Genomic DNA, 72089 nt, shown 5'->3' with positions numbered 1-72089 from the left:
ATATATATATATATATATATATGTATGTATGTATATCTATATGTATATACATACATATATATATATATATATATATATATATGTATATACATGTATATGTATATATAGACATGTATATATACGTGTGTGTGTACACACACATCTCTCTCTCTCTCTCTCTCTCTCTATATATATATATATGTGTGTGTGTGTGTGTGTAGTACACATACACGTACACATATTGTAGGTGTATGTGTGTGTACGTGTACATGTACATATACATATACATACATACATACATACATACATATATGTATATCCCACAAATGACAAGTTGGAATCGAGTGTTGCCATGATGACTTCATGGAATGGAGGGAGATGGGAGGGGGCGCCCACCATTAAAGGTGGCGCACCCTACTCCGAAGGGGGAGGGCGATGGTTATTTAAACCGCCACCTCTTCCTTTTCACTTGTAATGCAAGCACTATGAATGCATGTTTTTAATTACGTCCATGAGGACAAGCAACCTATGGGACCCACAGATAGCCAGCAAAGAAACGTGTACATCCAAAACCCAACACATATATTTCCTTTTCTTTCTGAATCTTAAATCTTCTACTATGTAACTTGACCAAAAAATATACAACCCTTATTATCTTCTCTTCTTCGAACAAGTCACCCAAGTTGTTCCCTTTTAATGTCTCAATATATTTGATTCGGATGTCCTTGTAAGTTGAACATTCAATGATGTAATGTCATTCTGTTTCAACCGCTTCTTGAGTGCAATATCTACACCTTATGTCTTCCTACTCCTCTTTAGGTATCATCCATCTTCCGGTATCACATTTAAGTTGGTGTGAACTTGTTCTTATCTGAGCAATTAACATTTTTTATTTCCATTCCTATGTAGGTCTTTTGTGCGTTGTCATATGGAGGGTTAAAATGTTTGACATGGTATTCTTTTTTCCTCTCAAGTAGCCCTTTCCACATGCGATCTTTGAAATTTCCTTGCACATACTTTTTATTTCCTCATTGTTATTTGGCATTCACTTATGCTAATACCCCACTAACTCATCCATTTGAAATTTTGTTTCATCCACATGCTCTTTCTTCTATCTATTTTTTCACTAGCTGCCATTTTTTGCCAGCTATGAGTCTCCGTGTTATCTAATCTTCTTAGATAGCTTAATCGTCGAAACATAGTTGACGTCTCAACAGGGAAATCCCCGACCTCGACTAGGACAATCTCATATGGAATTGTAGATTTAATCTTGAGGCTATGTATGATTTAATGCTTTTGCAATCTCTCTATCTGTCTCCATTTTTTAGCTGAGGTGTTGCTACCCCAAACTTCACATCCATATAGTACTATTGGAACAACTAAAAGCCTAAAAAGAGTTTTCTTTCTTCCAAACCCATAACTCAACTCTTCTACATCTATTTTGCAATGAGTATAGAGCTTTCCCTCCCCCTTGAATCCTTTTCGCTCTACATATTTCCCAACTGAGTTTGTTGTGAAAATCAAGGCCAAGATACTTATATTCATTCACCACCTATAAGGGGCTGCCTTCAAAAATAAATTCCCTATGAACCTTTTTTCTCTTGAAGGTAAAGATCATGACCTTAGTTTTGGCAGTGTTCACCTGCATCCCTAACTGATGAAAAAAGAGCTCCAGTGCTTTTAAGTGTTCCTTCAAATCTTGTGTTGTTTTTGTTTTTAAAATAAGATCATCAGTATATAAAAGTAGCTTTATAACATAATTGTTCAAGTAAACCCCTCCACCACCAAACTTATCGATCCACTCCTCTAATTTGTCAATGTATATCCCAAATAAGGTAGGGGATAATGGACATCCCTACTTGACCCCGATATCACTTCCAAAACATTATGAAAATCCCTGTTTGGTTCGAATTTTGTCCCAAACTTGTTCATACAGCCTATGAACAACAACTCTATATTGTTTTAGAATTTCCAATTCTTCCATCCTACTCCACAATTTGCTCCTAGGTACAATATTAAAAGCTTTCTTGAAGTCAACAAAATAGAAAAAAACCCCTCTCCCTATTTATCCTAGACCTTCTCAATCAAGTGTCTAAGTGTCATGCAATGATCAATGGTAGAATGTTTTGGCCTGAAGCCTGCTTGCCCTTTTGCCCGCTCTCCCTTCTTTTCAGCCCAAACATTGATCCATTGTTCTATCATGCTCCCAAACAATTTGCCAAAAAGAGGATTGATCATTATGGTTCAGTCGTTTGAAGGGTTGTTGATTATATGAAGTGCAATGTACACATCGAACCTACCCATGTGGAAAGTGGAGTAGATACGTTAATGTCTTGACCAAGCATTGAGTAATCGGGCCAAGTGTTGACAATGTCCATAAATGAAAGATGGGAATGTGAAGTGGTCAATTAGGTATCGACCTAGTTAATAGGAAAAACACTTTTCTCATAAGAAAGATGCATTAGTTATATAGTTAGAATTAAGGTGGTCAATTATGGTATCGACCTATTCCTTAAGAAGCTTAGCAATTATGTGTAACAAGTGCCTCCTTATCTTTAGCATGTCATGTCAAATGTAAGGAAGACTTGGACAATTTGTATGTGGTAATTAGAGTTAGAAGTCTAATTATTTAGGCAAGCGATTCATGATAACTACTCGTATTTGATTAAGTATTATATCAGGGATGATTTGTTGTAGTATTTTGTTGGTCTATCATGTGTTGATCATATAGTTAGAGAGTAGCCACATATTCTTAGCGGTGACGATGAGAGAGAGTGAGTGGTACCAATTTAGAGACCTTAATTATAGCATTAAGTCTCTCGAATTTATGTATAAATAGAGGAGCATATCTCATCTTTTTGGATGTACCATCTCTTGCATTTCGTTCTCATCTCATCTCAACTTTTCGTCTCTATAATCTCTTTCCATTTTGTTTAATGTTCTTTGTTTCATTGTTCTTCATTGAGAGAAGAAGATAGTTCAAGAATTGTGAGGAAGTGGGGATAGTTGTTATTATTGAAGGCTTGGGAATTTCTATGTTAGTGGATATGTTGTGAAGCTAGCGTAATTGGAGGAAGGAATCAGCATTGCATGGTAGCTATAATCCAGGCATGAGGATTCTACCTTTTCTTTTATATTGATGTGCTAAAAATAGATTATGATGTTGCATGGGTTCGATTGAATCTATGATAGGAATTTTTTACTGGGAGTGCATGTATTATCGAGTAATGGAAACTTGTAATCATGAATAGAGTCATGTTTGTGATTGATAAGTTAGAATTATGCTTTATTAATGCAATGTTTGGAATTAAGATGCTTATAGGATATGCATTCTTGAGTTGATAGAAACTTGATAATCCTTATGATTAGATTTATATATATGTATATAATAGATAAGATAATTCCATTCCATGGTGTGTATCTTTAGTACGTAGGAATGATTGATTTGGTTAATCCCAGGGCTAGAATAATCTGTGGATGGGAATAACCTAGATATTCATTCTACTGTTTAACCTCATGGGAAAGGTATGGGAATAGAATTAATGATCAATTTACCAAATAGAGTAATGAAGTGGGTGGACATACGACTCTCACTCAAAGTATTGGGTGATGAATCCCTTGGCCTGAGTAGTGTAGATTTCCACTATCTACACTATTGGTTCACTGTGATCCAGGTTTACGTACTAGATAGGGAACATCATACATGTAGGTTGTAGCCTATGTATGGTAGCTCTAGTCATGTAGGACACAACACTATGCTCATAAGGCTATATTAGAACAAGGTTAAACCAAACTCTTTTTTGAAGGATCGAGCCACTTCAGTTAGAAGAGGCATAGTGGACTATAAAGTCTTGGTTGGGTGGAAAAGCGCTTGAGTGATGCTCTTCCTCATGCAGTTGGTGGCCGATATTTGATGATGTATGTCAAGAAGGACATCTGGATCATTTTCTATTACTTATGTTTCATTAAGCTCATAGAAGCTTTGTATGTATTCAAATATTCATAAAGCAAATGGAAATTAGAAAGGAAAAATGTAAATGCATTCATATGTTTATGAGTATGATATTGTTTATGATTCATGATGAAATAGACATTGAAAAGAGATTTATTTTAATTACGTGTCTTTTCTTTGAAAGGAAATAGGAAAATTTTATTACTTGTATTTTTGCAATGTATTTGTTTCACTTGTGGGTTAAAAACTTCATAAATCAAAAGAGTAGAACAATGGGGATGTTACACCTCTCTTAGAGTATCCCTTACCCATGATGAAATAGTCAATACTAGAAATGAAACATTGAAGGTGATGCCAAATTTTCTTCTCATAAGGATGCTTTAGTGCAAGAGGAACATGTTTTAAACATTGATATTCTAACTCTCAACACATCTATAACCTTAGACCCCCCTGACTTATTATCCTAGAGCTTATCTTCTCCATCAAAATATTTTGATACAAGATGATATTATACACTTCATTAATGACGTGTCACCTAACATTACATTGAGTGATGAAGGAACTTATCAACCCAACAACATAATACAAAAGAACTCCCTTACCTCCCAAGTGGACATGGGTGATGCTAATAAATATGTGCACACTCCTTCAAGGATACCTCCTTATCATCTCTTTGGTGCTTCAAAACATGATTACACTACAAATTTCGATGAGTTATACGATGAAAGCCCTTCCCCATCACATTTGCAAACAAATTACAAATGTGGATTTGACATGATTTCTAAACAAGGATATAGACGACATGGACTTGATGCATGGAACAAGGAATCAAGGTCCCTATAGAACCCTTGTCCCAACATATTAGAGAAAATATAGGATTCCTTGCTCCTTAGTTACCAATTCCTTCATAAAAAACCTAACTGTCCTCTTCCATAAGAGAGAATACATTTACCTAAACCCCATCCTTTTTCTAGAGCAAATGAAATCTCAGTGACACTCCTAAATGGCCATTTGATCATACTTCCACCCTTAAAACAAATTGAAACTAAGAAAGGTCATTACATAGATTTATTCTTTTGTTCTTATCGTTGCATGCATGGTCACGATGCTCGTAATTATAGAGCATTCAAGAAATATGTTAGAGAACTTGTTTGCGATGGTCGTGGTCCTATAAAACATGAAATCAATATTTTTACAAATTCATATATTAATATAATCAGTAACATCCTCTGACCTATTTTGTTGCTCCTCACTACGTGACTCTGGTAGCTTACTTTCTTACTTTTCATTGTCATTCATGGTGGTATGATTTGATGTGCAATCATACCTAGCTAGCAACATAATAGCCTAGTTATTCTTCTCTTTACACCAGGGTGAAAGACTAGTTTTCAAATGTTTCTCCTGCTAAAGGATCCCCTTTCTCTTTATTGAGTATTATCTTTTATAAGGATATCCTTTCCTACATAGAATTGTTTGTCCTTCATAAGGATCTTACAATTGCTTGGAGATGTGTATCCTTGATTATGACCTTTTCCTTGCTTGGAAGCACATGTCTTCTCTAAATAATCTCTCCTTGGTGTTTGTTGGTAAACAAATTTGTCATTATAAAAACTTATTGAATCTTAACTCCATTTGCCTACCAAATATCATACCAACAACTAGAGAGATCATAATTGCATTGGTGATCTTCCTCTCCATTTGAGAGGGGTAGCTCCCTTGCATGATATGATTATATTTTGGGGGTATGTTTTTTACTAGAAAGTAGGAAAGGAAGATTTAATACTCGATCATAACCATGATATCAGTGCGATTATATACTAAGAATAAAAGGGAAACAAAGATGAATGACACACAAACCATTCACTTAGCACCCATGAATAATAATTAGAAAAAGGAGCACTGACAATTCCTTTTAATTATATGATTAGATCAAGACACATAAATCATGCAACTAACATATCCATAATCTGATGTGGTAGAGAAACATTAAAAAATAATTATAAACTTGCACAAAAAAACTTCAATTAAAAAAGAAAGATAAACAAATACTTAGATTTAGAGACATCTCCATGTCTCGTTCCTTTTTTAATGCAAAAAGAGCTCACAAACTCCACCTCCCTATACAAGATATTGTGTTTGAAAATAAACCATAATGTTGTCTCCCCTCCCCAAAAGTCAAATCCCCCCTCTAAGATTTTTTACAAACAAATAACTTTCACTTGAGGCTTTTATTTTCATATAACTTCCTCTTTAAAAATAATTACCAAAAAGATATCACCCTTTACTCTCCCCAAGACATAATGTTATATTCATTAGAAACAAACAAAAACATTATAAGAACAAACTTTATAGTATAACAATACATCCTCACATGAATTTGACTGGAGATTGATTATCAATGCATCACATACTCTTGGGTTCTCAAATTTAAACATTACACCTAACTCGGTAATGCATACAAATTTGTTTCTCTAAATTGCATGAACAATTAACATAGTTTGCTGAAGTCGTGTATAATCAATCTACTCGACTACTTGTCATTCCATTTGTGACTTAAATGATTCCTCCAAAAACATCTTTGTATTTTTTATCAATTTCAAGTTCGAATGATTCCTCCAAAAACATTTAATTTGATAGATCAAGCAGACAAAGTGAATAGAAAATTTCTTGCATCAGAATCATTATAAATAATCTTTAATACTTATACAACTTCACTAATAAATGGTCGATGAGAATGTTAGAGTTGGACACACGTGGATGCAATAGTTACAACTTTTGTAATATTGTCAAAAGAAATACCACTTCCTAAAGTTGCCCCTCCCCCAAAGTTTCTAAGCTTTCTTTTATTATAAGAAGGGATTGAACCCATGTAACAAGATTTTCCTGGCCAGGTTGTTGTGACAAATCAACTAGATTTCATATCCAGTAATACCACACCATAACCGCATGCAATAAAATGCTTAGTCATTGCATTTCCAAGAGCAACATACTCAAATTATCTCATGACTCTTGTTTACTAACTTATTCAGAGACTTTGGCAGCCCAAAATCTGATACTTTAGGGGTAAAATCATCCTAAGTAAAAAAATTCTAGCCTTAAGATCATGATTTTTAACACAAGGACTTGAAGTTTTAAGAAGCCACGCAAGTCCTCTAGCTTCATAAGTGCTATCTTTATATGGGCATCTCGGTCAAGTGGAGAAGCTTCTTTATACAAAGTATGAAGATGAGATACCAACCAACTTAACCAAGTTTCAGTGATGCAATGCAATTGACTTAGCATTTCAACTTCTACGATGGATTCACACCTTCCTTGTTGATCATATCTACTAAGAATCTTGATTGTCACCTTGTCCTATCATCCTATAATTCATTATGTATATGTTCAAATCCGCCTTCTCCAATAATGTTCTGAAGATTCAACACATTTGTGGCCTTTCAAAGCTCAATTGAAGTGATTTATTTAGAAGATCTTGTATGGGTAGTTATGCTTATGGTAACAAAGTCCAAATTCCATAGCTTAGTCATTCCTTAAGGCCAAGTGTCATTACCAATCATTAGACAAAAAATCAATAGAATTGAACAAAGGTCACAGGATTTACTTTTACACCTTCGGATTGCATTTGCTTGAGAGTTTATAAAATATTTTTGACAAATTCACTTATACACTACCTACAATTATTGTATTCGTGTATTTAGAGGTTTCATGTGAATAAATCATGGTATATTATGTATTTCATATATGTACTCCCATTCGTATTCATGTATTTCAACATCGCTACATAATTTTCACCATCTTCCAAATACTATTTTCCAAATTCCCTTTTTGCACGGCCTTAGGAATGCATTTTTCATGTATTTTTAAAAGAGCATAATCAGTAATTATGACATCGTGAGATCAAATTCTTTGACATTCTTTACCCAACGATCCATTTGTGCTTCCATACTTAGTTGTCGGAAGAATAGAAGTGTTTCAAAATCTCTTTAAAGTTTTGATGTTGTTTTTAAAACTCTCTGAAATGTTGAAAGCCTTTTTTATTTTGCTTCTTTTGAATACAATAGACATTTCATCCAATGTTTCTTGAAAGCTTCGACAACCTTTTCAATAAATCTATTTTATGAACATCCCATATGCATTGTAATGGTGGCACCTTTAGAGTCCTCTACCAGATCTTTGAGCTCAGTGCTTGGATTCTTAAATATATGTTGTTATGATTTGTCGGGTCGAGGGATAATTTTTACAACCACATCATACACTGATGTTGGTTATGAAACCTTAACATGTTGCTGAAACGAGTCTCTATGCCTTTAAGAGGAATTTTAGATGTTGGGATGGTTGTGACAACCAATTTTCATGATGCCTACATTGTTTGACTTTGTTTCTTTGTTTTCATGAAAAATGCTTTGTCAGGTTCTTACACAAAATCACTGAAAATTCTTTAAACTTGCTCAATATCTTGTACAATAATTATGACTAAAGTGTTGGGCTTTGATAGTCTGCTTGTCTTTGACATGGTTGTCATTCAGGTTTCAGACCTTGGTGTGGTTTTCACAACTCCATCGAGGTCTGATAGGAGTTATGAAACTAGACCAAATTATACATGAGCTTTGCAAAATATTAGCACCGTATCTCTCATTTTCTTGATATTGATATTTAGGTGAGCTGTGATAATTATATAATGAAAAATCAAAGTGTTCAAAGTGATTATCGTCACTTAGGATTTGTCTTCCATCTATATATTAAATATTGATGATAGAATAAGGTTCTATTAAGCATTTAGCTAGTACCAAGTATGGAGTAAAATGATAATGAATGATGTGTGTACAAGGTAGAGTGATTGGGTTAAATCAAAAGTCGGTCCCAACACTCAATTAAGTGGTAGAAGTTAAGATCCACCAAGTGGAAATATTTGTCTTGTATGAGTCTGGCCAACTCTCCAAGTTGACAAATAACCTAGACCTAAGATGGCTTAAAACCACGTGTAGAAATGCATAGGGATAATTACATATTAATAATAAGTAAAATATAATTCTGCATTAACATCTTCCCTTAAGCACTGTAACTTGTGGAGGAATGAATGGAATAATTATGGGTCTCAACTACTAGCCATGTTAGGTACCCGTGTACAAATTGAAGATCTCTCATAAATAAGGAAATGGAGAAAACCCCGTGGGAAAAGAACTCTCCTCTAAAAGAGTGAAAGAGAAGGATGCAACCTACTACAAGGATGTCCATGTGAAGATGAACATGATGATGAAGAACTCCTGAAGCATGTCAAGAAATGTAAACTCTACCGAAAGATGAACAAGTGTATGTTGGAAACAACAAACCTCCAAAGGTGTAAATCAATAGATACAAAACTCTACATGAGTGAACCTATATATCACTACTCAACCATGAAGTTGAAGATGTAGATAGAAGAACTATCAATGAACACAATTAACAAAGCACAAGAGTCACACAATACACTACTTAGAAGTCCCCAATGTCCAACACAGATGATCAAAGAATACAAATAACAAAGCATGAGTATTGCGTAGTACATTACTTAGAAGTGCTTGGTGTTCTTGAATCTAACAAAAATGTTTCACTAAAAGAATCTCACATATGGGAGTTATGAAAGAGTAGGTCTATATGACCCCCCTACAAATTTGTGAAGTCCATATAGCTCCACAAGGTTCCTCCACTGGTCCATTGAAAACAAAAAACATTAGCAATACAAATATCATGTTTCCCCTTAATGTTGATGATAAAGTGTAATTATGGCAAACCAATTTAAATTGGGTACAATGACATGCACATGAATGATCGTCCCAACATTAGATTCGCTATTCCCTCCATAAGGAACACATATTTAGTTTTGTGGCACTTTATATAATTGCATTTATAAATTTGATATGCTTTGAACTAAGTTCTTACATGTTTTTATGTAACGAGGCGCACAATGAAGACATGCAAGGTCTTTCAAACCTCAACAAGATGACAAAAAACTAATAAAGGAACCCTAATAATGTGAGACATGCCCCTGACCCCTAAATTGTGGCACTTTATAAAGTAGTTCATTTTACAATTCAATAGGCCTATTGCATGGTAAATGTTGAAACAAAAACTTTTGAAAAAGATGTCACTCAATTTCAAGTTACCATTCAAAAGTTATTGTAAACCAGAGCAATTTCTCACTCAAGTGACCTATTTTAATTACAACTCTACTAACTGATTAAAAAATGCTTTAAAATGGAAAGAGACCTATGCACGTTGCTACTTGCTCGACACTAGATAGAAAGAGATTTGCAATGAGTATCCACGTGCAAAAAAATAACCCTCCTATTTCAAGTTATTGAAAAAAGAGAACAATGCCCCCTCTTATAAACACTTAAACTGTAAAAATAACTCTCTTTTGACAAACACTTGTTAAAGAGTTAACTAGTTTAATAACCATTAACTAGATAGTTAGCACGAAATGGAAGTTTTCAGCCATACATTAGTATAAATTTATTGGCACCGACAAAATATGCCAAAAAGAGGTGTATTAATATGCCACATACAAAGTGTGTATTATTTGAACTTCAACCGATTGGGGCACCTAAGGAAGAGGTCGACCAGTGTTGGGGAGGTGCAACCAATGCTTAGCAACAAAATGACTCATGTGCACTATAGATGGAGTGATAAAAAGAGTTGTCATGGAAAAGTAATGCATCTCTAGTGACTTACATGACATTTTGATCATCTAGTATAACATGGCTTACAAGTGTGATATTTCTTAAGCAATTTTTTGATCCATGGATAACCTAACATAACACATATTGCTAGACATGTATGACTCCATATGATCCCAATCTTCTAGATTAACACAATTTGCTAGTTTTATCACTTGGAAAAACACGAGTACACTCTTTGAAGTGTTGATTGATTAGAATAGTGAGGCTTGATAGTTTAATCGTTAAGCATTTTTCATCTAACATGAACAATTTTTTAGTATGACTTTTGTTGTTGGTTGACTAGCACAATGGAGTTTGCTACTATAATCATTTGTTGTATCTACACAAGTCAATAACATAATACACCTTGTTATCTAGTAGAATTTGTACCTCTTTTTATGGATCGCCTACTATAACATAACTTGCTAGCAAATAATAGGCTAGTAGAATTCATTTTTTTTCCCTTAGACCCCTAGCATAACATATCTTGTAGTTGTTAGATCATGGTTTCTTTTTTGATCAATTAGTGTATGTTCTTGCTCTTTCTATAAGTCCACTTGTGCTCTTGCATTAGTATTCTAGGAATAATATTATTTTTTATTATTGAGGTCTCTTCAAATAGTTGACTTGGAGCCTTTGTTTTTAGTACTGGCCACTTTTGCTTTTTTTGTTTACCTTGATCATCTTTTTATTTTATTTTATTTTGCTTTGTTTTGTCTCATGTGTCCTTCTAATGTTGTTGTGTGGGTTAATATCCTAGGATCGGGGGCTTTTTCTTTCAACTTAGTGACATCTCATCTCTTGTTGGTCTTTCTCTTGATTGTTTATCTCTTCATCTCTACTTTATAATGAGTATGAGCGTAAGTTGATACTCTCGCTAAAGTGGGCGCTAAAAGTATTATCATTAATTATATCCCCTTTACAATTTCAAACTCCTTTTTTGGGCCCTTGCTTTAACATGCTCTCTCATAGTTCATTTTAAGCCTATTTGTGGCCCTAACACATCCAAACTATTGTCGTGTGTTAATTTGGTGACTAGATCCTATGTTTTGAGACCTTCTACTCTACAACCATCCTTCTCTGCTCCTTTTATTGGTGGAATAGCGTTCTAAATGCCATAGTCCTATTGTACTAGGGTATTTTGTGCCATAGACCCTTTAAAAAGGGCCCGAAATCAAATGTGTGAGTGTTGGTTCTTGTCATCTCTGATCCAATCCCAATATTTTGATATGATCATTGGAAGTCAACCTTAGAAAGTAGGAAATACCTTGTGAAACTTATACAAAATCATCATTTCTAATTCATATAGCAAGTTCATAAGTTACATTATTAGGTAAGTTTCTTCAGACTTTGAGCATTATGGAGCAACAAGCTACAACAACCTACATGCAAGTGTGTTTTTGCGATTAATATTGATATGTATTTTCATGTCATGTAATTTCATAAATCCTCGAAGAACTTATCCAAAGAGCATTTCATCATCAACATTATCAAGCCTAAGGTAATATCATTTCAATTTAACATTTCATTTCAAATCTAGCCTCTGCACTCTTTTCTTTAGCATCATAGTTGTAGTGGAGGTGAAAACACCAACGTGTGGTTTGCATTAAGAAAGCTCCTATACAACATACCATTTATCTTCTTCCATGTGTGTATGTTACAAATACGATAGTTGAAGGCGAACGAAATGTGTGGAAAAAACTATGACCTAAAGTTTTAGACTTTGATTAGGCAAAAATCCTTGTAATATACCGATTTGCACACTTGATCGATAATTTTTGGTTGAATTTTGGAGGGAAATGATCTAAAATTCATCTTGATTTAGAATCCAAAGTTTTAGCTGATAGAGACACCTCTAGATATAAGACACCTAACACACTTGACCAACACTTTTAGTTCAGATTTTAGTAACAAGATCCTTTTCTAACACATTTCTAGATCTGTCCTTCTATATTAGCTTTCTATTGTGTATCTTTGTTTATGTCGAATCTTTTCAGTTTCCTAGCATTTTTACCTTGTCATTACATATTCACAACAAACTAATCAATCAATCGAAAATGAAATAATTATATACAATATCTACATCTCCTTTAGTACTAGAGTTGGATCTTATTAATTATTCTCTCAATGAAAAGTGTAAATAGTGATTATAAAATTTCTTAGTTTACCTTTCTAGGGTAAGACTCCTTTTTTTTTTCTTTTTCTTTTTTTACCATTTTAGGTATATTCCTAAATTTAATTGTACTTATTTCGGTATGAATTCTCATCACTTTCATATTAACCTTCTAAATCGAACTACTTTATGATCACACTAACATCATCGATGCAACTTTCATTACTTGAAGACATAAGAAGTAAACTCCTAACGTGATTTCCTATATATTTGTTGCCAAAGATCTTTTTCTTACCACTAATCTAAGAACACTTAATTTTCATTGTTTTATGCTCTTTGCTTGTAGCTTTCAACGAGCTTGGGGATCATAAATTTCAAGGTAATCTATCTTTTTGAGTAATCATAGGGGTGTTGGTATGCATGTATGCTCTCTCCTTTCTCTTCATGTAAGCTTGAAGTTTAGAAACACTTACACTTCCTTCATTTTAGGAGGCCTTGTTAGGGATTTCATCACCTGAAGGGATGAACTCAACCATGTGAATTGACGTTGTATATAAATGAGGTATAAGGAATTTTTACCCTAATCTAGTCATGTCGTCTTTAGTGAGGCTCTGATACTTGGATGATACCCATCTAAGAGTGTAGATTTGATTCGAATATCAACCAACGTTTTCATCCCACACCTATGATGAGCCAACATTTACAAATGTGCCTCATGTACCCTCTTGGTGTTTCAAGGACTCACTAGATCACCTATTTTGTCTTAGCTTAGGACCTTTTGACCATCACTCAATGTATCACAAGGGATGTGTATTGTACTCCAAAGTTGCTCATGATCTATTTCTAGCTATCAAAATAGGATTCACACGAGACATGCTTGTAAGCATTCCTTGGTTAGGGAGTTCTTGTGTATGCAACTATCCTTACCTATCCAACATCTTGTAGACAATATTATCGATTGTGTTGTGGGCCTATACTTATTATCAATTCCAATTGATTAACATAGGCTTGTGCAATCTAACATGCTTTATTGTCAATTCAAATCTTTATTTTATCTAGTCATCATCTTCCTTGTGTATTTTTATTGCAATATTTAGCCCTTTTACCATCTTTGTTTTGTCATCCTCAATTGAATTCACCCTGTCTTGGGAAATCTACTCCTTACTGGATTAACTTATCCATAATGTAGTCATTTTCATCCTTTGGTGTTTTTTCTTTACCTTGGGGCGAATTTGTCCTTGATTAGGTGAAAACGCCCAAGAATTCTAAACCATGGTCCAATTATAATCATCCTCAACTGAATCAACATTGCTTTTGCGTGAATCCACCACTAGTTAGGTGCATATGCTTTATGCGCGGGCAAATTTGATTATGCATCGTCCTTTTGTCTGGTTGTAATCCTCCTTGAGAATTTACACTCTATTTTGGGTGAATATGCTCCCAGCGAGACAAATTTTCCTCGTGTTAATTTAGTCCTTCGTGTTATAATCTAAATATCAAGGCAAATGCACTTTATTTTGGTTGAATTTGTCTCATGTGTCAAACTTGCCTTGTCCACGTCATCAAAGTTTGGGTCCAAATATAGATAGGTGAATTCAAACATACTCGGGTAAATTCTCTTTGTTTTTTGGGCAGTTTGTGTATTAACCTTTGAGGCAAATACGTGATCTATATTAGACAATTTTCTCTTGTTAGGGAAAAATTATCCCTTACAAATTCCAAAGAGAAACCCCCTTTAATCTTAGATAGGCAATAGTTTTTTAAGTATGTTACTATAAATGAATATATATTTTTCTTTAAATCCAATTCGTATGGATCATTTTCATTACTTCACCCATCTAAAACATAGTCAAAACATCATTCTTTTATAGCAAGGACATACACAAACACCTAGCATCTACATATAAATCATCCATAATCACAAGCCTAACCTCAGACAACTTGGTTCAAATCTTAAATTGAACCCCATTGCAATACTTTCTTAGGAACTTAGCCTATTCAAAGTCACCCATCCATCATACAAGCTATTTTACCTTGAGCTAGAGGTATACTTTGCTTTGAAATTACTTTTCTCTCAAGAACTTAACCTATCTCAAGTAGAAATCCAATCATGAAAATCAATATCAAACCTTTGACGAAATTTTCAAGCATATAATCAACCATCCCATCAAACATCAAACGAACTTGTTTAGTCTTGTACTTGAACTTAGAGGCATCACATTCAACCTGACCAATAATATCAATGTTCGATGCCAACAACTCCACGCTTGCGGCTTGGGAACTCATTGAGAAACAAAAAAAACAACCATCACAATACACTGTTAGTTTCCCTAGATACAAAGAACCTCACCACCCAAACATGCAAGCAGGACCATCAAATAAATATATATATCCCATTTGTGGACAAGAGTATTCTCTTACCATTTATTTTATTGTAAAAAGTTAAAGGGTGGCACGATATGTGTACACATTAACCTATGTGGTTGAATATGAGTACAACTTTATTAGCCAAATTTTAATTTTTGTGAATGAATATGAGAGTATTGGGTGTGATTTTGAAGTGCAAGGAATCATTTTACTTTGAATTTAAACTCCCTTTACTCCAAATTGCCGTATCAAAGTTATTCAAATGGCATTCATTCTCCTGCATTTTTTTTGTACTCTCTCTTGCCATTTTGTGCAACCTACATTTGATGATCATGGAAGCTTTGTAGATGCAATGAAGCAAGTCGATGTTGTCATAAGTGTAGTTGCAAGAAACCATATGCGTCACCACTTCCTTCAGCAATTCAAATTACTAGAGGCCATAAAGGAAGCTAGAAAAATTAAGGTTTGTGATGCCTTTGAAATTCTCTTTGACAAATTTTGGCCAAATGATGTTCAATCTATGAAAGCTGAGTAGATATGTTGAGTAAATAGTTACAAATAATTAAAGTAGGTAGCTAAATGCTATTAGTATAAAATTTTCTAGATTACATTGAAGGTGTATTGTACTCACACATTGATGCTAAAACGTCAATCAATAAAAACTAGAAGCATTCAATTTGACACTTAAATGCATGAAATTATAAACTATCATTTTATTATTATTTCTTAATTTTATATTATCTTATCTTTGTTTCCACCTCTCAACTCCCACTTACGTTGAGTTTAACTGATCAATCAATTTTGTCTATCTCCATCATGCGATCAGTTAACTTTGTAGTTATCTCAATCAATTCATCTCATCAAAACTCCACCATTGATCGATATCAAATAATCTATAAAAATAGTAGTCTAATAATAAATTAGAAATGGGGATGACCCTGTAGCGCAACAATAGTTGCAAGGTAATGGGAGCACTACTTATTGAGTTTAAGTCCCACCTAAACCTTGGCGGTTGAAGGAGGGACGCAATGTAGATGGTAGTGTGACATGGCATATTGGTGGCAAGTGCGAGGCTCAAGAGATGCAGGCTTATGAGATGGAGAATGGTTACCCAGGCGTGCTTAAGTAGCACGATACATGGAGGGGGAGAACGAAGCTTGGAAGAAGGTGACCCACAACAAAGTATAGGAGGTGTGGCACTCAAGGAAGAAGGAAAGATGAAGGACGATAGGAGAAGGTTGATGGAGGGAGAGGAAGAGGCGTACATAGGATGGGTGAAGGAGTCATGGTGACATAAGAGAAGAGACAGGGTGATAGAAGAAATGAGGTAGGAGAAGAGACAAAGTGAAGGAGGAGAGGAGTTAGATTGAAGGTGAATGCGAGGTGACTGAGAGGATAAGGTAGGAGTAGAGAAGGAGTGGAGGGAAAAGATGAGATAGGAGACTGAGAAGGGAGATTGGAGAGGAGAAAAGAACAAGGAGAGGAGAAGAACCAAGGAGAAATATGTCAAGAGAGTTGTTAATGCCTCAACATGATATTGGGGATGGGGTCCCCCATCTGTGGCTCCATTGGTTCAAATCTTTAGTAAAAAACGATTATTGAACAAATAAGATAAAAGGAAGTAAACAACAATATTGATTTCTGGATTGCACTGTGTCAAATTTTTCATCATCAACATTTCAAATCATACTACACAATCCATCACTAGGATGAAAGCAATAGCTAAAGAGCAAAAACATTGATGATGGATCATGTGAAAAATTTGACACAATGCAATCCAAAAATCAATATTTGTTAACATTATAGACTATGAAAATTACATGACTTTAAGAAATAAACAAGATTATAAATAATATTACCAAGGACTGAAAGTGTCCCTACATAAAATCCACTCTTTTTTTCAACGATAAGATTAAAAATGAATATAAAATAAAAATATAATGATATGATAATATAATAATAATAATGCAGTCTTAATAAATGTTTTTTGCTTTGGTCAATAGTTTAATAATAAAAATGTAATAATATATTATTTTTTAAAGTAAAATAATAAACAAATATAATATCTACGACATAATTTAGATATATATTTTTGTTTTTTTGATCGATAACCAGGATAATATATTGCTTAAAATAGGAAAGATTTACATCCAAAATGTTGATAAACAGTCTGTCACTATATGGGGTCTCGCCCCTACAAAACCAACAAAACCCAAAAAGACACCTGACCTACAGGACCGGCCACTAAAAAAACCACCCATACATACACATGCCCCCAAAAAACCCCACAGTCCCAAAGGACCTATCTATAGAAACCATCCCAAGGCCTCTTCCCTTGAGAAGTTTGGAATACCCCGGCTGGGCCCTGCATCATGCATCTCTCTCCCTCCACCTGGCAATGTTCTCAGCTTGCCACCACGCAGTGAACCACGCTCCACCACCTTCACATGCTTCCGTGGAATCTAATGGCAGATCATAGGCCTCCCATCCTCGTCCAGAGGAGCATCAGACTGAATTGGGGTCTTCTTCCCACAAATCTTCACTCGCTTAGTCGGCCCCAACTCTCGCACATACTGCACAACCTCCCTTCATCCCTTTCTTGTGTTCTCAAATTGAACTTCAACAGGTTGAGATGCTGACCAAATTATGAACGATTGCAACTCCCCCATTTCTACGCCAATCCTCCGCCACGGCTCTTCCATCATCTTCAGCCCTTTGCCAACAATAGCTTGGGCCACCACTTCATTCAAACCTCTCGCCCATTTGGGTCGCAACACCAAAGATGCAACCTTCTGCACCTCCTCCGTCGAGTTACCCACTGACAAGGTCAGAGCAACGAACAACGACGAAATGTCGAGGTTAGTTTGAGGCTGACAGTCAGATACCATAAATTCCTCCCCAAAAATCAACCGCACTACCCTCCAAAATTCATCCCCATCCACCTTGAATACATTCGTTAGCCTGTTGCTCGAGATCAGGCTGCGAAATGCTAGCATTTGACTGTCTGTTGTCAAGGAAAAATTTGCCTCCATCCTATCTCGCCTCTTCACCAAAACCTACACACACAACCAACACCATAAACCGGCAACTACGAAATGCCAGGGAACCAAAATCCAAGGCCTTAAAAAGCCACCACCATTAGATGACATGATTGCTCCACACGAATTGCATCAAACCAAACATCATCACCAGGCCAACTCACCGATTGCCCCCATCATCACTCCATCGCCGCTAAGGCCACTTGCAACATATTTGTAGATCACAATCCATGAGGGCCATTACTTCCCACAAGGTCAGTGTCAACATCAACCACATCAAAAACAACTCGGGTTCACTTCCCTAAGTTTAAGCAATTCAACCAAAATCATGAGAACTAACATATCGAAATTCCTCAAATAGTCTAAAATTGTTTTCCAATGAACCATTCGCTCCCACATTTGAAAGCTTGTCAGCCTCCACATTTGCTTCTCTGAGAACGTGAGTCACCTTATAGTCTTCAAACCCACACAGAAGAAGTTTCATTCTTCGAACGTGTTTGTCTAAATGCCATGCCTCCATTCGACCTCTAGCTATCCTGTTCACCACAATCTGAGAGTCTCCCTCCAAATGGAGTTTCTCCACTCCCATTTTCTTAGCCATGAGAATGGCTTCTAAAGCCACTTTGCACTCAACATCGTTGTTCGATCCATCCACCAATCTTTTAGCTCCTATGACTAGAATGTTGCCACAATCATCTCGGGCTATTACCCCAGCTCCAAAGATCCCTGAATTTCCCCTCCAAGCGCCATCAAAATTGACCTTAGTTCAACCCTTATTTGACGGGTCCCACTCCTCTCTTGCTTCACCCATCCTCTAAGGATTAGCCCTCAAAAGCCCATTAGCAGGCCATAATTTAGATATATTCTTTAAAGATAGATATTTTAGTTTTTTAACTGAATTTTCTTTCCAATATTAAAAAAAATAAAAAAATAAAAAAAACAATTGCCTAAACCTTCAAACCTAGGCAAATTGTTAAACCCTGCCCTTGGCACTGGGCAGGCACAGGGAATGGAGCTCAAAGGCATCAAATGTCGACATTGCTGTTAAATTTATCAGAACCCTAAACTACTCATTATCATTTCTAAATTGAAAGCAATAGGTATTCTCAGTGGAGCAGACTGTGTAACATCTAAGCGTTTAGCAGGGCTAATAATGAGGTCTCGCATTTTCTCAAATGGCCGCAAATGGTAACAATGCCACTGACTATATTTATCAAATAGCCCAAAGTTCCTACTCATCTTATCTGAATAAGCTGTGTCAAATCCTCTCTTTATTTTTTAAATCCGTACGATTTATTTGCAGGTTTGTAAGACAAAGGGCACAGTGCTTAGTGAGTTCAAGCCAAGCGTTTTCTACCAGGGTTCGAACCTACAACCTGCAACCGGCCTTTACAGCAGAAAGAGAAAGGCGTCTGTATAGTGAAAGCAACGCATTAAATTTGCCCTTCTTTTCAAGGGCATTTTGGTCGAAAACACTTGCGGACAAGGGTTCTGTTAGCGATGAAGACGAACTGTCGAAGACGTGGCCAGCGCCGGAATCTGGGAAAAGTATTTCCAAGAAAGATTTTGTCCGATTAGGTTTCATGGCAGATGTAGTTGGAGTATTACAGAAATGGACGAATGAAGGAAACGATTTGGCTGTAGAGGACATAAAAAATGTTGTTCGAAACCTTCGCAGGTTGAAAAGATACGAGATCGCTTTACAGGTTTATAAGCTTCTTCCCTTTCCGAGTTCAATGCCTTTATTTTTGCTTTATTTGCCTTGGGTTGTAGGCTAGTGCTTGAGATTAAGCTTTTAAGCCTTAAAATTTTTAAGCTTTGGCTGGTTAACCTCCGTGTTGTAGCCTAGTGCTTGAGACTAACCTATTAAAGCTAAAACCTTATCTGATTAAGTGTCCGTGCATGCCCGGGCTGTGCCATAGTGCTTGAAACTAACCTTTGGCTAAAAGCCTGAATGTTTAACCGTTCGTGCATGCCCAGTCTCTATCCTAGTGCTTGAGACTAACCTTTCAAGGATTAAAACCTGATTGGTTAAGCAGTCGGTGCTTGTGCCCGTGGTGCGTGCAACTCTATATAACTATGAAAATGAGCACAAAATCCTCAAGTCGCGAGCACCTCTTCAAACACAACTGCACTCTTGTCGAGTCTGTAAGGTGTGACTAGCAAATTTTCTGCAGACTAATGAACCTGACAAGGAGCTTGTGGAATCTGCAAAAAAGGAAGAAGAAACAATCAGAAAATAAAAATAAAAAACCACAAAAAATTTGTTATGACAACCCCGGATAGGACCGCAAATCTGCACAATTATTTTTCTTCTAAAGAACATGGTAACAAAGAGTAATGTACATTCAATATCAACAATGCATAATGTTCACTAACAATGTAGTTCCTCTAGATCATAGACCATAAATGTGACACAAGTAATATAATTTTACCCATTGATTACGTCACAATATCATTGGGGCTAACAATTAATATTACTTGAGTCATACCATAATTGCTTGTCTGGTCATGTAGACTCTTTCTTTAAATCTTCCATTGTTCGCCTCAAGGTGCAATACGAATCATCCAGTGTGGATATAATCCCTATCCACCCCTCCAATCAGATTTTTTGGCCTGTGGTGAGAAAGTAGATGTGGATACCATTTTGCTAAGCAAAAGGGTATCCACCTAAGACTAGCTACAAAGGGTGTCCTATCGTTAGTAAAGTAAGGTATCAATTCCATATCACTACTACTTAGTGAGGCTTGGTATGTTACCTACTAATGCTTCATTAGAAATTCTTGTACCTGCAGTCCATCAGATGGCTAAGCAACCAAGGACATCCATCGTCGCCATGTTGTTGGCCCCAAGACCCACATGCTCCTGGCAGAATCCATCCTACTATCTATGCGGTATGGCTAACAGTCACCTGGCATCATATGTTTCTTGACTACTGTCAATCTTGAGCATGGATGAGCTTATCTCTTTATGGTACATAGATTTCCATCGGTGATCACCTTAGATGGAGAAGGGTAGCCTATGCATTGAGGTATACAACCTCTACCTATGCCCTCATAGGGCCCTTACTCCATCAACCTCTACCTATGCCCTCATAGAGCCCTTACTCCATCCGTAGCTGTAAAAGCTAGTACCTGTGCCTTGCTTAACACTATTTGGAAGAGAGGAACTCGGCCATCTTTAGGGTTGAACTACCCATTTTGGTGTTGTTTGACATGAGGGTTCATAATCTATTCAATCTTTGGTTGCTAGATTGTTATTAACAAGGGGGAGCCTATGTTTTGAACAAAGCCAATAAGGTAAATGTTGATGTGTTTTTTAGACACCTCTAACATAAAATAAAATACCAAAAGTATTCTATCCTCTCTTGATCAATATCTTCTTGGATGTTGAATTGTACGATTAACCAAGTTGACTCCAAGGTTTCTATAGTTAGGTCTTGACGTGTAGATACATCAATTGGTTGATGTGATTGTTGGTAATGCAAGGGGCCTTATGTATATGTTTCTTAAGAGGTTGTCTACTTGGTTTCAAGGAATCCTTTTCGAATGATATGCAATATGTCTCTCTTGCTGCTACTAATAGATGTTTGATAAAAAATGCAAAAGTTTGAAAGGTTGAGAGATACTAAACTATGCCTAAGAATGCAAGGACAAAAGATGACGTTTGATGAAACTGTACTAGTCTTTTCTTTGACATACAATGAACAACTCTACAAAGGCTAATGCAATCTTTTAAGGAAATTAAATGATTTTCAAATTACTATCAACAAGCATAGATACCATCATTTGAATGCATATCAATGATTGAATAATAATTGAAGTTAAGTTTATGTGAGAATTCAGTTGACCACACAAAGCACTCAACAATCAGCTAAGCACAAGTAGTTTGAACATATGAGTTTCACCATGAATAATACACAACGTTCTATCATTCAACTAAGATACTTAAAGCAAATATAAACTTTGACTTGAGAAGATGAATAACCATGCAAACGCATCAAGGACAGATTATAAAATCACCACACTTCAATGTCTCTATTTTAATCCAGCAGCAAAGTAGCAACAATTGCTCAAGTCTATCCCATTCTCCTTATAAATTGAAAAATGGCAGCTTATATAGAGCTCCAAAATAAAATAGAGGGCCAAGATTGCCCTAAAATGAATGGCTAGGATTAAAACCCTAATGAGGGTTAGTTTTAGCCAACCAACCAATTTCTAAAATCAGCCAATAGGAAATAAACACCTTTTGACACAAAATTCCATGCAAAAGAACTAATGGCAAAATTCATGCCAACTAGGATTGCAACAAATTCTCTTCTAGAAGATCATTCTCTTGGTCTCTCTCCGTGATGGCAAATGCAATGAACCTGGACATAACTGCGTTAAGCCCCTCCATAGACAGGGTAGGCATATTGTCAAGCTTGAACTCGATGACCTCCAAATGTGTCAGCAAAAGTGGCAAAGACCTTTTGCCATTCTAGTTCTTGTTTTCAAAATACTTTCATGAATACCATGAATGAATATACACCACTCAAAAGAGCATATGAGAAACCTATGGCTGGGAAGAAGATAGATTTCGCTTTGTCATGCAATTAATCAACACTAAAACCCTCTTCATCAAGCATGTCTTGCACAAACACTTCGCAGGTTGACATAATGAATTGATCTTGAATCCTCTTGAGTGTTTCTTCCATTCTAACACAATCATCTCGTCTTATCAAGAGTCTTCTTCCTTGTCATCAAAATACAATACCACCTATTGAAATCATATATTGCTTTTGCTTCCATAACTCCACCATCTATTAGCATTTGCTTAGGAACTTCTTTCAACGCTTGCAAATGTGGTATGGTCTTGTCTCGAATGTTTTGAAACTCATCACATATCTCCATGATGTTTTGAATCCTGCACAAGAATGTAGTGACCCTGTCATATATTTGCATGAACTCTTGAGTGAATAAGCTGGCTTGTTTGAAGGCATTTTCAATCCATGTTTTGGTAGTTTGTGCTGTCACCCTTGTTTCTTCTACCCCTTTAATTGCTTCTTTGGAGAGTATCTGAGGTGGGATGGATGTATTGTCCTCCTGCTGAGATGACATACGTTGTATATAATCAATCAATTGCTTGTTTTCTTCCTTTAACTGTTTCCTCTTTTCAGTCTCTATTCTCAACTGTTCTTCCATATTAGAAACAGAACCCCTAAGTTCTTCAACTACTTGGGTTTGAGTGATAGGACCAATATCTATTTCCTTTATATCATAGTCTTCTGCTGTAATTTGATCTCTTGGATTATCAACTTTGGGAGTAGCACTTGCACCACTTGAGAACTAGAAGCATCATTCACAATTCTAGAGCATTTCTTGGGCTTCTTCTTTTCCTTATTCCGTTCCATTCTTGCAAGCAAAGTATCCAAATCTCTCACCTCATCAACTCTTGTTACAGTCTTCTTCTTCATTCTCTCTTTCAACCATTCGGGCACTTGGTTGCTTTGATCATCAACTTCCTCTAATCCAGTTTGCTGCTGATTTATTTCAGGGGCTATGAATGGATCTTCATGAGGTTCTTGGTTTTGATCATCAACATCCATGCCTTGCACCTCCCCAACTATATTAGTTTGTTGATCATATGTAGGACCTTCCTCACGAGGTGGCAAATTGACTTCCCCATCATTTTGTTGGTTGGTTTTATTGGATTCATTGACAGTCCTATTTTGCAAATTTTGAGTGATTCCTTCATCTTCTTGCGATGTTTACTTCTCTTTTGAAGCTGCATTGATATCCATGAAGAGATCCACTTCTCTTACAGAAGGAGTGCTAGTAGTGGATTGTGTTGAGACATGGACCAGCTAAGACTCGAACCTAGGACCTTCCGTACGCTACTGGAGTGCTCTACCATTGAGCTACTGGCCCCTCTTGGACCAGTCCATCGTCGGTTCGGGTGTGACTTATTTCCAACACCAACACCCCCCCTTAAGCCACACCTCTCGTGTGCTTGGGGCTCCTAGCCTGGACCTAGCTCTAATACCATGTTGAGACATGGACCAGCTAAGACTCGAACCTAGGACCTTCCGTACGCTACTGGAGTGCTCTACCACTGAGCTACTGGCCCCTCTTGGACTGGTCCATCATCGGTTCGGGTGTGACTTATTTCCAACACTGACAGACAGTAATACATGGCTGATTGATAGTGGTGCTTCCAGACACATCACAGGCTACCGTGATCATCTTTCAGACTTAGTAGAAAAGGATACCAGTCTTCACATGGTAATTGGTGACGATGCTCGATATTCGGTAAGAGGTTCTGACACTACTTCTTTAAATTTAGATTGTGGTATTTCACTTCACCTTAGTGACATCTTGTTTGTTCCTGGAATTAAAATACTACAATATTCTGATTATGTAATCCATTCTTTGCTTGTGTGCAAGATGGAAGATTATGGTTTTGTTTCTCCTCCCTAATTAAGAGGGAGTGTTGATTGTAATTAGGAAGGAATAGGCGGATTCCAATTGCCTTAGGCAACATTGGAATCCGCCCAAAGGGCTGGCCCCTTCTTCAACGTGTAGGGCTGGGCCCTATACCTCACGACACTCCTTAAACCTCACGCCACACTCAACGTGTTCCTAAATAGGGCTGACCCTATTCTATCAAGGCAATTCGCTAAGAGGGAAAATAATAAATAAAAGTTAATTATAAAGTAAAGCCAACCTAACTAAGACTTTGCTCCACATATAAATAAATGACAACTTCACATTATTATTCACTCACAAGATCCTTCTATGCGAAAAATACATCTGCCTAAATGCGAACTTTGAAGGAGCAATATTAGCGAATTATATCTGTTATTAAAGGTGTGAATTTCAAGTGCAAATACCATCATAAGGAGGGCGAACTGATCTAGGTCCAAGGTGCTAAAGTTGCAGTCCAGTCTCAAGCAAAGGCGCAGACTTAAGATGCAATAAAATGCAGATCTAGGGTGTGGACTTGATTACTGTTTGATGTGTTAAAGGGGGCAGACTTGAAGACTTGATGCTCATGAAAGTGCAGACTTGTTGAAGACCTTATCAGCCCTAAGTGCAAAAATCTTCAAGTACTTGAGATAAGTGTTGTAATCATTATATGACTATAATCCATAGTCAGATTTGAGGATCTTTTCTGGCTGGGTTTTTCCTCCTAGGAGGTTTTCCCAGGGTAACCATGTCTTGTTCTTATTTTTTGTTCATTTCTGGGTTATGCCTAAATCTAGAAATCTCTAAATCTTTCAACTAATCAACCTAGTTAGAAACTAAATTCTGATTTTTGAGTATATATTAATCTGAAAGTATTAAAATCAACAGATTGGGTACTTGCTGACTTTTGTTTCTTCCGCTGGGCTGAATCATCTTGCATTCCCTTCCTTTTCTTTGCTTGAGCTTGTGAACTTTCGGGAGTATCTTTCTGATTTCTCTCATCTTGTGTGTTTGTTTCATTCTCCATGCTTTCACCTTCAGATTCTTCTGAATTCTCATATTTGTAGGATGATGATTCTTCATTGTCCATTTGATCAAATGTCAATTTAATGCCCTTCACCCTTAACTTGTTAGCTTGATAAAGTATCCATTTTTTAGTGTTGTCTATCACTATTTGATTGATTGCTTTAGGTTGAGTAACTTTAGGGATGGACTAGGCTAATGAAGAAAGAGGCTTGTCCTCCTTTCTGAAATGCGGTAATATAACATTTTCATTCCCTTTGAGCTGGTTTGGCACTTGCAACACTTTTTTCTGTCTGATCAATTTAAGAGATAGCCTTGAATATGCCCTTTCTCTTATCTCATAGTCATAAACTGAATCGGCCCAATGATCTCAACATGCATGAAATGATGAAATCTTTCCTTGTTCACATTCTCGATTTTGTGGTAGGGACCAAAATTACTCCTTGAGGTATGTGTCTTGAGATTGTAGTATTGCAGTTCTTCTTCCAATCCTTGTGTTGCCGATATGGTGGAGCATGTTTCAAATGAATTCCCTATCATGATGGGGAAGGTAGTTTTTGCTTTCTTCCTTCTCTTCTCAATTGCATCATATTCTAGCGATTGCCTAGATACTTCTAACAACACCATTCTATCCGTAGGATATCTAGGAAGGCGGTAGGCATATGAAGAGCATCCTTGTATTCTTAAGTAAGTGAATTTTGGGAATTGAGTGTACCAAAAACCATATTTCTTTATTAACTTCATAGCCTCTTTGGATAATCTGATATGAGTGCTTCCTTGTAACGTTCTTACAATGTGCATGGTGAAGGCATCATTCACTCTTCTGTAGTGAGCAACACTATTACTCAAATGCAATTTTGGATATGCATCATATGCTAACATTTGCCCTTCAGCTGGCCCAACTGGTGCTCTACAATTCAGTCCCTTGTATTTACCATATCTAGCTAAAATGTATACCACATATGAACTCATATAGAAAGTTTTCGTTTGTTCTACATTCGTCAACTGTTCATGCAAATTATCACTTGCCAACCTTGCCCAATTGATGATGTTAGCTCCTTTAGCAAACTCTTCGATGTAGTACCACATCCAAGGCTCATATGATGCAGCTTGAGGCGATCCCATTACTCTGTTCAGCATCATCACCAACTCAGCAAACCCATCCTTGAAATCTGATTTGAGAAGTGTCTTCTTGGGTAGTCTCTTGTGACTGCTTCTAGGCTCTTTGATCGAATCCTTGCTGAGGATATCATCATGCATTTCAGGTTTGCTTTCATATAGGGCTAAGGCGTCATCTTTGCTCTTGTAAACCATGGTATCATATGCAGGTATATTGAATACCTCAGCCACTAATATCTCTATGAGGTAAACTAACTTCTTGCCATCTGGTGCTACAATCTGCCTCAGCTCAGGGTTGTATTGCCTAGCACACTTGATGATTAGTTTGCTGCATTGGACTGCTGGTGGAAAGCCAGCTATGTGAGAAATACCATTCCTTGTGAGCTTCTTTGCCATCTTGGAAGTGCTGTATTTGCCTTTCCCGAACACTCGATCCTGGAAGTCATCAACATCTATGTGCCCAAAGGTTGGTATCACCAATCTTTTGCCATTTGGAGGAGAGCTTGGTCTTGAAGAGCACACCTTTGAATTCATTCTTTATTTGAGTCTGCCTTCTGTTTCCTCCGGTCTTTGCTCCAGACATTTTTCTACAAGCAAGATAACTTTTGTCACAAAATAGATATAGCTTTGAGTTTTAGTGATTGATTGATTGTTAAGTCAGATTTCCTCTTTCAGGTTCAAGTCTTAATTGAAATGTAAATGAAGTTTCTGGTAAAGTAAAGAATGAGAATCAATTAACTTCATGACCAAGACTTCACCTAACAAGGACAGGCCTATCAATCATTTCACATACCTTGACTAAAATAAGCAATTCAACTTGTCCCGAAAAGAATGAAAGCTACAGCACTTGGGAGAACAGATCAGACCTGGAATTGGACAAATAACTCAGATTCCTTAAGTACTTATAGCAAAATCATAGACCTAGGGTTTCTTGAGATTGTCAACAAATGAAATTTCACCAAGTGTTTGAGGTCTGATCTGATTAAATTTACTCTTGATGCTACTACAGTTCTGATGACATACAAAATTCCACCAAATCTTGTCCAGGCCTGCCTTCAAAAGTGGGCTGAAAATGAGTTCAAAATCCTTCTAATCAGAATCACCAGCCTTGAAAGTGTATTTTGATCAATGGAATGATCAAAATAGTTGCAAAAATTGCTACCTTCTGATGAAATTTGTTCTGTCCTCAAGTGCAGATCAGAATTCTGATTGCTTTGAATGGTTCTAAATTGAAATGAAATACCTTCTTTTATAGGTGTTAAATGCTAAGGGTTGTATCTTTTCATCTTGACCTCATTAGGCTGACTTGCCCAAATATTTAAAATGTTTTTAATTTCCTTTTCCTTGCTGAGCACTTTACATCATTCAAATTGATAGCCGACTTAATATTATTGCCTGCTTGATGGTGTTTAGGGGGTCGGCATTTATACTTTCATTTGTAACCTAGTCGGCATTTACCCCTTGATTTGTATTACCATACCTTAGGCGGCCTTTTCTTGCTCATTTACATCATTTGAATCGGTCTTAAGTGATTCATTTGTATTATGATTTAGGGGGCCTAAATGGCTTTGTTTGCATTTCAGACTTTTGTCATTTCAATTGTATCATGACTTTGGCATCTTGAACTTCATTTGGACAATTGGCATTTTGATCTTTGTTTGCACAATTTGATTTACTTTGGACTATTTTGCTTGTTTAATTGTTAATTGCCTCATTACACCAAGTCAAGGTGGTGTTTATTTGTCCATTTGCATTTACAAATTTTGGCCTTGTCTCCTTTATTTGCACACTATGTTTGATCGGTGTTTGCATCTTCATTTGCATAAGATCTTGGCGAGGCTTTGTCTCTCATTTGCATACATGATCAAGTTGGCCTTAATTAATCCATTTGCATGCTATGCTTTAGGCGGCCGTTGGGTGTTCATTTGTATTAACAAATTGGCAAGTTAAAGTTTGAATGCACTAGTTAGCTTACTTGATTAGTCTAGGTTGGCAATTTAGGCTTGCGTTGCACCATAATTTCGGTCTTTAGGCTTTCATTCGCACAAAGTAGCTTTTGCTGTGGCGGCATTAGATAGTCCAATTGCATAACTTGGGTATGCTCTACTTAGTCATTTGCACAATCAAACTTTGGCGGTCTTTTACCCTTGATTTGCAAAATCGGCTTTTTGATCTTCCTTTGCATACGAAGATTTGATTGATCAATTTTTGATTGCTTAATTGCAACTAATGAAATCGGCTTTTAATGCCTCATTTGCGTAAGGTTGGCGGTGTAGGATTTTTCATTTACAAAATGAAACTTGCCTAAATCAGGCTTAGGGTGGTTGCATTTGTAGGTTGAATTGCACTAATACTAGATAGGGCGGCATTTTGACACTCATTTGCACAAGAGAGTTAGTTGTTGAATCTTGATCACCTTATTGCAACTAAGCAAATTGGTTGAGAACCGTTCATTTGCAAAACTTAATCCTGCTTATCAAGCCTACATTAAGATCATGCTTTTGAGCAAATTCATGCCTTGGTCAAATTTTCATCTCAAAACCCTAACGTGCCCAATGCTATGATACTTCACCATTTGTCTATCACTGAAAGCAATTTGAGTGACCATTTTCTCAATTTGACCTATGCCACTCAAAAACCCTAATTCTCACCATGTCAAAACCTTCTTGACCTTTTACTTGCAAATGAGATCTTTGATCATATCCTAGGGCAAAACATCTATTTTGGAGCCTAACTCGGACTGCTGGCCACCCTCATCAATTGACCTATGCTGCTGGAAAGCGGAAAAAGGGGGGGGGTCCTCATTAGCGATGGGGTGATGTGTGAAATGGTCACAATAGTAAACAACTTGCAACACAACAATGATGGTTGCTACTACCATTTCTGGCTTAGAAGGGTATTGCAGCTGTTCTATGTTTATATTTCAGATACGATTGGCTCCATAATGTGTTCTAAGAAAGGACATGCTTTCCAATGACTCTTAGTTGAAAGTAATATCAACTAAATCCTCCATTTTTTTTAGATCAATCATCTCACTTCCAACCTTATAAGGTAGTAATCCTTAGCAAATTTGTATGTGCAATAGATTAACCATTTCATGTCCGAACATATATCATTTTAACTAATCAAGACTCATTTAGCAGCTCGCTGCTCACACCATAATAAAATACAGTTTTCATTACAATAATCAATGTAGTTGAAGGGACGAGTTGTTTGAACTATTTTTATTTCAGCTATCTTATTAGAAATGTTTGATACTAACGTCAATGGAGATATATCGCTAGTGTAAAAAAATAATTATATGCCTGAATTTTAACATGATCCAACCCCAAAATTAACACCTCTAAACATCCTCACAACCAGTATGTTATTATATCTATCTATTAGCTGATTTGTTTAATGCACCTACCCAAATTCATGACTGCAGAGAAAGATATGAATTGTTGGAATTTATAATGGATTTCTTCAAATCTATCATTCATTATGGAAAATATGTAACCCAACCCAAACCATTGTTGATGGAAAACTTAGAGACATGATAAGCAGAGAGAATCAGCAGCCAGAATGAAGAGTTTCAGAGTAACTTACAAATGGAAAAACTGATATTATAACTAGGGTGTTGCAAATCAGCAGGGAAATGTAATTTAAGTTTTTTTTTTCTAAGTTGAATACACAAACCCACAACACTTAGCATTCACAATAATATATTTAATTACTGATATTGAAATTTTGTTCACTGGACTTGTTGATGTGTATTTTGTACACGACCAAACACAGAATAAAATACCCAGAGGTATCTTATCCTCTCTTGAGTAAAGTCTCCGAATGCTGAAGATATCGCAAAAAGGATCAATCGGAAGGACTTCAAGGTTCTGCTTTGTAGGATCTCTACTCGCGGATACGCACCAATGGTCGTTGTGTTTGCTGTTTCTTCAAGGGGCCTTACGTACTTTCAAAGAAAGCTTGTCCGTGTTACTATCTTTCCAAATGAGGAACAGGATTTTCCTAATACTAACAGATTTTCAAAAAGATCAAAGGTTAAGGGGTTTCAAGGAAGAGATACCTAAACTAATCCTAAGAATGACTTGATGAAGGCTGGTCTTAATAAGATTCTACCAATTTCAGTATTGCCAAAGGATTACAACTCCACTGGAATTGGTGTGATCTTTTAAGGGTATTCAACGATTTTCGAATCACCAAGGAGGTAGATACTATCAAGGAGATACGTACCAATACTTCCAATGATAATTGAACTCTTAATCAATTTCAATGTTTCCAGTTGACCACACAAGGCGTTCTTACAATTAGTAAGAAGCTAGTGGTTTGGAATGTGAGTCTTATCAAAGATCAGGCACAACATTCGTCCTTCAAACTTAAAATCTAAATGATACTTCTACTAAGAGTGATTCAAGAAGATAAACAACCATGAAGATAGCCACAAGGATTGCAACAAAACACCATAACTTCAATATTTCATTGATCTCATAGCCAAATAAACAACAATTGTTCAACTTTCTCTCTTCACTACTCAAATTTGCGACTAACAAAATTAAACTTATTTCTCTCCAACTTTTTTAACTTTCTCTCTGTCTCTAACTCTTTAAAATGAAATAAGCGAGGGCTTATATAGCATCCTCAAGTACAATGAATGGCCCGGATCAAAAGAAGATCAATGGCTGAGATTTTGACACCTAAACCCTAATTAGGGTTTGTTACAAAAAAGTCCCCATTTAGATAAACATTATTAATCCATAGCCAATACAAAATTGGCACAAATACCGAGGAGACATAGACCAATAGGAATTAAGTTGCCACATCATCTTATAACAACTTTTCATCTAGAACTTTGTTCCCTTTCCTATGCTCTTTTCTAGCATATTCAATGAATCTGGACACAATTCCCTCAATCTCAGCAATGGGAATCTCAGGAAGATTCTTCATTCGTTCTTCCAAATGAAGGACTTGATCAAAAGCAGTGAGAAGAGTCGTCTCCCACCCAGGCTCAAGTTCTTTGATCTTCTCAATCAGGAAAGTAGCATACATTTGATCTCGTTGCCTTTCTGTGACGATGTTTTCTTCCTTGCAAAAGATGACCTTGATTCTGTCCTCCAACTCTTGGATGTCCACATCTGTCTCGATCTCGATCCGCCTGTCAAGGATGGTACACAACACCTCAAACACCTTGTCTTGAATTGGATGGATGATGCCTTCAACTCGGCTGCATCTGGTGTTGACGTCTTCAAAAAGGACTTCCTTCATCTGGAGCAGAGCTGACCACTGTAGGAGGCTATGGGTTCCTCCATCCATTATCTTTTCTTGCGTCAGAATCCGTCTTGGTGTTTCTCTTATCACTTGTAAGACTGGGATGATAACATTTCTAGTGTGAGTGAATGCAGCCACAATTATCATTAGATTATGGATAATCTCAAGGACTTGGATAGCTCGATGAACTGTCTTCATCATTCTTGTTGCAAATTCAACGGCTACCTTGTGAGATTCATCAATCCAAGAACTCATGAGTTGAACTAAGTTCTTCGCCCTTTCTGCCTCACTTATTGATTCAAGAGGAAGTGCATGTAAAGGAGATATTGCTGGATCCTGTCGTCTCAAAGGCTGGTTAAGATGGCTAAAATAATTCCTCCAAGCACTGACCTCCTTTTCAAGCTTCTTATTCTTTTCCACTTCTTCTTTGAGTTTGTCTTTGAGTGTTTTCAATGAATCAATTGCTTCTTCCATAGCCTGCTCGGTGGTAAGTGGACCAAGATCAAATGTTTCTAGATCGTATTCTTCTGCTAGAATCTCATCCTCATATTTGCCCACCACTGGTGTAGCTATTTGCACTTTTCTGGATCCTGTCTCATCTCTAATTACCTTTGACATCTTTGTGGCCTTCTTCTTCTCTATTACTTCATGAGAATTTCCTATAAGGCTTTCCAAGTCAAATACATCTTCTTCCTCGTCAACCACAACTACCCTTGTCAGCCTCTCTTTCAGCCAATCCGGAATGGCAGATCTTGTTTCCCTCACTTGTATTTCTTTAGGTAGAGGTCTATCTTCTCGGAAAGGAGATGTTGCTTCATCATCATTCTTTTCTTCATGTTGCTCATTAGCACCAACTTGGGGAGATTGACTTGATGAATGCTGGGGTGTCTGTCCTTTGCCTTGTTTATCATTCTATACCATGGATTCCATAGACTCATCAATTTCATATATTATTTGCCTCTGATCTTCTCCTTGACTTGCTTCCTTTTCATGCCTAGAAGATGTGCTTGGTGGGCGATCAAGATTCGTTTTCTGCTTCTTCTTGGAAGGTTCTCTCTTCTCAGGTCCTTCTTTCCTCTTTGAGCCTTTGGAATGAGAAGTATTCTCACTCACACTTGCCTCTCCTTCTTTTGGTCTTGCTTCCAAGTTGAATGTCATAGATACATTCTGCTCCTTCAACTTTTGATGCTGTACATCCACCCATCTGCGAGTGCAGGATAAAACGGGAGCCGTCAAAGCTCTCAGGTCTAAAACCTCGGGCTCATTCCAATCTATCTTCCCTTCTTTGTCTTCCTTCTCATAGGATGACTGGAGGTATCTACCATTATCCTAGGCTTGATCGGCTACTCTATAAATTTTGCATTTCCTGATGAGATCCAAGGGTAACCTGGAATGCATCTTTCTTTTGACCTCAACATCATCTTGGACATTCACCCAAAAGTCCTCCACCTGAAACTCATGCTTGTACTTCTTCCCGACTGTTTCTTCTATATGACCATGAGGATCAAAATTCTCTCTCGAGGCAAAGGATGTGAATGAGTATAGAGATAATTCCTTCTCTGCCTCTTCCGCGGCTTGAGTATTAGGACACACTTCAATTGAGTTCCCTAGTATGATGGGCACGGGAATTCCATTTTCATGCTTATGTCTGGATGCCTTCGCATAAGCTGCCAACTGCCTAGTCACCTCAAGTAGTACTATCCTGTCAGTAGGATATCTTGGCAACATGTAGGGACGTGAAGGACACCCATGAACTCTGATGTATGTGAATTTTGGAAACTGAATGAACCATGCACCATGCTTCTTCACGAGCTCTTGTGTGTCTAGAGATAGTTGATTGTGAATCCCACCTTGCAATATCCTGGTAATATTCATCGTGAAGGTGTCATTGACTGGCTTGTAGTCACTTCTGGGCGGATGATGTAGTTGAACATAAGAATCACAAACTCTTATTTCTCCGGGTCCTCTTCCAACAACTCCTCTGTGAGGTAGTCCTGCATACTCAAAACCTCTGATCAGGCATATACAACATATGAACTCATGTGGAATGACTTGGTAGGCCTTAGTCTTCTCAACTGCACGTCCAGGCTGTTGCTAATGGTTCTAGCCCAATTAAGCATTCCCTTTCCTTGGACAATCAGTTGTATGAAGAAGAACATCCATTTATCAAAGAAGAAAGCTTGAGAAGCACCTGTGACCCGATTGAGCAAGGTGATCAAATCCTTGAACTCTTCTTGGAAGTCGATTCTGTGCGGTGTATTGGGAATCTTGTTCAGGCGAGGTCTGCTCTTGAGTAGCCATTTCTTGTTTATGAAGTTCAAGAAGGAATCAGGATCATCCTCATAGATCGACCTAGCTCCTTCTAGACTTTTGTAGACCATGTCTCTATGTTCCGGGAGATGAAAAATTTCACTTATAGCTTCCTCCGAAACATAGGCTAAGATAGTTCCATCCTCGGCCACGATCGTCCTTGAGTGTGAATCATAGTGCCGGGCACACTCAATCATCAACTCATGACACTTGACTGCGGGAGGGAAACTTGCAGCTTTGATGATGCCACTCTCAATTATCCTCTTTGCAACTGGTGATGGCTTGTCGATGTAGGGCGCTTCTCGAAACTTCTTCACATTGAAGTTTCCTAGGTTGGTGTCTCCGATATTACTCCACTTGGACACAATCCTGGTCTTCAATTCGTCATTCCTCTGATCCTCCTTGATGAGAGCCTGTTGAGTAATGGATCCTTCGGCCTTGGGGGTCGCCATTTGACACCTCTTCCTTTGATTTTAGCTATCAACCTTGAAAAAATGAAAGAAGGAAGATGATGAATTTGCTGGGCAAGGATGTTTGATCTGAATTTCTGGTCTTCCTTTAGATGAATTATGCTCCAATCAGCCTTCAAAAGAATTTCGCCTTCTACTAGCCTTCAAATACTTGGCAAATTCTGGAAATTAACCTCCAACTAGCAAGAAATTCGCTCCTCTAGATCTGCTCTTCAAGTTCGCATGAGAACAATGAATGAATGATTTAAATTCATCAAAATACCCCTCCCTTATATAGGGCGCTCAACCTAATTCTCCTTGAGGCCGACTTGACAAATATGAAATAAAATGAAATAAAACCCCTTTTAAAGGATGGCCGACTTGGCAAATAAAGGGAAAATAATAAGTATTGAGCGCTCAATCATAATTTTTATTTTTAAAATTAATTCCAAAGCTTCAAGGGTGGATTTTTCATTTATTTCAAGGCTTAGAAATTAATTAATTAAATTATGAATGCCTTAATTCATGGCAAACTTGTTTCAGCCTCCCAAATGTCTTGTAATAGGCTAATTTTAGTGAAAATTTATAGGCTAGCTTAAGAATATCAAAGCTTGATTAAGGCTTGATGAATTTTTTATTCTCCTTGGGCATTAAAAATACCCAAAGTGATGTAGGTCTAAATCCTTTCAAGGCTTGTTTGGACCCCTTTTCTAGGCTTGTTCACTTTCATGAATCAAAATCTTTTCAACCTAAATTTGCAATCTCCCATGTCCTTGTCTTCACAATTTTGCAACTTGCCCTTGACTCAATCTAACAAGGATGAAAAATAGGTGTTTTTGAGGATTTTGCCCTGGACCCTTTGGAAGGGTCAGGAGTGATTTCCCTGACTAGGCCATGAATACCATATTTTCTTCACCTCTAAATCTTCCGGAAGGCGAGCTTACGCTTGTTTTGGCCTAACAAAGTCTTGGATTTCAATTTTTAGCTCTTCACATGAGTAAATTGGGTGAAAATAGGTATTTTGCTTTGGACCCTTTGGAAGGGTCAGGAGCGATTTTCATCATTTGGCTCAATTCCTTCAAACTTGATAATTGTTGACCATTCAAGGACATGCCCAGAGGCACCTCTAATCTTGACCCACACTAGACTTGGCATAAATTTGAGGGAAAAGATAGGTTTTGAGAAAATTCGCTCTGGACCCTTTGGAAGGGTCAGGAGCGATTTTCTCTTTTTAGGTCAAAATTCATCTTTGCTTGATCATTAACTTTCTCCAAGGCAATCTCCAGGGTCTATTCATCTCAACCACTGAGTTGGCTCAACAGGATTTTGAAGGAAACACTGCTTTTTAGGAATTTCGCTCTGGACCCTTTGGAAGGGTCAGGAGCGAAATTCATCTCTCAGGCCAATTTTCCAATCTCCTTCACTTCAATTCATTAAAATTCGCTCAGTTTGAACCCACTTCCCAACTTACTAGCATTGGTTTGATCTTCACAAGGCGAAAAAGGTCAATTTTGCTCAGTAACCTAGCCAGGGACAGGACCTATCCAGAATTTCGCTCTGGACCCTTTGGAAGGGTCAGGAGCGAAATTCTCTCTTGAGCTCAAAATTCACGTTTTTTGAAGGTCCAAATCTTTCCAAGGCATTCCAAATAGCTTCTTTCACTGCAATCCAGGCCTAGTTTTACTCAAACCTTGAAGGAAAAGGCGACTTTAGTGTTTTTCGCTCTGGACCCTTTGGAAGGGTCAGGAGCGATTTTCTTTGCTTGTAGCTCATTTTTCATCATTCCAACTTCAATCTACTTCACCAGGCTAGGAAATAGTTTTCTTCTTTCACCCAATCCAAGTTTGATTTGGTTTTGCAAGGCAAAATAGGAGATTTTAGGATTTTCGCCCTGGACGCTTTGGAAGGGTTAGGAGCGAATTTCCTCCTTTGGCCTAAAAATCATCACTTTTGAAACAAACATCAACTCAAAGGCAGTCTCAAGGGCATTTCTTACCTTAGTCTGGCCTTGTCTTAGCACAAATTTGAAAGGAATAAGTAGGTTTTAGGATTTTTGCTTTGGACCCTTTGGAAGGGTCAGGAGCGAAATTTCCTTTCCTAGCTAGAATCCTTCATTTTCACAACTTCTAAACATCCCCAAAGGCTAGATCTTGTTCATACTTCATCTCATCATGCCTTGGACATCAAGTTTTGGCCAAATAAGGTAAGAGATGTCTCTTAGAGAGATTTTTGCTCTGGACCCTTTGGAAGGGTCAAGAGCGAAAATCCCTTTTTGGGCTAAATCCTTCATTTCTACTTTCCAAAACGACCTCAAGAGGCAAAAGCAAGTCATTTTCCTTCCATCCATGCCATAACAAATCAAAACTTGATTTCCTTTATTGCAAAAGTAAGAGCTTTTAGGAATTTCGCTTTGGACCCTTTGGAAGGGTCAGGAGCGAAATTTCCCTTTTTGGTCCAAAATCCTTCATTTTCAACGCTTGAAAACCTTTCAAAGGCAATAAGAATGTCCAAGCTCCCTTCCAAGATACCCTGCAAATAAAAAATTAGCCAATCTTTAGATGAAATGAGCTTTAGGAAGATTTTCGCTTTGGACCCTTTGGAAGGGTCAGGAGCGAAAATCTCATTCCTGGCTAAAATTGCTCATTTTTCAAGTTTCAAACCACTTCACAAGGCAAAATTAGATCATCATCCACATTTGGAGCAAGGTTTCCAATCCATTCAAGTCAAGAAACAAGGTTTATGATGAATTTCGCTCTGGACCCTTTGGAAGGGTCAGGAGCGAAATTCTCCTTTAGGTCAAAATCTTGTCCTTCAAAAATCCACCAACTCCATCTCAAGGCAAGATCAAATCAATTCACCCTCAAACATGCTCTAGAAAGCAACACTTAGCCAAAACTGAGAAGAAAAGGTGGTCTAGAAGGATTTTCGCTTTGGACCCTTTGGAAGGGTCACGAGCGAAAATCAAGATTTTAGCTTGATTCTTGACCTTTTGAACTCTAATCCTCCTTGATAGGCGAACACAAACCTTTCTTCACGCATCCCCATCAAGATCCTATCTTTAGCCAAGTAAAAATGAGAGCTTTCAAAAATTTCGCTCTAGACCCTTTGGAAGGGTCAGGAGCGAAATTCATCCTCTTGACTAGTTCCTCACCTTGGTTCATTTCATTTCCTTCTTGCAAAACTCTTTCAATCATCATCAGGTGCATTCGCTCATCAGTTTCTAAAATAACCACTCCGATCTCCCTCTGATCACTGACTTTGCTCAATCGACTCAGACTTGGAAGCAAACAGGACTCTAACAAGAAAACCATCAAACTGGACCTACCCTGACCTTAGACCTATCCACCTTGCTCTTCAATCTCGCCATCCGGATTGTCCTGAAAGGAATACTTCATTTAAGGTTCCAGGCTGATGACTAACGACCTCCCAAAACTAGGCTAGACTCAGCTTGAAAGAAACCCTAAAACAAGCCCTCAGAGATTAACCCTAAACTAGCCAGCTCAGGCAACCACTCACTCACTCCGAACCCAAGCAAGCAGAGAGAAAAACTAACTAAGGGAAAGCAAAACCCTAAGAAAAAGAGGGGGTCCCCATTCTGATGGGGCGATGTGTGAAATGGTCACAACAGGACTATAATAGAAACTATAAATTCAATCAAAAGAAAAGAACCTAGATTAATGGAGTCCTAGGGTTTTTTTCCAGTGCTTGAACTTGCAAGTTTGGGAGTGGAGACCTGTTGTGATCTTTTTTCACACATTGCCCCATTGCAAATGGGGACCCTCTCCTTTCCTGCTTTCTAGGGTTTTTGTTAGTGTCCCGTGGCCTTCCGCTTCAGTTTTGTCAAGCCTTGCTCAGTTTTGAATAGTTCGAGTCCTAGAGATTGAAAGGTAGTTTTTGTAAGCCTTGCTCAGTTTTGAACGGTTCGAGTCCTAGAGATTGAAAGGTAGTTTTTGTAAGCCAAGTGATAACAAAGTCTGGATACAATCAAAGTGCCTAGAAAGGCCAAAGGATGAAGAACGCAATTGATTTGAACGAAAAGTTTGCTTTTTTGCTTTTTCCTATTTTTTTAGCAAGTTTCGTTTTTGGCATTTTTAGCCCAATCCCTGATATGGCTATTTTTAGAAAGTTTTTCCTATTTTTTAGGGATGCCTGCTTTTTGCTTTTTCAGAGTGGGGACCTAGGGTTTGCATTGATACCATTGGCTTGCTTCGATCGCGATCAAGAATTTCCAAGTTTTGACCTAAAAAGCTAGGTTCCTACATTTTAGGGGTCATGATGCTTCAAATGGTTTGCTTGAGTATGGATTTCAAATTTCAAGTTAATCTGGTTAAAATTGTTAAATTTGTGGAATTTTGAAATTTTCCAAATATTTTTCTCTGTCCGGCTAATGAATGATGTTGAGTGTTATGGCAGGTGATGAAAACTCTGCCCAAGGTGCTAATGATGGAGGTGTCCTCAAAGTCCACCCTATGCAATGGAGCCATGAAAGTCTGCCCATGATGGTGTGCAAGCCTCTTGAGGCCTTCCAAAAGTCCGCCCTCCATGAAGTTGTAAAAGTCCGCCTTGGGAATGGACTAAAACTCCGCCATCCTTGGTGAAGGCATCAAAAGTTCGCCTTGCCTAGAGTCTCAAAAGTCCACCTTGGAGGGAGCACAAAAGTTCGCCCTCATGATCATGTCTAGAAAAGTCGGCCCAAGTTGCATACTTCTAAAGTCCGCCATCCTTGAGGCCTACCAAAAGTTCGCCATGCTTGAGGTACCTTCAAACTCCGCCCTCCTTGGTGTCTCTCCAAAGTCTGCCTTGGTGGTCATAGGTTCCAAAGTCTGCCCTATGGAGAGAGCTAAAAAGTCCGCCTTGGGAGTGGTCTCAAAAGTCCGCCTTCCTTCTTAAGTCTCAAAGTCCGCCATGCTTGACAATGCCTTCAAAGTCCGCCATCCTCAAACATGAAAGAGGAAGTCTAAAACTCCGCCCAAGCTATGATGGAGGTAGAAGAAAAGTCCACCCTCCTTGGTGACACCTTCAAAGTCCGCCTTACCCATGCATGATCACGATGACCTCTCAAAAGTCCGCCCTAGTCTTGGAAATTGAGGCAAAGAAAGTCCGCCACTCTTGGAGAAGCCTAAAAACTCCACCCAAGCATCAAGTTTGAAGTCTCAAAACTCTGTCCTACTCTTGGAAGTCAAACAAAGTCAACAACAAGTTCAAAATTGAGTGAAGATACAAGTGATGTCACTTGCTAACTAATTTAGAAAGTTAAAAAAAAGAGATATTCGAAGATCAATGAGCTAGGAAATCAAAATTGAAACTCAAGTTTGTGAGAAGTTCAAACCATAAATCGAAAGTAGAAAGAAGATATTTGCAGATTGAGGCAATTTTGGACCGAGTTCCAAATTAGAAAGTTAGGAAGATGTTTAAAAGATCAAGTTCGGATATATAGACTAAAATCAATTTAGAAAGTTGCACAAGAATAAGATTTTCGAACTCAAAGAGATGACAGCACAACTCAAAATCGAATTGGAAACTTTCTCAAGGTTGAAATCGAATTTAGAAACATGAATTGGATGGATATTTGCGTGTTTCTAATTGTGAAAACCAACTTCATTACAAATACATTCTTTACTTCTTCATTCTCACACGAGAAGCTCGAACTTTCTGAGCAAGCTAAGGAAAACACTGAGAATTATTTCGCAGATTGAAGGTCATTTGGAAGAATTTTTTTTAGATTGGAAGTGTTGCAAGGATATCTCTTGCAGGTTGGGCGAGCTTCTTGAGGAATTTTGATTTATTAGCTTCATTCTTGTCAAAATACCTGCAGATTGTTGGAGTCGAACTAGCTAGTAGAAGGCAGATTCATCAATTTTTTTTGAGTTTTCTTAAGACTCCTATCTTCTAGCCATATTCTCATTCATTCGAAGGTGAAGTTGGTTTTAAAATGCAGATTTATTGCATTTTTTGAGTTTCCCAGATTCATTGGCAGTGATTTTTATGGATTTGTCCAAATTTTCATTAAGAAGGATCATTTTTAGACTAAATGGAATGAGAGTTTTGAAGTTATAAAACCTGGTTTTTTTTGGATTGCAATCATAAATGTCCTTAGGTTGGAGAGTTTACATGTGAAAATTCCATTCTCATGGCTAAGTATGAAAATGAAATCAAAGCTCCAAGCACTTAGCCATTCGCAACCTCGATTTTCTTTAATCTAAGATCTGATTTCTAACTTAAGCTTCATGTTTATTAGCAGATTTTAGGCATGATGAAGTTCCAAGCAGACAAGGATGCTCCTCTTGAATTGAGGATGAACTCAAAATGGAAGAATATCAGCGATACTAACCTCGGGCATATCAATCTGAGGGAGTTCAAGAAGTGGATGTTAAGTTTAGATAACCTTGTGCCTACCGTGACCGCGCGAAAGATGATGAAGAGTGGCATCGTGCATGCTGTCGGTTTTCTCCCTACCATGCAGTGCACATAGTTGGTAGCTGAGTGCGCTAGGCACTACAACCCTGTCAGTAGGGATATTATCGCACCAGATGGAAGAGTGTTGGCAAACATCAGCGATGAGGCCATCAGGGAAGCCTTCAGAATTCCAGAATATCATAATGCTGTTTACGTAACCAAGGATGAAGCTGATCACATGTATCGGGATCATTTGGAGGAGTATGACGCCATTGTCAATCATTCCTAGTTGGACAAGCCAAGGAAAGGTGCCTCCAAACTACAGAGGAAAAGCTTGGTGAGGGCGTACTTCAAAGAGGATATTGGAGATATGATTGTCTTGTTGAACAGGATAATGGGTAATCCTCAAGGCGCTCCATTTGAGCCCTGGATGTATTATTTCATAAACGAAATAATGAACGGAGTCAAGATGATAGACTGGGCTCGAATGATAAGTGATAACTTGGATAGCTAGTTGAAGAATCTGGAAGCGAATAGCTAGCTAGCTGAAGGACCTATTTCATGAGCTCGTACTTGTTCTATTCCCTAGCTAGAACCTACAGATACAGAGGCCTCACTTGCAGAGGGGAAGTGGAAAACAAAGAAAATCAGTTTCCTGTCTATGACTGTTATCCCCAGCTTCACATGGAAGAAAAGTTCCATTTCAAGAGGGTGAATGATACATTTCAGATGCACATCACATGGACACTGCAAGGTGGACTACATTAGAGACTCTCTCAAGAGTCTATGGACTTCATAAGTAGATTTAGATATTGGTATATTCAATACTCGAAGTTCACCTACATCAGAATTCAGGGGTTTTCTGAATCTCCCTATAAGCTCTCAACTTACCCTACCAACCGAATTGTGCTACTAGAGATTGTGAGGCAATTAGAGGGCTATATGACAGTTCAAAGAGATAAGCAGAAGAAGGCCGAAACCTCCTCTCTCACGATTGGAAATGGACTAGAGACGTGCCCGTCATCACAAGCCGCTGCCACGACAGAGAAAGAGCTGGCTTGGTACCCTTTCTACTAGTACAAAGCAAGAAAGAACTTTGATCCATTCCATAAGATAAAAAGGGTAGAAGGGATGGCATTTGAGCATAGAGCTGATTTGGAAGATTATTGGGCTAACACAGCTGATAGTTTCGAAATCAAGAGGAGATTTTGGTCAAGGATTCCCTTGAGCATGGTAAGAGCAACGAAAGTATTTAGAGTTGCTGATCAAGTAGAAGACAATCTTGAGCTTCAACAGCCAGGCTTTGAGAAGATGAGGAATGAGCCACTAGCCTTGGTCAATTGGTCAGAAGGAGAGAAGTCAGATCTGGCAGACCTCATGAGGTCGGTGGTTGAATACTCCAAGTGGTGGACATCTGATAGGACGAAACAATTGAAGTCTAAAGGTGTGGCCTTGACCTATGATTTAATGGGAGTAGATGACTTTCTGTCCTCCGACCCTTTTATCTCTGCAGGCAATGCTCGGAATCCAGAGAGTGTTGGGTCCCGGAAAAGGAAGGAATTAGTTGGAAGCTTTGGAAAGGCCAGGGGAAAGAAAGTTGTTGGGGAGAGACGTTAGTCCAACGATGGTCATTCCATTATGAGTGTTGCATCTGCTGTGCCTGATCAAAATACAGTTGAAGAGTAGTTGATGGACACATATATGGTGAATAATGAAGTAAGAGTGCTTTCTCCTTCGATTGAGGAAATAATGAGAGAAGCTGTCCAAAGTCCGGACAGGGAACAAGTTTTAAATGCAGCTACAGAAGTTGAAGAGCCTGAGCCCCCAGTAGTTTTCCTCGATGGTATAGTTATCGGACTAGGAAGGACAGATGATGGATTTGATCAAAATACTGTGGAGCAGTCAACCATTCCTGATTGGTTGAGGGAAAGGATAAGGTCTAAGGTCCCAAGGGAACCCATTTTGAAGAGAATACAACAACATATTTGGCAAAAGTGAATGAACCAGTCATAATCAAGCCACCTAAGCCAGCCAGATTATTCTCTTTGATTCAGAGGGATAGTGCAGGGTTTAGGACAGTTTAGATGGCTGTGCCAAAAGAAGGAAAAACTCGGGACAATATTGCCTCAGAGGATTATAAGATTACTACTATAGAGTTGGGTAAGCCTACTCAGGACCAAGAAGTCCAGTACTTTGACGACTCTTGCAACGCCCTCAAGGCAAGGCTAGCCTAGGAGAAGGAGAAAAGAAAGAAGGTTGAGGAAGAGAATCAACAGTGGAAGAAATATGTTCTCCATTTAACCAGGCCACTCAACCATGAGATACCAGTCACCCCTCCGCAACCTCTTCAGCAAGAGTCAATGAAAGATTACGAGGACATGAAGGGCACATTCACACAGGCTAAGGAATGGATTTCAGATGCTTCGGCACGTGTTGACACACTTATAGAAAATTTAGTATCAGCACATGAGTCGGCCTCTTCATTGGTCAACTGAATTCAGGACTTAGCTGCAAATTGGGAAGATGTTGAAGAAATTCAAGATGAAATACTTCCGCAATTGAAGGTTATTTGAGGTGTGTCAAAACGAAGTTTGGTGGATGCAGGTGTCATATAGGCTGGGGATAGATATGACTTTAACACCTAGTGTTATGCTTTGGTCACCAGGAAATACGAGACTAAGTGCTTTGAGACAGAGGAAAGTGTCAAAGAAGTTTTGAGTAAGGTGTTTCGTGTAGCTTCAGAGATCTGGAAGAAAGAGTGTATACGAGAATAACACTTGCAAGCAGAGAACCTAAGAGCCAGAATTTAGTCGAGTTTTTTCAAAGACTCGGGGATGATTGATAAGGGCGATCTTTCAAGGATTGCAAGTTTTCTCTTCATTGACGAGAACTTTATTGCCGAAGCAGTTGAGTGGGAAGGGATCCTCGCCACATGTATTGATGATGTGGACATCATTGACTTCCAGATTAGCAACTTGCCAAGTGCCACTATGGAAGAGGTTAGGCTCATCGTGTCCAGATACATTGAATCTGCAAAAGGGGAAACTGGACACTCACCTCAATGACAATAGCAGTCGTGCCACTTGTCACTTTCTCATTCTTTCAAACTAATAGAGTTTTGGGAAACCCTAATTAGGGTTTGTAGCTTTCAATCTGGGCCCTTGATCACTGTTTTGATCTCGACTGTTTATTGATTTCTAAAAAACTATATAAGGCTACCTCCTCTCATTGGGAGAGTGTGAGGTTTTTGATATATTGTTGCGTGAAGGTCATATTTTCAAATAATGTATTGCATGTGCACTTTCTATTAAGGCTTTGTAATCTTTGTTGTTTGAATGATTAGCATGGTTTCAATTTCCTCAACACTTTAGTTAAAGTTAATTTAGATTTGCTTTCATGTTGTTAGAATGGAATGAAGGATTTGATAAGTGTTAATTGATGGTGCATCTTTGCTCATACTTTTGGTGAATGGATGATTTCCTTCTCACCGTGCAAAGTTAGTATGAGCCTATCCTTTGTGCATGCCAACATTTCAATCATAAGCACAACCCGTTGAAGATTGCACCCGCTTTGTGTAGTTGTCCTCAGTGTGGCAAAGCAAAGTGTGGTTTCCCGAGAGCACCTAGTTAATACCGTCTCCAGAATTTGTAGGATTAGATCAGCCTTCTGAAACCCTACCCCTTTTTCCTTTTTTTGAAAGTCTAAATCTCGGAAAATCTAAAAAAAAAGAGAGCCTAAAATTGCTAAATCCGTCTAAGTCCAGAAGCTTAAAAGACATTTGTTAACATAAGTCCCCCTTGAGATTTTCAGCAAACACTACCTGAGTAGCTATCCCACTAAAGTCGCTTGTTCGCATATATAGACCTTGGAATCAGTAGTGATTTTTCAGGAGAGGATAGAATACCTTCGGGCATCTTATTCTAATGTTTGGTAGATGATAAAACAAACACCAACAAGACCATAACTGCCAGCTTAAGCAATTATATTTATGACTATCATGATATCATTGATCAATGATGAAATACATCATACTAATTAAGATTCAAATATCATCAATACTATAAAATATAATATTAGTCTTTTGATATTTGCTAATTTGTTCGATTCTCATTGGAACTCTCAATTCAATAAAAATGTTATGTATTAAGGATATAGGATGTATATGCTGAATGCTTTATCAATGTCATCATATGAATATTTTAAATTTTTCTATATATTTTAATATTCCCTGTTTTTAATAAAGCTGTCCCCGTTGCCATCTCTTGTCATCTCCAAAAATGGCCTAAACAATCCATCCACTAAACTTTTATCTCGTCCCCTACCATTCTTGCCTCGAAAACTTGGGGAAAGATAGTGTTTAACTAATTTGATTTCATTCAAACAAAAACTTTCTGATTTCAAGCTAAATGCATTCAAGTCCCCTACTGTTCCCATCTCAAAAACTTGGGGTAACATAGTGTTTAACTGATTTGATTTCATTCAAACAAAAACTTTCAGATTTCAAGCTAATTACATTCAAATGTTAGGGCTGGGAATGGAAAATGTTTCTGAGAAATTGGCAAAGGAGGTTGGAAAACATTTTTGTTTCTTTAATTAATGATACATAAGACTGAAGGTGATTAGAAATGGCTTAGAAGAGAGTGCTGGAGCTCTCTAGTTTGTCACAAAAAGATTTGGAAAATCTTAGCTATTGGTGTTTGCTCTAGGATATTGGTGATCTTGTTAGATATTGATGTCTTTAGCTTCAATTGCTCAATAACTTTATATGGTTGCTTGCCTAAGTTTTACAAGCCACGTGATGTGTGCGATTTCCAACATTGATATTGATGGCTAAAGTATGAAAGAGGGAAAAAAAAGGGCTAGTGCTACTTAGTCAATCCCCTATTTGGCATGTATTGACTTATGCATATAGCAAGTAAATTTAGGGAATATGTTATCCTTAAGTGGTGGTGATGGTGGTGTGTGCAAGGTTTTGCAACTATGAGGAAAACTTAGGAGGATGTCTAGGCTGTGGTGGTCTATGCAAGTGCAATGGAGGAGAGATAGGGAACTGGAATGGTCAATTGATTTGCAAAAGATGATGCTAAGGGATAGATGTAAGCAACTGATCTGCGAGGAGGAATGGAAGTATTTTCGAAGCCTTGGATTTGGAATATTAATGGAAGAAATAACCTAGCTAAGAGAATGAAGAGGAGATACAAGGAGCGAGGGAAGTGATGGAGGACTCAAGACTAGCAAAATGAATAGATAGATGGAATATTTTAGCCATGGAGGGTGTGTAATAGGCCAAGGTAGATGTCTAAAACACACTTGCAAAAGAGTTAATAGTGAGAATAAAGAACTTAGAATTTGCAGAACAAGAGTGGGACGAGAATCTAGAGCCTTCAAAATAAGAGTGATAGTGAGTTTATAGGAAGACGCCAAGAAGTTTTCCAGTAGAAAACTTACTAAGGATGTCATGTCCCTTCCTTGATCGTTATATATATCCGAAATGAAGCAATTATTCTTATTAATTAATTGTTAATATAATAATTACCAACAAATTTTTGAAATTTATTTTTTATTAAATATTATTATTTAATTAATATTTATTAACATTTATTACTAATAATATTCTTGAAATATTCAAATAAATTTTTTTATCAATTATACAAAACAGAAGCTAGTGAATCAATGACTTAACAAAATCATGGTTCTAAATCAAGTATAATAAATAGAACCAATAGTTATTATTAAAGTGTAACTAATGGTAAACATGGCATAGACAAAACCGATAGTTATTGAATTAATTTAAATGAATAATATAATTATTGTCACAAACCGTTGGGTTACAAAAGAAGTAACCTTTCAGGATTAGTTATGTGAAAGCTATATAAGGAAAATAGAATCAATTTGAAGTGGGAGGATGGGGGTGTGAAAATAATGTTGTGATAATAATTCTAAAAGGGGGAAACAGTAGTGTGTGTATGAGGTGTTGTGTATAGCATAAAGAAAAAGAAGGCAGATTGAGAAACCCATAACAGGAATTTTGATCAGACTTAAAAATGAAATTAAGATCTTCATTATGAAGAGAATCTAAGAGTTGAAAGGTGTGGCCATATGACTGGGTGACTTATGGATTTCGAAAGGGAAGAAGATATGTCTGTTATTTCAGAATTAATTGAAAGCCCATAAGGAGACTTGTTGCAAATTACCAGAGGATATGATGTTCAGGTTGTAGTAAAAATAAAGAGAAATCTGGAACAGAGTTAAAGGGATATTGTGGGTATATTGGGGCAGACTTATTCTATGCATTACATCGGATTGGAGAAATAATTTGTAGCAGAATTTTATATTGAGATTTGTGGAAGACTTAATAGAATATGTGGGGAAGATTTTATTTTATTATTAATCTAATCTCAAGGGATCAGTTGAGTAGCAAAAACTCCTAACATGGAGGAATATGTTTCAAGTACACAAACCGGAGAAGCTTATCAAATATTAGAATGAAATGCATTTAGATTTGATAAAATTATATTATTTAAAATATTACAACTCTCGCTTTAAGTTAGAATTATTGTCTCGGACTAAATTAGGGTAAATCCCGAAAGGGGACATTACAAAGGAAGCATTAGGCCTAGGGTTTCCAATGGTTAGTGGGGTGAGATTTGAATTTGAATGTGGACACTAACATTTGGGGGCACTTGCGTCTTTAGCTATTAGGCCTCCAAACTTTTGATGTAAGCCAACGACAAAAAATAGATGTCTAGTAATGTGTACATTACATAAGAGTGATAGATTTCGGCCAACAAATAGGCTAAATGAGACCTAAAACATGACTATAGGTGTGGGCACCAAAATGAGTACAGAAACATAAGGTGAAAAGTGTAAAGTATATTATTTTCAACATATTTTGTCCCCAATTCAGTTGGCTCATGGAATTATTTGAGAATTTATATTAATTTATTGCATGTATGTAACCAGCATATTTAAATGATACTATAAAAAGGTTAGAAAGAGCTCATGCTCTTTGTCTTCTCTTCATTTAATTCTTCATTCAAGCATATGTTTTGAACATGCAATGCACCCATGGAAGAAAATGTAGTTGTTGTCCATCAAGAGAATATATACTAACTAGAAATCAAAAGAAAAATGCCATACTTGGCAGACTTTGACTCCATAAAACTCGGCAGACCCAAAATTTGTGACTCAGCAAAGACTGAAAGTAGAAACAGATTTTTTTTTTGCAAAATTCAATGACAAAATGTATCCAATGACTCCATATACAAGTACAAAATTGTTTTCTATTAAATTTGATTCATTTCAATACAAATGAGTACAAAATCACATTATCATGTGGAATATTAATACAATAGTTAGCTGTCAACTATTATGAATTTATGATGATTGCCTATGAAAATCATTACATAATTCATAAATTGCATATTACAACATTTTACATCTTCGTCTTCCCTGGTCTAGTGAAAACTTGGGAAGAGGTTCTAATCCTTGCACTTTGTTGCAGCTCCTTGCTCGACATTGAAGGCTATGTTTGTGGCAATGATTACTCTACCTCATTAATATCATCCAATGATATTCTAGTAGCCTCGTTTGTTGCAGCCACATCCTCCTTTGCTTGCTTCTCATCAACAAGAATCTCTTTTGCAATAGACAATGGGGTCTCACCTTGTCCTATCCAATCACTATAGGATCAATGCCGTCTAAATAAATTACCTCCTTTGATTTGTCCTCCACCTTTCTTGTCTGAATTTGAAGGTTGTATTGCTTTTAATAATAATAATGGCATTTGAATCTTTTATATTGATAGTATTGTACTTCATTGATCAATGATATTATGATAATGATAAAGATAATTGTCTAAGTTTTCAATTCACTCATTAGTTTACAAATACACACAAAAACACATAGGGTCAATATCATTCCAAAATCCCAAGTTTGCACATAGTGACTATCTTGAGCATACATCACATATACACAAGGTGACTAGCTCATACACGTCACAAGTACAACAATGATTAGTGTATGTGCACATCACAAGCACAATAGGTACAATAGTTTCTAGCTTATACACACATTACAACTACAACAACAACTAGCTCATACATACATCATAAGTACCAAAGTAATCAATTCATGCATACATTAAAAGTACATTAGTTACTAGCTTAAGCATACATCACATATATCCAATGTGAGTGATCCACACTTACATATCACATGTTTACATAAGCAATTGGTAAAGTGAACATGGATGCAACTTGATGCATGTATCATTCCACCACTTAGTTCACAATCACATAAGCTTGTAGGATCTCACTTGGAAAAGGAATGTCAGTGCATCCCATGGTACACCATGAGTCCCAGCCTTTTCTCCAATCCATCGTCATCTATGATGATAATCAAACAATCCATGCTACTTGATGTCATCATTGGCAAGGGCATCAACAACAATGTGCACATAGCCTGAGGTCATTTACACAATGAGTGACTAATACCTACCCTTTTAGTGCATCCCAAATAGAAAAAGAATGTTGATGCATTATGCACTACACTATGGGTCCCATCCTTTTCCTCCATCTTTTGCACCCATCATGATGATGGTAAGCATCTCATACCTCATGACATCATCAGACAACTATGAAGAGGATTTAGTGTATCCCATACTACACTTGGGTTCCACCCTTTATCCCAAAGGTCATATAGGCACAAGTGAGATTTCCACAAGTAGTGAAGCTATCTAGTTTGATGGATTCTTACTTCAGTTGCCCATAGGCCATTGGTGACAAGTCTATCCACCTAAGATGTAACTTTTGACATATACCACCTTCTGACCTTAGTGATATTGTTAGCTATCTTCTTTACAACTTGGGTAGCACTTAGCATCGATCACCCTTGTGTTATAGGTGATTGCTTGCTAACCCTTCGGTTACCATTACTCGCATGGTAGGGTAACTACCCACACAACCCTTCTTGTATCATAACTAGGGTAGCCCTTGGCAACCTTCATCTTCATGAGCCAAGTGAATGCTGATTAATCCCTTGCAGTAGCCCATGCATTGAATTTCACAAATACATATAAATCACTTTGAACCAACATGAGGTGGTTTGTACTCATTATACCTAAACAAATAATGACTATAAAGTAGTCAAATCCATCAACTTCATTCAACTTACTATTTAGAAGCACATTATGTATTAGATACAAGTTATTAGGCTTCTTTAACTCATTCATGACTATCCAATACAAATTGAAGCCTCAAATTGAAGCCTATTGGAGAGGGAATGTCAAACAAGTTTGAAAACAACTTCAACCTTGGAGTTATGGCATCCTTCGCTCTAGGATTGCCTATATACTTACTTCCAAATGGGAATGAAGCCACATGTTCTTTTCACAAGGTCTCTCTTAAGGAACATACAACTAGGTTCTTGTACTCGAGATTTCATAACCACTCAAGTACCATTACTCAAGGGGTTTAATTAAATCTTGGCCAACTAATATTTATTTTGCCTTCCAAACGCACACCAATGTTGTATAAACCAAAGAAGCAATAGTCAGGAAAAAATCCCGATTAATCGGCAATTGGCACTGCTCCCGATTAATTCGCCCCAAAAATTGGAAAAATTGTTGACCGATTGTTTGCTGATTTTCAACGATTTTTTTCGGTTTTAATCACCAAAAAAATGCGATTAATTGTGCTGCGCAAAAGCTCGCGAAAACCCTAAAATGTTTGCAAATTTCGATAAATAGCCGTCTTTTTTCAAGGTTACTCACTCAGCTCGTGGCTAAGGTTAAGAGGCAAAGTTGAAGTCGAAGGGAAGCGAATAGGTGGTGTTTTTTGGTCGTGCGACAAAGGGCATTACCGGCGACTTCATTTTCTGAGGTATTTACAATAGTATAGCCATCTAATTTCTGATAAATAGCCGTCTTTCTACTAAATAATTGTATATATCCTGTAAGAATTATATAGTAAGAATTGTATATAGTATATGTAGTATATAATTCTTACTATATTTCTTATTACTTATTTCTTATACAATATGTAAGTAGAATTATATACTGTATGTATGTATGTATGGAAATGCCCTAATATATTAAAAAAAAGTAATTTTTATTGTTTTTCTGCACATTTTTTTGTATATCCGATTTTTTCCCGATTTTTTGAAAAAATCTTATACTTTTGTTTTGCCGATTTATTCCCCAAACGATTAATGCTTCCTTGGGTCACTATAAACATAAAGATTCTTTTACATGAAAGAATAAAGGTTAGTTAGGTTTTGTCAATAATACTATTATTCAAGATATGTCTCTCTAGGCACGATCCGAACATATCTAGTTACAAGGTTGCTAGGCAATCTCGACTCAATCTAACATTACGACATTGATAGAGGTGTACACCCCTATAAAGTAGTCAAAATATTGTTATAGGCATTAATTATGCCAAAAGCCTAGACATGGGTCCAAGTCAGTTTTCCCACCCACCATATGGTTCTATAAAATCAAGTATCATAACCATATAGAACATCCTTTTAGACCTCAAAATACACATAACAATAATTACATACTTATTTTAAACATGATCAATGTGAAATAATAATTGATTGTAATATTAACAAACGAGAGGAGTACTCCTTATATAAGCAATTATAGAAAATCTTTCCATAATGGAAACAATCGAGAACTAGAGACAAAATAAAAGGATTCTAAATACTTACTGACTTAAAGAAAAGAAAGTTAATAAAAAATAACTCAATGACATAAATGACCTTTATAAGCTAAATATTACAATATTACTTTAATACTCTCCCTTGATGGTCATTCTACTAACTACCGTGCAAAAGACTTGTCATGATCTGCTAGTCTTTTGGCCATGAATGCATAGAAGGCTGACTCATCCTTTGAATGCTCTATGACATGCGCTTGCTGTTGAGACCCTCCCTAGTTGGATTTTTGATCAGCCAACTGCTTTCTGTAGAACTTCTTCATATGATCAAGGTTACCACAGACACATGGAAAATGAGATAAAAAAAATTACTTAAATACCTTTGATTTTGTTGATAAAAAATCGGAAAAAAATAAATTGAAACCCACAATTTGTTTAAAAAACAATCGTGCAAAAATTTTGAATACTCACAATTTTCTGGAAAATCGCTCTAAATCTGCACATTTGAAAATCCAAAAATCGTCAAAAAAACCAAGTCAAAAACCCTCCAATATTTTGGAAAAAACAGCAACACCCACGATTTTGTTAAAAAATCACAAAAAAACACCCTCGTTGTAGGCACACAATTTGCAATAGATCAAATCCACTGAAAGACAATAGAGCTGAAACGTCCAGAAACAACCCAAAAAAATCCTTGACCAGAAAACCACGATTTTTATCAAAAAATCATTGAAAAACTTTGCTGGTAAAAACCCTTGATCTCCAACAGAAAAAACCATAAATTTTATTCTATAAAAAATCCGCCAAAAAAAACCCCACAATTTTTGTTTAAAAAAAACAGATAAAAAAATTCTAGAATTTTCTTCAAAATTTCTGGGTAAATGGACCACGATTTTTTATTTATTTAAATAATTCACTAAAAAAAAGAACCTATGCTTTGATACCATGAAATAATAATTGATTGTAATATTAACAAAGGAGAGGAATACTCCTTATATAAGCAATTATAGAAGATCTTTCCATAATGGATACAATTGAGAACTAAAGATAGAATAGAAAGGTTTTAAATACTGACTGATTTACAGAAAAGAATGATACTAAAAACTAACTAAACGACTTAAATGACCATTATAAGCTAAATATTACAATATTACTTTAATACAATATTTGAGTCATACTTGAGACCAATGTGCAACAATATATCATTTATATCATCGTACGAAGATGTACATTTATAAAATGAATAATAATATTCTTTACCCTCTAATCTTATTTACTCTATGGCGCAGTCCTATACTCTTATATCAGTTCAGTTTTCTTACTACATAGCATTTTCACTCAGCACTTATAATTGATTACGTTCTTCATGGTTAACAATAAGATATTAGGTGATGCTATCCTATATGATTGCAAATGGTTTCTCTTAACTCAATCTCAACATCATTTTATTAAATGATAGTTTCCTTATTTTTTATCAGGCAAATATCTGGTACAAGTCCTTTAGTTCATCTGATAGTTTCCATATAGTGTGGTTCTAGTGCTGCCTTTAAATGAAGTCATCGTCACTTATATTATTATTCATATATCTTTTCAAAAACTACCAGAATTCCAACAAAAGGAGAAATAGATTACTCATGAACTTCACTGATGTAGCGAAGGAAAATAAAAATAAAAATTGTGTCCCTTTTTAAAATACTTTTTGACATTTTAATTATAGAATTATCATCATAACAACAGAACAATTCTGGGACATTGACCCAACCACTTAATTTATCCAATTATTTCCTTATAAACCTAGAGAATCCTTGCGGTGACAGTTGTATAAGTGGATATTTAGGGCCCAACACATGCCAAATCCATACACACTAAATGTTCAATATAAAGTCCAAACAGTTGCCAATGTAATTATGCACGAATGCCCCAATTTCAACATAATATTAGATGTTGGCAACTTATTATGAAAATAAGGGGATGTCTTTATTAATAAAACTGACTTGAAATATGGGGCACATTTTTTTAAACATGTGGTCCACATTACCCATGTGATATAATTACACACCACCTTATAGAGAGTAACCTACTTAATTAATTATCACATCTGGCTAGGGGTAAATACATATTCTTGATACACTTTCCTTCCTTTTGAACCAATAGGATGCAAAGCTACTCTTGGAAGTGTTCTAAAGGATTTTGGTAAACTTGATTTTCACGACTTAATGTAATTTGGTAACAAAAAATTATTAAGCTACAACCACCTAAAAAGTTAAGAAATCTTCTTGCCATCAATTTGGGCCTACGCTGTATGAAGCCTTCTTTCATTTTATAGTAAGGGGAATTTATTAACATGCAGAAGATCATGTTTTGTGGAAACTATATGTTTGTTCTGTATTATGAAACTCAGCTATTCTATAAAAAGGTGCTGTCCAGTGATGTGTATAGAGCTTTCCTTCTATTTCTGACTTCACTTGGCTTTGGGTGGCTTTTGCTTTATTCATTGTATTGTCATAAATTTTTCTCATGAAACACTACCAGTATTTCTTACTCGTGGTAATAGCAAATGGTAGCTTTAACATATTTCAATAGACTTCTGCTGGTTGGCTTTGGGATCATTATTGTTCTTGTATTCTATTGCAGGGTCATTTGGAAATTGACGTAAGGTTTGAAAACAATTGCATAGAGCTCCAAATAGAAAGGCATTAACAAGTGGTCATGTTGGATTTGTATCTAACCATTTCTATGTTCCTAATAAAATCTTGGGCATCCATTATGTGCATCTTCATCCTATCTAGGACAATGTGAAGTATGCTAACAGTTCATATTCAAGAATATTGGGATGATAATCATTGCTTCATATGTTATAGTGTCCTTTCCTTTCAAAGGTACTCCTACTGGCTCTTCAGCATTGCCATAGATTTAACCAAAACTAAGTGCTGAATGTGAACTACATTCCAACCTTTGCCCCAAGACATTGCTTGATTTGGTTTCACTTCCATGTGAAATAATTGTTATGCTTCCAATTTCATCTAGGCCCTCACTACATTTGGTATACTCCCTCCACTAGGCAAAAAGGCATTCCTCCTCATTCTAGAGAAAATAAGCCTCTAATGCCAGAGGTACTTGCATGCCAAAACAAAAATATTCACCCTTTCCCACTATCTCTGTTGCAGGAACTAAGGCAACGATTTGGTCAGGAGCAAGAGGAACCTTGCAAAAGTACCACCTGACATTGTCACCATCTAAGGGACTCTTGGTCTGTGCCAAATTTTTCTCTTTGCTCTGCTTGATTATATCTTCCAACCTAAATAAATTATTGCACAAATCCTGCAATCCTCTTGCATTCCATGAGACCACGCCCCTTTTTTTCTTTTTCTTTTAGGGACCTCACCAAACAACTTTTCTCTTGATCCAGCCAGGGAGGACACTGGCAACAGTTGTGGAATTTAGCTTTTCACCTGCCAATTGCATATGCCTGAATGTTTCTACCCCTTTTCAAAGAATCAAACTATCCATATATTGCCCTCCTCGTACTCCCTGAGAACACAATTTATAAATGTGGCAAGGGATGCCCATACCCTAGCAGGGGACCCATACCTGTGCCATCCCTTAATCTCCTTAAGGAATTAAAATCTGCAGAGGGTTGCCATACCTCTGTATACACAGTTGCAGGTGACACCAAGCTGTCCATACCTTCACATTAACTTCATCCCCAACACCTTTTCTTTCGTTATTTATTTATATCACCAACCACATAATGTCTGATGTCAAAACGGTCCTTTTATGAGGATGTGACATCATGATGGCACTGGAGGTTATTTGGCTTGGTGGCTTTGTTGTGGCCAAAACTGCACAAGAGGATGTCAACCTGATGGCAGAATGTGAGCTATATGGAATGTCTCCAATAACAAGAGTATTGTCTAGTTAAATGCCTCTTGATTCAAGCTTTAAATGCTGTCATTTATGATCTAAAATGATCATATGTTCCTCATTATTTTCTTTTTATTATGAAGTCAAAAATAGTTGGATGGGCATTCATTATTGGATTGTTTGGTTTGTAGTTTCATTGTTTGTAGCATTCTCATAATTCTACACCTCAATCAGTTTGAAATTGGAATTTTTGTGCTTTAATAATTTGAGTAGATGAAGTTCTAGTTTAGACTCAAGAGTTTTGAGTTCATGTTGGATTCAGTTGGCTTTAGATTGCATGAAACCACAGAATGATAATTTTTATTTTTCTGTGTAAGCATTCTTTTTTATGAAATAGATTTTCGGATTTGATTGCAGGTTTCTGAGTGGATGCAAAAGCACAAAATGTTTAAGTTTGACACAGATTACTGTGCTGTCCATATGCGCTTGATAGCTCAAGTGCATGGGATGGCTCAGGCTGAAGAGTATTTTGCTGATCTCCCGGAGAATGCAAAGAATAAAAAAACCCATGTTGCTCTTCTCCAGTGTTACGTCCAAAAGCGATTGATTGAAAAAGCAGAGCAACAAATGGAAAAGATTAAAGAGTTAGGCTTTGCTAGAGATGGACAGGCTTATTGTGAGATGATGACTCTCTATATGGCAGTTGGCCAAACAGACAAAGTGCTTTTGGAAGTTAAGCATATGAAGGAAATGAAGGTGCCACTGGATCCACAAACTTATAATCTATGGATAAGTGCATGTGGTGCCATGTCTGACATTGATGGGGTAGAAAAGATTGTGGATGAAATAAAGGGTGGCAGTAGAAATAATGTAAATTGGACAACCTACAGGACCCTAGCAAATGTATACATCAATGCTGGTCGTGTAGACAAAGCAGAATCTGCTTTGAAAGAATTAAAGAAAAGAATGTCTCAAAGATGTGTTGACGGATGTGATTCTCTTATTACCTTGTATGGTGTTCTTGGTAAAAAAGAGGAAGTTTATAGGATATGGCATTCTGTAAAGGCGGTTTTCGATAAACCATTCTTTTCAACTTATAAATCTGTGCTTACTTCATTGGTAAAGGTTGGAGACATTGAAGGAGCTGAGCAGATTTTCCACGGATGGGAGTCCTTAGCTCCTACAATTAATTGGAAATTATCCAACATACTTCTTGAAGCTTATGTAATGAATGGTATGTTGGAAAAGGCTGAAATATTTCATGCGAATGTCTCAGGTAAAAAATGCTATCTAAATGGCAGAACCTGGGAAATTCTTACAGAGGGTTATTTAGAAAGCAAACAAATTTCGAAGGCAATTGTAAGCATGAAGGAAGCTCTAATAAAAGGGAAACCTGAAAAATGGCAACCAAAGTCTGAAAATGTGAGGGGCATCCTAAAATATTTTGAGGAGCAGGGCAATGTAGAAGATGCAGAGGAGTTCAAGGTACTTCTTAGACGTTTTAAATAGAGGTTTACAACTCACTTTTCTTCACTTACATCATGTGGTAAAGCTGCTCATGCAGTATTTGAGAAAATAGGAAAGGATGGTTTGAACCATGATGAAGAAATTGACTGGCTGCTCAAATTAGTGAATGAATATGATATCAAATCACCAATGCTTTGAAATTGGCTTAACCATGTAGTACCAAAACACTTTGATGTTGTTTCTAATAGATTTTATATTATTCCAAATATAAGTTAATTTACATATTGGCTGCTCGTTTGCAATATAATATCCTAATTGCTTTTGCAGTGATCTGTTTGTGCTGAGTAAAGCAGCACCCTTGTATACCACTGGCCCATAGACAATTTTGAATAAGAATTTCAATTTTTTTGTAGTTTTTATTTATAAGCATTCTATAGTATAGAATGATCTCTTGACTTTACAGGGAAACAAACAAGACATTTTAATCTTATCTATAATTCTCTCAGCTGAGGCTATTGTTCGTTTGTTGAATTGTTCTTGGTAGTTTATAATGACATTGGATATATGATAGGCAAAGAGAAATTAATTTTCCATGTTCCATCATATTTTGGGGATGGGAAGACGTGTTTCAAGGATAGATTGTTTGGGAGGCCATTTTTTAGGGGATGGCAACTAAAAACATATATATTAAAACATAGGAAAATTTCAGATATTCATATGATAAGGTTTTCATCATAGACACTCTAGAACCATACAAAAAGAAAAGCTTTATTTAATCACAGAAAATGTTACATAAAAATACAAAAGCCAAATGACAAAGTAGCAAAAAAAGCTTGGTCAAGTTAGCTCCAGAAAAGTGAAGAAGAATTCAGAAACCATAGGAGAAAAAAGCTCCTCATATTTGAAAATTTCTTGACACAAGTTGGATACAGAAGAAAAACGAATTCTGTATGACACGGACCTTTCTGTTGGGAATTCTTCAAGTTTTTAGGAATATGCTGTCAGCTAATCTGGTCAAAATCTTGTATGATCTTTGAGATTTGATTCTGGAAAAAATGAAGTTGGAAAGATCTGATCACGTGTTTACTTGAAGGGCATTGGCTTATCAACTTTGAATCCCCATAAATATTAAAATTATTGAGTTTTTCCTTGGTTGCAGGAAGACCATAAATTCAGCAATGTTGTTGGAGGTCTATGTGAGATTTATGATGAAATCTAAATCATAAGCTAAGGACTAGACCATAAACACACGACTAGCAATAACTACGCTAGACTTGCTTATTGACGCATCATAAAATGAACTGTAGGATTGATTTCAGAGCATTGCTAGTGAAACCTAAAAGGCTCCATTTTTATAAGAAAATCAATTACTTTATGGGAGGCTTGCCCTTGAGTGTGCTGAAGCAATATAAATTCCATTGCTGGGTTTAAATTTCTAAGTTAATTCTTTTTGAAAGGGTCCCCCAAAACACATGCACATGGAGAGGGAGGAAGAGATGATTGTTTTCCAAATCAATACCTGTAATAATTAGGGATCAAATTTTAGAGGCACTCTTTTGAAGGATGGAGTTGAGAACGTAGATGCTATCTTTACCATCACCATAATGGTGGACAAGAAGTTGCTTTCAAAGAGCAGATGGGAGGTTGGAGATGCGTGATTTAATTAAAACTAATTGGCTTGCAAGGCTTAGCCACCCATTGCTGAAGTTTTAAATGCCCTTGTCAATTTTTTTCATAAGATCAAGCCAGCAGTCAGAGCTCTTTGGTTTGAAGCTCATAGGAACACTGATCTTTTAAAATTATAATAATATCATGGGCAAATTGAAGAATTTGGGAAAAGCTTTGATTTTTAGTGTCATAGCTGTTTATAGTGTAAAATCTAAATTTGTTGGGTTTCATGGCAGCTTCGAAGCAAGTAGGAAATTGTCAAGGCAAATTTTAAGCCTTCTTACATTTGAGTGATAGTGAAGTTCCATTATGATTGTTTTCCAGATGCCATGGATTTTTATGTTTCTATCAAATCAATAGCTCTAGCAATTAGGGATCAAATTTTAGAGGCAATAGCACTCCTTTGATGAAGTTGATAAACTACATGCCGTCTTTATCATCATCATAATGGTGGACAAGAAGTTGTTTCCAGAGAGCAGATGGAATTGTTGGAGATGCCTGATTTAATTAAAACTAATTGGCCTGCAAGGCTAGTCACTCATTGCTGAAGTTTTGAATACACTTTCAATTTTTTATAAAAGATTGATCCAGTAGTCAGCTCTTAGGTTTGAAGCTTCATAGGAACACCCGATTTTTAAAAAATGCTAGCACCATCATGGGAAGATTGATGAATTTGGGAAAAACTACGATTTTTAGTATCAAGGCTGTGTATAGTGTAAAATCTATACTTATTGGCATTCATGGCAGCTTCTAGGCAAGCAAGAAATTGTCAAGGCAATTTTCAAGCCATCTTACATCTGAGTGATAGTGGAGTTCCATAATGATTTCTTTCCAAATACCGTGAATTATCATGTTTTTATCAAACCAATAGCTCTAACAAACAAAATTTTAGATGCAACAGCACTCTTTTTAAGGATGGAGTCAGTGCATGCCATCTTGACCATCACCATGATGGTGGACAATAAGCTGCTTCCAAAAAGCAGATGGGAAGGTTGGAGATGCCTGATTTAATCAAAACGAATTGGCCTGCAAGGCTTAACCACCCATTGCTGAAGCTTTGAATGCGCTTGTCAATTTTTTACAAAAGATCAAGCTAGTAGTCATAGCTCTTTGGTTTGAAGCTGATAAGAATACTCAATTTTTTTTAAATGTTCACACCAACATGTCCAAATTGAAGAATTTGGGAAAAGCTTTGGTTTTTAGTACCATAGCTGTTCATAGCATAAAATCTAGTGGCAGCTTTGAAGTTAGTTAAAAATTGTCAAGGCAATTCTTAAGTCTTTTTACATTTGAGTGACACTGAAGTTCCATTATGTTTGTTTTACAAATACCATGAATTTTTATGTTTTTATCAAATCAATAGCTCTAACAATTAGGGACCAAATTTTAAGAGGCACCAGCACTCTTTTGAAGGATGGAGTTGAGAAAGTACATGACATCTTTAGCATCACCAAATGGTGGACAAGGAGTTGCTTCTGAAGAGAAGATGGGAAGGTTGGAGATGTCCTGATTTAATTAAAACTAATCAGCTTGCACGGGTTAGCCACTCATCGCCGAAGTTGAATGTGCCTGTCAATTTTTAACAATGATCAAGCCTATAGTTAGAGCTCTTTGGTTTGAAGCTTATAGAAACGACCATTTTGAAAAAAATGCTGGCTCCATCATGGGCAAATTGAAGGATTTAGCAAAAGGTTTGATTTTTATTACCTAGCTGTTTGTGGTATAAAATCTATATTTGTTGGCATTCATGGCAGTTTCAGAGTAAGAATTTGTCAAGGCAATTCTTAAGCCTTCTTACATTTGAGTGATAGTGAAGTTCCATTGTATTGTTTTCCAAATACCATGATTGTTTATGTTTTTATCAAATCAATACCTCTAACAATTAGGGACCACATCAGAACAATCAGGGGCCACATTTTTAGAGGCACGACACTCTTTTGAAGGATGGAGTTTAGAATGTACATGCAAGAAGTTTCTTCCAAAGAGTAGAAGGGAAGGTTGGAGATGCCTGATTTGATTAAAACTAATCAGCTTGCAAGGGTTAGCCGCTCATTGGTGAAGTTTTGAATGTGCTTGTCAATTTTTAACAAAAGATCAAGGCAATAGTTAGAGCTCTTTTTATTTGAGGCTCATAGGAACACTCCATTTTAAAAAAAATGTTAGTACCATCATGGGCAAATTGAAGGATTTGGGAAAAGGTTTGATTTTTCATTACTGTAGCTGTTAATGGTGTAAAATCTCTTTGAAGTGAGTAAGAAATTTTCAAGGCAATTCTTAAGCCTTCTATAATAATTGTTTTACAAATATCACGATTATTCATGTTTTATCAAATCAATAGCTCTAGCAATTAGGGACTACATTTTTGAGGCAGGAACACCCTTTTGAAGGATGAAGTTGAGAAAGTAAATGCCATTTTTACCATTACCATAATGGTCGACAATAAGTTGCTTCTAAAGAGTAGATGGGAAGGTTGAACATGCCTGCTTAAAACTAGTCGATTTGGAAGGCTTGGCCACCCATTGGTGAAGTTTTGAATGTGCTTATCAAAGATTGAGCTACTAGTCAGAGCTCTTTTGTTTGAAGCTCATAGGAACACCCATTCTTTTTTTTTAATGCTAGCATTATCATGGGAAAATAGAATGATTTGGGAAAAGCTTTGATTTTTAATACCATAGTTTTGTATGGTGTAAATCTATGTTTGTTGGCATTCATGGTAGCTTTGAAGTAAGAAATTGTCAAGGAAAATGTTAGCTTAGTAATTTCCTCTATCAAGATAGTGCCTTTTGTGAATTAGGCATGAATAACATTTCTAAACCTATTACCAACCTCTATAAAAATGATATTTGAAGCTCTATGTTCAGCTAAGGGGCCAATCAAAAGTAGAACTTAAAATACTACGAAGGTAGGAAGATCAGGGGTGTCCTTAATGTGAACCTTTGGTGACTTAAAAACCAAATTGGCTAGAGATTTATTGTTGATTGGTATAACCCAAGGATTGATGATGTGACCAAAGATCCATTTCATGAAAGACAAAGGGAACCCAAAAGCATGCAAAACTTGTGCAAAGAAATCAGAAGGCGTTAGCCATGCCATTTTTAATGATTATACTTTTCGTAGCCTCCTTGTTGGAATGTATTTAGTCATGGACTATTACAATATTGTCATATATTTGTTTCTTTGGAATAAATGGTACTTACTTAGCGATGTAAGGTTCAATAATTTTTGAATTTGTTGGTTGAGATTATAGTTATAAACTTGCAAGAAGAGTTGTATAGAGAAATATACCTAAAACTATTGAAGGGGGTAATATTATTTTCTTTAGAAGTCATGAGCTTACCATTTGCGAGCACCTTCAACTAGGTGAAGAAGTTAAATTGCAATGATACAAAAAAAGTGACAATAGAAAGAGTTTGAGAATCCATAAGGTCTCAGGGTATCCTTAGTTGTGTTGAAGACAAATCCTTTGAGCATGATGTAGGAGCATCCCTGGTCGATGAGCAATCTTTCATCAACCAAAAATATTTGTTTTAGTTTTGTTATGTGTTGCAACTTCTGTGTTTCTTCCAGCATTCTCTGAAAGTTATTTATTTTTCGTTGCGGATCAGATTTGTTGCTTCCAGACTTGTTCTCATTCCTTATTCTAGATTTTCAGTTCATTTGGATCTTCCTTTGGCAAGTTGTCTTTTTTGGATTGTTTGTTTTTTGGTTCCCGGAGCAATTTTGAGCTTAACGACTAGTTGGAGATTTCTTCTCTATATTTGTTTTTAGTTTTGTTATGTGTTGGAGCTTCCGTGTTTCTTTCAACATTCTCTGAAAGTTATTTATTTTTCGTTGCAGATCAGATTTGTCACTTCCAGACTTGTTCTCATTCCTTAATCTAGATTTTCAGTTCATTTGGATCTTCCTTTGGCAAGTTGTCTCTTTTGGATTGTCTGTTTCTTGGTTCCTGGAGCAGTTTTGAGCTTAACGACTAGTTGGAGATTTCTTCTCTTGCGAAGCGTTCTCTTGGCTTGCGGATCTAATTGGCACCACACACGATGTTCTCGGGCCCTTGGCCGACCTTCCTTTGTGGTCCACACTTCATTTGTGTTATTGGCAGAGGAGATCTTCACACTTTGGGTCCAACCCATTTTTACACGTTTCATTTCTTGTCTTGTAAAATGTTATCTTTTGTGGCCGAACCGAATGTGTTCTAGATGCTATATATATTGTTGTATTTGATCCTTTGGGAGATATCGAAGATATATGATGATTTCGATTCATGATCTGTAATGGGAATACCTCTTGGAGGTCCAGATGGATTGTATTATGGAATGCATTCTGTAATAAGGCCTGTAAGCCTGCACATTGTCGGCTAGTTTATGATGAATCTATGATATTGCGGATGTCTAATCTTGCATTTTCTACATTCTATGTTGTCGTTTCCATTGTGTTATTCTTGTTGCATGATCCTTGCTAATCTTGAGGCATTCCTTTGGGTGAATAGAACGCTGAATTGAGGCAGGCTGCAAGTGTGTTCAATAGATCACCAACTGTGAGGCAATTGGAACTTTTAGTCAGATCGTTGAGTTGAGGCAATTGCATCGGAGCAAAGGAGGAGATGCCGTCAAGAAGGATGAACCCTAGAAGGGTAGAGCAGATGATGGAGGATTTCAGAAATGAGATGAGGAATAAGATCCGAAATGTGCTGGCTAGTTTGCGAAGGAATCCAAAATCAGAGGATGAGTATGAAGAGGTAGGGGAAGAGCTAGAGGTCGAAGAGGTTGAAGGACCGATAGACGAAGGAGAAGATAGATGAGGATTTAGATTAATGATTTGTAATTTGAACTCCTCTGGAGATCTGGATGGATTGTATTTTGGAATGTAAGCTGTAATGAGGCCTATAAGCTTGCATGTTTACCCGTATGTTGCCGGTTAGTTTTTGATGAATCTATGACATTGCGGTTGTTTGATTTTGCATTTTCTTCATTCTGTGTTGTTGCTTCCGTTGTGTTCCTTGTGCTGCATAATTCAGATTGTTCTCTTTGAGGACCCTCTGGTTATGGTTGCGTCAGAGCACCTCCATTGTGATCACTTAAGAAAGGAGATTTTTAGTGTTCTTAGTGATGCTGTTTGGGATGTCTAAAACAAAGGCTTTAGCAATAAGGTATCTAGTTGACTTTTGATAGAGAGCTTTATAGTGAGAATTGACCACTTTTATATCATTATTGTTAGAAATTGTGTTGTCATTGCCCAACATAGCTTCTTGATCATGTTTCTTTGATACCTTTGATGGGTTTTATGGAATATTTTGGTATTGGTATCTCCTCAAGGACCCAAGCCATACAAGATATCCAACTCCAATGTTGTTTTTCCTATTTGGTTCCTTCATGCAATTGAGTGAGGAGATAATGCCTTATAAGTTTAAGGGCTTTAGTAAGGAGCTACATTTTGGAATGCTCTTCAATCTTCCCAAGTATGAGTAGAAGGGAATGCTTTTGGCACAATAAAGATAAATATGTTTTTATCCATTTCCTCAAGTTGTATTTTAACCTAGAGATTTTGATTTTTGATGTATCTTGGAGTTTTAGTTGTGCTCAACTTTTGAGGCATCTTGGGCTTTATTGGAAGGGCACTTAGAGCTTTAGTTGGGCTCAACTTTTGATGAGAAGGTAGGTAAATGAATCAAATTGGTGCTATATTTGAAGGAAATAAAGCCCTTAAGTTGTTTTTGATTCAGGTAAGTAGCGATTTTAAAAGGGCCTAGACCCTTGTACAAAAGCATGAATCAAATGAAAAGAAGTGAGAAAAAGGGTCTCAATCCTATACAAAGGCTACCAAAAGGCTTGTGAAATAGACCTAGACAAGCCAAAAACAACAAAGAAACAACATAACTAAGAGAAAGAGAAAAAACTATAGCTAAGATGCCAAAAAAGACTACAAAGGAATGACAAAGTTGGGACCACTAGGATCCCACTTGGACAATCCTAGGCTTGTAGTGAGTTGGCCTTTCACCCAACAATTGAGCATGAGTTTGGGAGAAAGAATTAGGAAGACCTTTCTTCCTTCTAACAATAGTCCAAGAGACATTATCATCCAAATTCTTAGAACAAGGGGACACAGGATGAGAAACCCCACAAAGAGCTCGCTAGCATGCGAAGAGGGGGTAATAGAATGATGAGGCAAAGATGGCCTTCCATCATGAGACATGGAATTGAATTGAAGCTAAGAGCATATCAGGATACGAACTCGAAGTAGTAGGTTCTCCAATAGGGTTCGTAGGGCATGTTAAGGTTGCACCAAAAGCTATGGAATCATTAGCATTTTGTGAGGAGTCATTTGATGGAGAATCAACAGCATGGATAATAAAGTGACCTTAATTAGAATTTTCCCACCATGTAGAAATGCCCGTACAATGTGGTAGGAGAATTCATAGCCATGTGACTAATTGATAAGCAATTTCAAGGCCCTCATAATCGATAGGTTGAGTCCAAGGCCTATCCCTAACCATAAAAATCGCATCCTTGTAAATAACCTTGGATGTCAATGTCCACTAGTATGTGAGAAAAAGTAAAGTGCCACACGTAGGAAGTGGAATTTTCAACCTTCAAGAAGTGACCAATAGAGTTGCTAATGGCCAAATAACAAGAAAACTCCCAAAATTGGAGGGGAAGATCCACATTCTAACCCATGCTTGATGCACATTAAGTGGTTCAATAAGAGGGCTAAAGGAAAATGACCAAGGTTTAATGGGGAGAGAGTGTTCTCCCCAAGCCCATTGCTTATCCAACACCAAAATTCTGTCCTTAAAAGAGCCAAAGGAGGCAATGAAGAAACCTTTAGCATATAGGAAGAGTTCAATCTTACTAGCCACAAGATGCCTCCAAAAATCTAACACCTAGTTGTGTAGGTCAGAAAGAGAAGGCCAAAGGTTATAAAATTTGCACACTAGACCTCGACACTAGTAGAAATCTTCATTTTTCACCATATTTAAGTCGCAAACCACCACTAAGGATGATTTGGCACAAAGAAGAGGATACTTATTTTTGATATTTCTCCCTCAAAGGGAAAACAAGACAAGACCCAACTATATGAGCAAAGTTACACCCACCAATAATAGAAGCATACATGATAGGAGAGGGTATAACAAACACCCATGACACTAGTAGTAGGTGCTGAGTCAACCCTAAGCATAAAGGTAGGCGTATAAGGACCCAAGACATGCCTAGGGTCAATATAAGAATCTCATGTTAGAGAAGAAACATGATTGCTGCCACCCAGTAGGGTACCATAAGTAACTGGCAAAACTTGAGGAAGAACTATAGACAAGTCACAAGTTGAGGTATAACAACAAAGGTTGAAACCAATGAGTCTGAAAGTTATCAATGGGCAAGAGAGAAGACATGACAAAGGGTGGAGAGCCCTTTTGTTATTATCAGTCTCCAAAATAATTGATTTATGGTTAGAAATTACTCTACATAACTTTGTTGGTGATAGAGGGGAAGAGGGAAATAGTGTCTTGCTAAATTAGAAACTTGTCAAGGCTTTTATTAGTGAAGTTATATCCAACTTTCCTATTTGACCAAGTAAATTTTGCTCTATTTGGTTTGATATCATGCAACCTAAGGAAATAGTTTTTTCAACATGTGCTCTTTGCAAGGATCATATATTCATGAGCCACCCTTTTTTAGAAGGAAAGTGAACAAGATCAAAATCTCTTGCCAAAATCACGTTACAAGGCTTTTCTTCTTCAATGTATCAAAATAGAGAGCCAACATTATTTTTGGTGACAAGTGAGCTAGATGCATAAACATTTAGGTATGTAAACGAGAATCCCTCTCCTCAAAAATTGAGGAGAGCCAATATTTCCTTTGATGTCTGTTAATCTTGGTGAGATAATATCCGAAGTGATGAGGCCTCCAAAGGTTCCATTGATACTAAATGCTGTTTACTTCAAATTGATTGCAAAAAGATCTTTGAGAGTCAACTACACTTATTTGATCAAGTTTAGTTTCTTGAATTTGGATCATGGTAGAAGAATAATCTTTATTGAGATCCTTGAGGTGGTTTTGTTTAGTGCACCACCTAAACCTTGACAATTCCATGAGAGAAAAATCATTTTTAGAGTGGTTCTTGCATCTGAAAGAACCTTTTAAACTCCACTATGTTTTGGCGACTAAATTTATTTGCTTCTTCACTTTTGATTTCTTGATTTACTTTCCTTTTTAGCTTGGTATACAATTTAGTTAGGCAAGATCAAGATCAAGCCCATGAATAATAGCATCCTCTACCATTTCTTCTTCCAAAAGGTTTTTCAAGTGAGTTTTAAGTAGGGTGTGAAAACCCAAAGGAGCTTCACAAGAGGTTACTTGAGTGTCTTGTTCTTTGAATTTCTTTTCCAGGCTCTAATTTAGATTGAACAATATTCAAGCTAGAGGAGAAGACAAAAAAATATTTAAGTTCTCAAGAGAAAAACGATCAAATCCAATTTTTATTTTTTTGCTAATCTTTTCTTTCTTTCTTGCTTCGTATCCTTTGAAATCACTACTACCCTATAATTCTTATAATAGTTGGGACCTTTTTATAAAGAGGGCAATTGTTAGAAATGTGACCATATTCATGACACCATAGGTATTTGAAAGGTAGGTGTTTGCAATCTAACATCTGACTATGTACCTACTCCAAATCTTGATTCCAATGGTTTTAGGTAGAGCCTTTTAAAGGTTAACCTAAACATAAATGCAAGCAAAAAAAATATAAAAATATTTGGGAGGGATTCAACAAAAGAAATTTTGCCAATTTTATTTCCAATGATTTGTAAAGAGGGTTTATTCCAAAGACATGATGTGAAAAGGGGAGCTTTAACCAAACAGACACTTATTTGGGTAAAATTCATTTGGGGATCAAAGTGAGTGAAATAAAAGTTTAGAAAGAGGGAACTTAAACCCATAAACCATGAGCCTCCTTGAAAAGAACATCCCTCTCCTCTTTGGTTTAAAAAACAATTTGCTAAAAAAAACCACAACTACACAACAACAATTCAAAGTAAGAAATTTTGGATCTCGAATAATAAGATATCGTTTCTCAAGAAATAAAGGACTCAAAGATGGTCTTATAGAATATCCAACAAGGGCATGTTCAAGGAGCACCACAATAGAGTCAAGTTTTCTGCAAGAACCTCCACTATTGGCATGAAATTAAGCTTGGGGATGAATGCATTTAATGTCTTTAAAATTGATTTTTTGACCAAGAAGCATCATGGTGACATGATTTCAAATGTAGGCCATAGCTCTCTAAATTTGTAGGTAGCAATTGTAAGAGGTGCAATAAGGAAGAAGTTTAGAGTAGGGTTGCAAACACCCTACCCAACATGGTTGTGACGTGCATAAAGAAGCAATGCATAAAAGATACCTAGGGCACATAGAGTATGTTGCGACATGATTTATTGTATAACAATATATTCAAATGTGGGCTATTGATTCTATTGAAGAATCAACATTGCAACATATTATATAACCTTATTACATAATATTAGAGTAGAATTAATATTTCACATGAAAGCCAATTAGTAAATTTACATTGTTGTCATTGTTAATGTGATATATGAGAGTTACAACAAATTTCCGAAGGCTATAAGTTTCAATTACAAAATGAAAAAAATAGGAAACATGTTATTGCCCATAATCTTTAGTTGCTAGCATTTCATAAAAGTCGGAGTTTGAGTTCAATTCACTACTAATATGTTGAATTGCCTCATCCAGTGGAACCCCAACCAATCCTTGATGTGCCAACAAATTAATTTGTGTGACATCTTTGGGATCAATATTCTAATATGTTGTTGGAGTCTACTAATACTTTGATTATTATCAATTTTAAAGTTGCAAGGCACTATGCATGATCATCAACTTGTCTACTTCTCGATAAGTAAGTTCGATTCTCTTGACTAATTGAATGAAATTCCACATGAAAACATAGGAACATAAAGTTTCCACAATCCATATTTTTGATTTAAAAAGCAACATTAACTAGGGCGCTGACCCTTAACAAGTTTCCACAATCCATGTTGCTGTAATTAAATATTTGGATTTGATTGTATGAGATTTTTTGAATGAATGTTTCGAATCACACTCTATGATCCATCTTCAAGACAAAAGAGAGTTGGAGGAGAAAATGGATCACAGAGTTGTTGGCATTGTGTTGTCATTGATGTCAACCGGTATGGGATGATTACCGGTAGAAGAGATGTATGTGCAACACTGTTATGAAGGAGCACATGATGTGATATCTTGGATATCACCTTGTGTTGCTGAACATCGGTAAACGATTTCGGTTATATATGCAAGGTGTTGTTGCAGAAGATTTCCCATTTGTAGGAATGAGTATACTTTAGATTTACCAGTCTGAAGACCGGTTTGAGAGTTCCATCGACAACTCAAGATGAGAGCAGATATGACAAGGCAACCGGTAGAATGGTTGAGACCGGAAGGGTTAGCAAACCGGCCGAAGTGAGGAACCGGTAAGGTGGTTGGTCGGTGATCCTACTTGGACCGACTTGAAGTGCCGAGGTGGCAGACAATCGACATGGAGTCAACATGGAAAACCCGCGATTGGATAAAGATATAATGTACAATGATGGGGTTGTTGCAGGGGTTGGTCGGCTTTAATGAAAAGTCAGTCAAATCACGGGACGTGTTGCAGAAGGATTGTAGGGGTTTGAGGCTCGAGGTCTAAAAGACAACTACGAGCCAGCTAAGAGATTGAGAAGGTCGAGGCGATGAAGGAAACAACCCGACAGATCTCTTGTGACTAACCGAAGGATTTGCTGAGAAGGTAAAAAGCAAATCACCAGGATTAAAGGGCGTGATCGAGGAAACACGACTATGGCGAAGATATGCATTTAGATGTCAGAAAGATCAGATCTTTCAAGATCTGATTGGATTTGGTATGTCTCGAGGATGGTGAAGAAACCCTAACTGCGTGAGTTTTGAATTGGCGTTTGGCGGGAAATATGGGCTATAAGTAAAAAGGCCTAAGAGATTGTTTGTTGCTGTTGAATAGTGAGAATATTGTGTTATTGCGAAGTTGTAGACTTTTCCAAGGAGAGACAAGATCAGTCGAGTGCTCAACGAGCATGAGAGGGAGAGTTAACCTGGTTGAAGCTTTCAACCGATTGGAGAGAAGAATCGGTAGTGACTACCCCAGCAGAGTGTGAAACCGGTGATGTGCAAATCCAACAGAGTAGCAGCAGATGCAGAGCAGGAAGAAGAGTGAGTCGGTAGAAGAGAGAAGTACTTCACCGATAGAGTAAGATATTTGATAAGGTTGCAAGATTCACTTGTAACATGATAATAACTTATGTATTTGAAGTTTGCACTGTAAACACTGAGTTGTAGCTCGGTGCAGGGGTTGGTGATCCTTTGGGTTGTAGCCCATAAATCTGTTAGGGGTTGTAGCTCCTTGGGTTGGTGCCCTAAACTGTGTAACTGTGTTTTACTGTGAGGTTGGATTGGAGCAGTAGACTCCAACAACATTGCTCACCGAGGTTTTTCCCACATTGGGTTTTCCTTGTATATACTGGTGTTATGTGATGTCTCCTTGTGTATGTGTGTATTTGAGTTAGTTTCAGTACTAACCGGTAAGTCTGCCTTGTGCTTGATTCACAAATTGGTGTCACCCACAAAGGAAAGCCAAAAAGAAAAGTGTTGAGAACCACTGGTTCACCCCCTCCCCCTCTCAGTGGTGCATTGTGTCTAATAATTGGTATCAGAGCCTAGGTTCCCAGTAGAAGAGTGTTCTCCAACTTGGGTAGAATCCGGCCTAAGGACACAATGGTTTGTTCAGTATCTACTTCTGCTCCAGTATTTGATGGTTCAAATTTTTCTATTTGTAGTTGCAAAATGGAAGTTTTCTTATCCTCTTTAGGGTTCGATGTATGGATGTCAGTAGTTGATGGTCTCCTTAGAAAGATCAGTTTTCCTACTGGATGTTGTGTAGAAGAAAGAAGAAACCTATGCAATGAAGAAGCCATGCAGGCTATTTTCAGTGCACTCATTGGTGATGTCTCTTCACAGGTGGACAGGTGTAAGACAACAAAGAGCTTATGGGAAAGATTGAAGAAGCTCTACAGAAATGAACCCTCAACAATAGATCCTGCATTTGAAGGAGATATGAGAGATACATCTCATATTTATCTGGATGAGGAAGATGGTGCTTCCAGCAGCCGCTGCTGTGAAGAAGATGGCGCTCAACTTCTTGTGGCCCAAGAATATGAAAGTGGCTGGGCAACCACCTCTCCTCAACAAGATAAGTTGAGCAGTGGTGATGATGAAGAGGAAGACATGGCAAAAAGATCTAGCCATCAAGATCCTACTGATGATGATGATGAAGAAGAAGTTGACCTTGAAGGAGAGCTTGTAAATACATTTGAAGAACTCAATAGAGTTAAAAGAGAATACAAGCTATTCAAGAATGCTGCTATTGTGGAACAAAACCGGTTAGTCAAATGCCTCGAAGAATCAGAGAATGCATCTCAGAGTTGAAGACTCGGGCAAAAGACACCATGGTATGCCGATGTACAGATCTAGCCTCTCAGCTACAAATAAGAGACAAAAAACTTCAGTGGCTGCTTGAAGAAAACAAAGAACAAACCTCACCAATTAGGAGTGATCCTCTAAAAGAGATTGACCTAACCACAACCGGTGTGGACTTGCAGACAAAGGCAAAGATCCATGCTACAAGAAGGTATCCTCATATAAATCCCACAGGCAAGGGGAAGATGGGAGAAGAAACTCTCACCGGAAGCAGAAAGATGAGGAAGCAGCAAAGGAGACCCTCCACTGGCAGAGGGCAAAGAAATGCTACCACCCATAGGGAGAAGCAAGTGTGGGAGAAGAAGAAGAGATCAAACGGAAGAGCTGCTCAGAATGGACAACCTTGGGCCTCTTCTCGAAAAGGAAAAGATGGGGATGCAAAACCGACAAGATCTCCTCATGCGTTGCAATATAAACATGTAAGTCATATGCAATCATTTACTGGTTACTGCTTTACATGTAATGTTTATGGCCATAAGGTAAGGGAGTGTAGAATGAGATCTAGAAAGGACAAGGTAAGATCTCGTAGAAAACATGCTGATAGGAAGAATGTATCCATAAGTAGATACATGCATGTTCCTTCACCCGGTTATGCAAAGATTGGTTGTCATAACTACAATGGATCTGACCATAGAGAGCTTGAGTGTAGGAAGATGAACCTGCAGCTACATGGAGGCCGACAAAATGGCCATGCTCTGCAGAAATGTG

At 37.1% G+C, this 72089-nt stretch overlaps 1 protein-coding gene across 1 annotated transcript; it reads left to right on the top strand.

The window, feature by feature from the left end:
• The first annotated feature begins 19086 nt into the window (after positions 1-19086).
• Positions 19087-57561, top strand: LOC131031268 (large ribosomal subunit protein mL101 (rPPR4)). Its single transcript, XM_057962342.2, has 3 exons — positions 19087-19335; positions 19451-19853; positions 56095-57561. Exons 1-3 carry the CDS (start codon positions 19301-19303, stop codon positions 57184-57186), a joined length of 1530 nt encoding a protein of 509 aa, XP_057818325.1. The 5' UTR covers positions 19087-19300; the 3' UTR covers positions 57187-57561.
• The last annotated feature ends 14528 nt before the right edge of the window (positions 57562-72089 follow it).

Source organism: Cryptomeria japonica, chromosome 8 (genome assembly GCF_030272615.1).
Source record: "Cryptomeria japonica chromosome 8, Sugi_1.0, whole genome shotgun sequence".
NCBI lineage: Eukaryota > Viridiplantae > Streptophyta > Pinopsida > Cupressales > Cupressaceae > Cryptomeria > Cryptomeria japonica.
This window is presented reverse-complemented; position numbering and strand designations above follow the sequence as displayed.

Coding starts and splice junctions, on each gene's coding strand:
- LOC131031268 (XM_057962342.2), top strand. CDS start 19,301: ATGAGGTCTCGCATTTTCTCAAATGGCCGCAAATG. Junction 19,336..19,450: donor TTCTCAAATGGCCGCAAATG/GTAACAATGCCA, acceptor ATTTATTTGCAG/GTTTGTAAGACAAAGGGCAC. Junction 19,854..56,094: donor GATACGAGATCGCTTTACAG/GTTTATAAGCTT, acceptor ATTTGATTGCAG/GTTTCTGAGTGGATGCAAAA.